The sequence below is a fragment of the Schistosoma mansoni genome, assembly GCF_000237925.1.
Source record: "Schistosoma mansoni, WGS project CABG00000000 data, supercontig 0292, strain Puerto Rico, whole genome shotgun sequence".
Classification (NCBI taxonomy): Eukaryota; Metazoa; Platyhelminthes; class Trematoda; order Strigeidida; family Schistosomatidae; genus Schistosoma; species Schistosoma mansoni.
In genome coordinates this window covers 9,923-71,014 of record NW_017386149.1, presented here as the reverse complement: position 1 = coordinate 71,014, position 61,092 = coordinate 9,923, and the positions used below count along the sequence as shown (strand labels likewise).

At 38.0% G+C, this 61,092-nt stretch overlaps 3 protein-coding genes across 5 annotated transcripts in view; 2 read left to right on the top strand and 1 right to left on the bottom strand.

The window, feature by feature from the left end:
- Positions 1–8,477: 8,477 nt before the first annotated feature.
- Positions 8,478–24,707, top strand: Smp_178810 (hypothetical protein; the record flags this gene model as incomplete). Its single annotated transcript, XM_018792425.1, has 10 exons — positions 8,478–8,596; positions 10,552–10,630; positions 10,670–10,704; positions 10,748–10,809; positions 10,855–10,898; positions 14,368–14,556; positions 16,357–16,512; positions 18,308–18,577; positions 20,863–20,979; positions 24,456–24,707. The coding sequence occupies 10 exons, from the start codon at positions 8,478–8,480 to the stop codon at positions 24,549–24,551; spliced, it is 1,167 nt and encodes a 388-aa protein (XP_018644454.1). The 3' UTR covers positions 24,552–24,707.
- A 7,313-nt stretch (positions 24,708–32,020) lies between these two features.
- On the bottom strand, positions 32,021–33,206 carry Smp_102040.1 (receptor for activated PKC, putative; the record flags this gene model as incomplete). Of its 3 annotated transcripts, none has more annotated exons than XM_018792422.1 (3): positions 32,021–32,576; positions 32,613–33,028; positions 33,060–33,206. In XM_018792422.1, 3 exons carry the CDS (start codon positions 33,166–33,168, stop codon positions 32,154–32,156), a joined length of 948 nt encoding a protein of 315 aa, XP_018644455.1. The 3 variants fall into 3 exon arrangements, with proteins under 3 accessions (XP_018644455.1, XP_018644456.1, XP_018644457.1); XM_018792423.1 differs by having other exon boundaries at positions 32,154–32,576; positions 32,619–33,028; positions 33,060–33,168; XM_018792424.1 differs by having other exon boundaries at positions 32,154–32,576; positions 32,613–33,206.
- A 19,057-nt stretch (positions 33,207–52,263) lies between these two features.
- Smp_199420 (serine/threonine kinase) overlaps positions 52,264–61,092 on the top strand; it is a gene marked incomplete at its 3' end in the record, with an annotated part of 12,112 nt that continues 3,283 nt past the window's right edge. Inside the window, exons 1-6 of the mRNA XM_018792420.1 lie at positions 52,264–52,356; positions 52,395–52,651; positions 52,688–52,770; positions 54,778–54,889; positions 56,941–56,992; positions 58,476–58,626. Of these exons, the coding sequence (XP_018644702.1) occupies positions 52,508–52,651; positions 52,688–52,770; positions 54,778–54,889; positions 56,941–56,992; positions 58,476–58,626 (542 nt within the window). The 5' untranslated portion in view covers positions 52,264–52,356; positions 52,395–52,507. The remainder of the gene's footprint in view (positions 52,357–52,394; positions 52,652–52,687; positions 52,771–54,777; positions 54,890–56,940; positions 56,993–58,475; positions 58,627–61,092) is intronic.

Sequence of the window (61,092 nt, the reverse complement as noted above, 5' to 3'; positions counted from 1 at the left end):
CTGAACTAGTTTAACAGGAATGACAATCATTCCTCAGTGCTTTACCGGCAACTACTCACTCTTGTGCGGGTAGCAATAGCAGCGGTCGTGGTAGCAGTTGTCCAGGTTTTCGATGGTGGTCTAACTTCAATTGACTCATGCTTTCTACTATGAAAAATAATAAATCTCCACAAAACCCCTTCTGATAATTAACATAATCATATGCTCACCAGTGACTTCGAGAAGTATATCTAGGAACTCTAGTGAGAAGCAGTGACCAGTGGAGTTCAAAACCACGTCTGTTGTGAGATAGGAACTCACTGAAGACAATTGGTGAATGGTTGCTCAACTTCGTGGATCAGTTGAAGTTAGACATTAACACTGTTGGATGCCAGCTCAGTGGTCTATCGGTTAAGGGCTTCAGCTCGAGACTGGTAGGTCCTGGGTTCGAATCTCGCGAGAGCGGGATCGTGGATGCGCACTGCTGAGGAGTCCCATAATAGGACGAAACGGTCGTCCAGTGTTTCCAGGTTTTCGATGGTGGTATAACTTCAATTGACTCATGCTTTCTACCATAATGTTTTCGTTATTTGCTACTCAATCATATGGAACAGGTTGCCAGTGAACCTCCAATGCAGTGAAACTACAACCCGGTTCCGAAGTCTCCTTGATGATTTCTTTCCGAAAGTGGATTGTGCCACCTATTGAATATCAGCGTGCTTGGCAATGATTTATACAAAAAAGGTCCGTCATCTATTTAATTGACTGAAAAGCAAAGTGAAACCTTCGGAACTTCTCATGTCTATTTTCTTTTCTTTTAATTCATCTTAATATATTAAGTTTGCTTATGTTCGTATTTATAATCATTACTGTGATTATTATCATTATTAATCCCTCGACACATTAGAATTTTTTCATCTCTTCTTGTCCTTCTTAACATATTTTATTCCTAAACATCCAAAGTCTACAACTAAAAACCAAAAACAAATAACCCTATGTTACGCCTGAACAAAATAACTTCTCACATTCGCCACATATATATAACACATAGAAATTCATATTTCATTATCCTTTGACATTATTTTTGAATATGATGGCATCATTCTGAATTATTATTGCACAAGTGTTTATACTAATACCCGGTTTCACTCTGCATACTGTTACGTAAAGGTACATAAGGTATCTTAATACGAAATCAGACTTAATTGTTATGATTCCACTTTGTTTAACCCTTGAATAATCTTCACGTAGATTTTCACTTCAGGTGTGTAAAGAATTAAACGAAAAATGCTGGAGTTATAAGGTGTATTTCTCGATCAATTGCTGCTACCATGTTTATGACTTCATTTTCAGAGATATATGAATGATACTATGATTATTTATGGAGAAGACATGGACCTCAATAAAATCATGAATATTTTCAATAATTGTCACCCGTCAATTCAATTTACCTTAGAAGCAGAGGCGAACCATGAATTTAGTTTTCTTAATGTCCGTTTAGAAAGAATGCCTGACGGTTTTTTCAGAGATCTGTATATAGAAAACCTACCTGGAATTTCCATAGTTGGGTCCCATTGAGTCGAAAGAGGAACTTAATCCACCATTTATCCTCTAGGATCAGGCGAATTTTTTCCAATGACACAATATATGAAGAACTATTTCATATTCGACACACCCTCATCAGAAATGGTTATCCACCCAGGTTCGTCGATAGCAACTTAACACCTAGACTTCCTCATGAAAAGGCTTAGACAGTACAGAAGAAAACTCCGCTTATGAGTATGGAATTTAAAGGAGACACGATTGCTGAAATCTTTAATAAGCATATTTCAAAATCATTGAATAAGATATTCTACGCAGCTAAGCTCCTAATTGTTTCCTCTAGTCGGCGTACCATTCTGTGATATGTTAAGTATAGAATTCCGATTTGCGCCACATGAATGTGTATCTATAAAATTACTTTCTCATGTGGGGGCGCGTTGCATAGGCTTCACAAAGCGATCAATTTCCAAACGAATCTCGGAACATCATCCGACTTGGCTCTTAAAGGGAGAACATAAAAAATTACTAGTTTAATACAGGAGCATTTAAATAACTGTGGACACGTCGCTCCAAAGGACACTTCTTTTGAAGTAATCTACAGAGTCAAAGGAACTGGATCGGAGGGAGGGTCAAACCAATATTTTATGCACTGCCGAGGTATTATCTATCCACGAACTCAAGCCTGAACTTCAGGTGCAGAAACTATTTTTCCGACCTTTCACCCTTCCTTGGCCATTATTCCCTTAATCGGTATGTTTCTGAGTTCTTTCTGCTCATTTCGCTGCACTTATACATGATGATTATCGAATTTTGTTTTAATTACTGCTTTGCATTATTAATTACAATCCGTTGTTATTATTACCATATACAAGTTTTCTTGATTATTATTCAATTTCTTATTATAACCTTTGTGTTTGTCGCTTTTCCTCATATCTGTCAATTGGACTACTATCTGACCCATAAACTATTTTCTTCCTCGCCCCTTGATTAGTACATAAACTCATTTGTCATTTATTCTCGAATCAAATTATGACGCACTCTTTCCATGTCTCTTATAGACATATATATCCCATACAACTACACTTAAGAATGTAGAGCTTAAACAAATGATTTCGGAGAGATATTTTAAGAATTCTCTGTCAGATGAGTAGTAATAGCCTTTGGTTAATAGCTGAATTTATAGGTAGCACAAGTATTTTGTGTTTGGAAATATAAAAACAATCAATATTGCAGAAATGTTGATATTGGTGTTATTCTTGGCTTACATCATCAAGTTAAGTAACTTTATGCAGGTAAACTGTTTATAAAATTTGGTTTCCAATTGCTGCGCACTGAATAGGGCTTCGGATATCTGATGTGTATATAGACATTAAAGGATCATCAGTTAAGCATAAAATAGCTGAAGTTCAGTTTAAGTCACCGTCAGGAAAGTAGGAAAAACGACGATAGCCGCGTACCAATGAGATGAATGAACATTAGTTTGATATCGAGAACATAAGTTCCTAGTACCAGAAGTATAACTCCGAACTGTTGCCTATAATAGAGTTGCTAACCGTTACCAGAGTCGGGGTAGTTGCGACTGTGCCGTTATCAGCGTGCAGGAGTTTCGCTCGACTGTTTAGACCGGGGATTCATGTTCATGCGCGGGTCTCTAGATCGCCAATTTACTTAGTAGGTTGCAGGTTGTTTGGTGTGCGAGCAGTTAGTAAATGTGTTGGAAGTATACAACATGTGATAGATATATATCTACAAAAATGAACGATAATAATTAGACCATTGATGTGATAAATTATTTTGAACAAAATAAAGATGATCGATCCTAGCAAAAGGCTTGTTAGAACCAAAAGTATCCCCAGACGTAATAGATGATACGAAATGAAAAATGTGTAGCCTGATAACATAAAAATGACCTCGAATAAGTGAATGAATGTAGTAGTAGGCCGAAAATGGGACGAACGTACTTAAAGACAGTAAACATTTTATGTTATTGAATAGTAAAAGTAGTCCAGTGAGTCTCTAAAATCATAACGCGAATGGAATGTTCATAAAACTATAATTTGTTCTGTGAGTGATTGCGTAAACGTCATGATTTAATGTTAGCACGAACAAAAATAAAATGTCCACATACGGTTATGATATGACGATAATGTAATAATGAGAATATGATGATTGTTCGAATGACAATGCAACGATACGCCAGATGGATCAGTGAGAAGAGGTGACACGGGGACGAGGTATCGATCTGAGCATTTCCACGTCACTATTGTACTGGTTTTGATGAGTGATTTGGATTAGAGATTAAGTCGTCTGAGTTGCTCGTCAACTAAGTCCGCCACTTAGTTAGTTTGTCAGACGCGTGAAGTTCAAGAAGTTCGCAGTCATTTTAATGGTGCTGTGGTCTCTACGTTTTAAACGTGTGACCGAGAACCACGTTGTTTATCGATTTGGCTGGTTTCGCTGAATTTGTTCGTTGAAAGTGTGGAATGCAAAAGGTTCTTCATCGACGTAGTTTCTTAGACGTAGGTTCTCCGTCAGCGGAATCACCACTTTAGTAGCCTGTCATTTTAACGTCCTTTAGACAGGGTGAGGACGTTGTTGACGTGCACATCACTTTAGTGGCCCAGATATCTGACTCAGTTAGATCGTTTCTGATTGTTATCGAATGTTTGGTGTCAAAATATACATCTCTGCTATCCTTGCACACAATCATCGACTTAACTTGCGTTGGTTAATAACGGGATTAAATAAGTCAAATGCGAGAGTGGGTGTTTGATTACGTATATTTCTTACAACCGTTGATCGGAAAGCGAAGCAAAACAAGATGATGAGCAATAAAGAAGGCTAGTGAGCCAACTTGAGTCAATCAACCGTTAATCGATATTTATACTCTGACAAAAATAAGTTACAGATATGTTATGAATAGGATGAGAATTACTATTACATACTGTTACATAAATCTACACGTATTTATCCGAGTGCAGTAAAGGTTTATTATTATTGTTACTATTGTGATTATTATTTCTAAATTATTCGTTTATCTCAAAAGTCTATATCCATTACACTATTATGATCATGGTTGTAACCTTTCACTTTGTGTTCATTTCTTTTCTCTCTTTTTTTTCCTTCTAAATAAATATTATTCTTAAGATTACGAAGCTTTGGATCAAGACAATAACTTGTGTTACGTTGAATTCAACTTATCAGACTCGTCTTATCTTTACTATGTATATACACCTCATACATATTGATTATCTTTTGCACTTAATTGAAACTTTCATAGCAGCACCCAAAACTATGACTGCGCACGCACAAACACTTATTCTAACGTCATATCTTACCGCAATAATAAGTTATTTACCTATTAATTTATTTTGTTTTATTTTATTTTTATTACTCGTTTTGCTATACATACATAGTTGTTTATTCTTGTTCTGTGTTAAGATATTTATGTATTCCGCGACTCCTTTATTTCTATTTCCTTAGTTTCTCCCTTTCCTCCTTCAAAATCAATTCAAAATTCTTGCCAATTACGCAGAACCTGATTTATTATTACTATTCTATTATTAATATTTTATTTTTCCTTCCTTTCTCAAACATGGCAAATGTAATGCTAACATTATTGAAAATTGTGTTTTATTGCGTTTTTGAAGAAACCCGAAATGGTTTCTTCACAGCACTTATGTACCCATAAGATGTTTGTGAATAATAAGAATACACAATCTAACTTTGGAATGAAGAAATCTTTCCATATTTCGTGCCTTTCCTCTCGTGTTCAGGTTGTCGTATACATTTAGCATGTGGGTTTACTAGAAGAGCTCAGGAAACCGAGTCAAGCGTCCAATTAGATTATTTATCAAATACGTTACTGTCTGACAATATGGTCTTGAAGTGGGTGTCATTGTGTGTTGTCGCTCTTCGCTTTGTTTGTGTCATGTTCGCATTATGATAACTTCGTCGTCAGTTATGTCAAGGGAGAGCCATACTTCAGATAAAATCATAATTTTCGATCCATATGATTCCCAAAACTCACTTTCGTGCTACGGCACATTACTAGGTTGTGATAGCACCCAATATACGTAGTTTATCTACAGGAGTTCACTGGTCGAGTGAATTTGCTGGTTAAATGTTTCAAAAGTCTCTGGACGGAATGAAATAAGCTTCAATTCAAAGAGCTTCCATGTCCATCAGTAGTTTATCATCGATGGCTCTGCATGGGGAATCATGTATGCGTAACAAACAGAAGTATAAAATTATTAGTAAACCACTATGACACACTGTTTTGAGCTTTCACGAATATGTCAAATTCCTTCAATCACTCCTGAGAAGTTGGTCAGACCATCTTAATCGGTAGTGGCTTCCAAGAACTAACTACTCGTAAGAAGTAAATGGGCCTACAGTTCCCGTTACTTGTTGTGTCTCTGAATTTAAGGTGCGTTCTTCTCATGACATGACTTTTGATCATAGGACGATTGAGTCTTCCTAAACTTGGAACACTCTTAGGGGGGAATCGCTTGAGTTGCATGGGTCGTCTGCAACTAGTCCTAGATGGACTTCTTTTGTGCTTTGAAACGTCGAAAGTAAGTTCATCGTTACCATCCTCCAGTTTACTCGGAAATCATAACCATAGTAAAACTAATGAGACCAGTATCAGTGTTGAAGACCTGTAGTACAGTTCATCCTAGAGACTTACTCACCACTACACCTCCTTCCTTCAAGCGGGGCGATGAGGAAGTTAAGACATGAAGAATCGAAATTGTAAACCCAGTGAGCTAGCCTTTTCTGAAAATTCTTCTAATAGCTGACCACGTCCAGAGGCGTCTGGATGTCTCTTATTACGCTGAAGAGTCGCAGCGTCTATGATAAAACTATTTACAATGAAAATTTCCGTTAGTTGTATTGGTCCTCAGTTCTTCGCTCTCCAGTCGTCCTGGAAAAGAAAGGAAGGAAAACACGTTTGTCCAGTGCACTTATTTTTATACATGCAAGGGAACCGTCAGAGGAAACCACGTACACAAAAAGGCTGTTTTTTGCTTTTTTCATAAAAATGCTGCATATATTTAGGAATACTAAGAACATTTTGATTTCTGATTCTTCAAAAAAACACATATACAGGCACATTTCAAATATTAATCTTTCCTTTTTTTGTCGACACAATAAAAGATGAAAATGCATCCAAATAGCTGTAGGGCAGGAAAAACGAGTCATAAAGGAGTAAGCAATGGTCATCTAAGTGTTCTGGGAACTCCATAGTTCTTCTGAAATGCGTCGCCTCGGATCGGTTATCAGATAACAGCGAAGTTTCCTTGTGACCGTTGAATGCCGGGGATTGAATCGTAATCATGGTGATTGCATCGTTCGATTGTTTGGTATAGAAGTCGATAGAGAGAAGGAGCTACCTTCTCAGTAGGCAGCTTTGGCCGGTCGATGGTAGCTTTATTTTCAGTTACATTCCTATAGATGATGTGGTATTTGGGTTAGCGATGAAGAACTTCAAGTAGTTCTCCGTATTCAGATTCGATGGATCGGCGTAATGAGTCGCAATGTATGAGGACGTGTTCACTGAATCGCAGGGTAGTGGTATGTAAGCCCCAACCCCTTTGCTCTGTCTTACCGCCCATTAAGAGTTGACCTGACTCTGATGTATAGAATACTAAGAAGTGACATATCCTGAGGTATCTTCTATTTTAATTACTACTAGACTAGGACAACTCGGAAGAAATAGCAGGCCATTTCAAAAGCCAAGGACAGACAAAACATTCATAGCATATGGGTTTCAAGATCAAGCTGTCAACTCTTGAACTCTGATTTTTGAAGAATTGATTATGGCTTTTTCAACAGAAGACTAGACACAAAGGCTCTCTAGGAGAGAAAAAACATAGACCATCGTTCTTCCATATTTTTCTACCCACATTTATCTGAAATCCCGCGTGACTTTGCTGGTCTTTTACCAGTAACTGGAAATAATCAGTTTCCGCTAGAGAACTGAAATATTTCACGGCTTAAGCAGACATGAACTTCTTCCTTCCTTCCCGATAGATGATCACAATAACAAACCTGAGAATCATAATGACACCAAAGTCGGAACACTGTATATTAGGTCTAACTGTCCCGATTAACTGCTCTTCTGCCAGTTTCCTCAACTGCAACGGTCTCACACTCATTTACTTGCAAACACGGGACTTTTGGAAAAGCTGCCGGGTTTACACGAACTTGCTTGTTCAAACAGCCAAAAGTAACGTTAGAGATTTGAGCGTCTTTCAGGTTTCCTTCCTGTGTCACCTGTATTACCTTTCGAAACTTACACCTTGTGAACTTCTTCCTCGAATTCCCTCATATTTCCCCATTTAGTTCATTGATTAACGTGCACAATAATAGCGTTTACACCAGTACTTGCGCCATAGCTACAAGAAACGACGAGTGAAGGTCTTGATTCATTGATCTTAATAAGTAGAAAATCTATGTACCTAGTAGAGATACACAGGTTCATTAACTTCTACTGCTTCGAGTAGCTGTATTTGGTGCATGTCTTATAATTTAACACTGTTATCAATGCCTCATTTCATTGACCGCTTCCTATCTTTTCCATTATCCTCTCCGCCTTGACTACGGCTTTTCCAATTCTGTATGTTCACACTCTTTTCATCACCGACTAATTTTGTTATTTATTTGTTTGTTGAAGTATTCGTCTGTCGCCTTTTGAACTTTCACTTATCATTCAGAATATTCCTCCTAACAATTTTTCTCTTTGTTGATGTTTTATTTGTTATCCGGTGGTGTCTAGAATTAGTGCAGTCGTGTGACAAAACAACTTCTCTTTAAACATTTCAAAAGTCTTGAATCGTGCTGAAATGACAAGAAGGGAGGTCTAAGAAATTAATCGGCTTATACATTCACTTTGCAAAATATTGGATTTTGGATGGTACACTCAAACCTGTCGGTACTTGTGCATTAGTAAAATGAAGTTTGAGTGGTCGGTTGCGTCAGCTACTGCTCAAGATTATTTGAATGACAGAATCAGTGAAGCTGGTCCATTTCAAGATGACTGGACTGAAATTTCGGATTTTCATAACAAGAAGTGGGTTCACATTTCGAAACAATTTGTACTATAATCTTTAAGTGTTGATATTTCCGAGTAAGCATTTTTGAGTAATTGGTATTCAGTTATTGTCATCGTAGTCTTAAACTGTTAGGTTAACGACTGCACACGTGGTTTACGAATCATTTTAAATGAGTCTTCAAATGGTATGCACTTCTGAGAGTGACTACTCACCTGTCGCAGATCAAAGTATATAACTCAAGATCTGACAATCCCATCCTATGATTTACTTTGGCATTTGATCTATTAATCGCAGCTTATATCCTGGCTAATTAATCATCGTTTTAGTTCTTTATGACTATGGAACTGTATGTTTATTAAATCTCAAAGGGACGATACGGTTCTTGAACACAGGTTGGTTCCTTGTAATCTGTTTTTACCAGCCATTTAGAGCTTTATAGTCACTGAAAAGTCTTTATAACTCTTTTACTTGGAGATTTATATCTGAATCTTTGATTGTGCCTGTTCAGTGGACTTGCAGTAGTCAATTAGAAACAACTGGAAAACTCAAGTGTGTGTCATATCAAATTGCCACACCATATTAGCACAGAAGATTAAAAGCATTAACTCGAATATTGAAGTCTAAAAGTACCAGTATTGGCCGTGATAAAAAAGGTTTAGAAAATACAGTTCGAGATGATAACACGAATTGCAAAGTATTGAGTGATTTCGAAGCCTGATTCATGAGTTGACAAAAGTATTAGCTTCATTTGTTTATTTATTTAGGCACATAAATATTGGTACAAAGGGGCACCAGATATATACGCTAGATATGTATTAGCTTTTACCTCTAACTGTTGAGCACGATAATAGTGCAGACTCAAACCAGCTAATCTGCACTTATCGGTGCTTAGACTAACGGTCAATAACTTGGTAGATTGTCACATATTGTTTTGACTTTCGCCAGCTTCTTCCCAACTTGGCAGTATACGTAAGTTATGGCATTTTCAGACGCACTTATTACAAACCACATTCGGTGAAAACTCTGCCTAAAGCTTCAGGGTTACCACTGTTCAAAGACCTAGTTAAAGGTTTGACCGTTGGGTTTACAACCACACGCCGTAAAAAACGCTCATCATGAAAAGAGTCGGTCCATAAAGTTTCATTACTTGTTTTGTTTAGTACTATGTATAACCCCAGTATTGATTTCTTAATGGTCCCAAAATATACAGTCATTGCTTCAGAGTCACCTGTAATCGAGTACAAGTGACGTGCGAATATCCCAATTTTAGAATTCACGCCTTGCAGTCATAAAATAAAACGAACAATTCCGTAGCAAACTTATAATATCATTGGTGACAATTAGTGCGCGTTAGGCTAAACCAACTGAAATGTGTGGATCCGTGTCAAAATTTTGTCAAACTAGCTAACTGGTTAGTGAAATTTCCCAGACGTGTCTCACTCGGCTTTCAATTACTGCACTACTTGTCATACTGTAAGGTTGGACATTCACCTCCGACTTTCTTCAAGCCATTATAGTTGGATCAGATAAGAATGTTATTTTCTCGAGTAAATTAGTTTATTTAGACAATCATCTGTGTTTCTAACATTAAACTTATTTTCCACACGGTCGGTTAATGGTTTGTTGCGACATTTATAATAAACGGTGACTCAATGATTTAGCCATTTGCTCCGACCTTTACCTGTTTTTCTTATTTGATCTACTGAATAGTTTTGAGTTATAACAACATGGGCCTCGATTACATTTATTTCCTAGGCTGTAGTATTTTTTTTAGTAAAGAGCCTTTCCACAAATTGTCACATATCTGGTGTCATAGAGCTTGAAAGTTCATTCTACTTAACTACTTACATAGTGACAGGCCCCAACGATGTCGTTCTCGTGAGTCACAAATAGAATTTCAACCGCATTTGTTTGAAATAAATTTTGGCTTATGTAGAATACCTTATCTATCTAAAAATGTTTTTGATTATAGATTGTGGCATCAATTAACGCTAAAACTTGAATGTCTGCTGAAAAATCCTGAGTTCCGGTCAAAAACAAATTTAATTTTGGTAAAATACCTATTTTGAGTAATAAAAGTATCAATATAGCTCAGTACTAATTTTCTCGGTGATTTTATATACAAGTAAGTTTATTGTTATGATTACCGCTCTATCTTTCTCAAATAGAATCAACCCACTCTCTTTAGCTGAATTATGCGTTCCGATTAGTGAACAGTATGTAATTACAGGTACTCATTAACCATTGTGTTCAAATGAACTTCGTTTTTTTTTAGATCCGCAGCAGGGTATCAAATTCCTCGAAGAAGTTCGTGATGAGGTAGTCTTCTACTTTTAATCATTCCAAACTATCATTGAGAGCTATTTTTGATTTTGGATAAATTGTTTTGTCTTGTGGCCATGTACCTTCTTGAATTTTTCGAACAATGTTTTGGTTACAGTGACGAGTCCATAGGTTTAATCCCAAAAGGTGGCGTTTGCGGCTCCACTCATTTTTGGTTAATAATGAATAGAATTGATTTGAGAACAATAATATCCTACTATTAGCAGTTCTGTATTGGTATTCCCCGCGACTTTAGTTATTGTTGTGGTGCAACCTATCGGCTGATTATCACTTTTCTTTAATTTTCCTTGAAAATCACTTTAGGATTTATCAGCCATCCCTAACATGCTAATATGTAATTAGTTCCAGATGTATATTATTGGTTTCCATATCAACCAATTCATGACTTATGCATGTAAGAGTTTTTAAACAAATGTGTAACAAAATCTTTTGGGGATCCTAAAACCCCAGCTACAACATTCAGAAAGAAAGTACTTTGAGGATTTCCATATTGACTTAAAACGAGTTCCGTTCATTATCTTTCAGTGCAGTGTATTTTTGCTGATTCATTCTGTATGGTTAAGGCCTTTCATTATTATTTTGCATTCAAGTAAATTGGTCAGTCATTAGAACTAATTGATATATTGTTGAATTAAATCGAATGTACATTCAGTATTTGGTTTCCCTTGATAAATCTGAACAAGACTTGTCTTTTGGAGTGGAGGGGGGTAAAGCGAAAGAGAACCGTTGCATACGTCTTCGAAATGATCGTTATCACTGATATCCCGCTCCGTACCAAGCCCATTGGGGTTAGGTATTCCATGTTTCTGAAGTTAGAAGACAGACCATCGAGGTCGTGGTTAGCCTGTTTTCTCTGAAGCAGTAGGCTCTTATTTCAATATTTAAACAGTTCGTTATATCATTATAAAGGACTCCTGAACAAATTGTTATTGGTTATTCTCTAGTTTTTAGTGGTCATGCAACTGATATGTTGCTGTTATTATAACAACTTTCGAGTTCATTTAGAATTCTCACTTCAACCTGACATTAAGATGGACTTGTAGTGTCTAAATCAGTGCACTTCATATAAGAATAACACTTGATGAGTAACAATACTCAGTCAGTCAGTCAGTCACAACGTAGAACTTCGTACGTACGTACAACAGTTCGAGTTGCCATTCCACGTTAGCACAGAGATACAGTTTTCGATTCAAATCCCATAGTGGTAGAGGCAATAAGAGAATAAGCAGTAATCCGAAAGATTAGGGTTTGAAGATGTTATTCAAGGGGTATAATCCAGTGAAATAAATTTAGAAAGAGAAAAAAGAAAGGGACATGAAGATTTCAGAAGATTAGAATTTTGGGAGAACACAAAGTGTGGATGCACCTTCGCCATTGCAAACGATTTTGAGCCATGTCATTTAAGGTCTCTAACCATCGATTGCTATCATCTCGCGAATCCCAACCAGGTAGTCTACACCTACCAGCATGGCTCAGTCCAATTGTCAGTGACTTCATGGATTTGTGCCACGTTTTGGTCTGGCCACCCCTAGCTTTCTCCCAACTACCTTTACACCATAAAACATTGCACGTCGGGGCAGTCGGTGGTTGGGCATACATAACACGTGTCCCAGCCATCTCAACTGATGAAGTTTCAATACTTCATCAATCGATTTGCCATCCTTACCTAGTACCCGTTTCCTAACAACTGCATTACTTACACGGTGGTCCCAGGATATACGAGCAATGCTTCGAAGACACCTATGATCGAACACTAGTAGCCTACGAATATCCTCTACTCTTATCGGTCATGTTTCACTGCCATAAAGTAGGACGGAACGAACTGTTGCACAGTAAACCCGTCCTTTAGTTGCTAGACGGACGTCTCGCCTATTCCATAAATGACGCAAGTTGGCGAAAGCTAGACGAACCTTCTGTATCCGTGCTGAGATTTCGTCACGCACCAGACCACAAGGGCTGATGAAACTCCCAAGAAAAGTGAAGCGGTCGACACACTCAACTACTTCACTCCTTATCATTAGTTCAGGTGCCGATGCAACCCAATCCTGAAGTAACATTTTGCATTTCGAGGGGAGGAATCGTATCCCGAACATGCCTGCATTGTTGCTTATAGTGGTCAGAAGACTCTGCATTTTGTCAGCGTCTTCACCAAATAGAACTATGTCATCGGCGTATTCTAAGTCAACAAGTGAGTCTCCCGGTAAAAGTTCAACTCCTGGAGATTTAGATGAGGAAAGTGTTATCTCTAAAAGCACGTCTACGATAAAATTAAACAAGAATGGAGAGAGAGGGCAGCCCTGACGAACACCACTTGTAGTAACTAATTCTGGTGACATTTCGCCATAGGCTCTAACGCGACCAGTTGTGTTAGAGTAGACAGCCTTTATGAGGTTGATGTACTTCTTTGGTACTCCTTTCAGTGACAAACGCTGCTGCAGAATCTCACGATCAACAGCAACCCACAACTGGCACGGTGATAGTAGTGTTACTACTAGCTAGTTTGGCTAGTAGTCTTCTGTCACACTTGTCAAATACCGTCATAAAATGTTTCTGGTCCTAATACTGTGTGTCTTTCCTTTTTCCCACATTGAGTGTATGCTCGTCTCTAATATCCGGTTACATCAACGTTTGTTAATATCACCGTACCAGTTGTGGGCTGCTGTTTTTATAAACCACATATTTCTAAGGTAATATTTGTTTGTTGTACACACTACTGTAAAGCATCATAAGATGACTTCAAGACCTTATTATTATTTATTAGTTTAAACACAAACATTGGTACAAGTGAACACCAAATACATATGCACCACATAAATCATTCGATTTGTGTGATGGCTGGGATACTGCCGGTGTGTCCAAACCGAACCAGGTGGTTTTCTCAGAGGGTCACACCCCGAGCCCCTGACCAAAAAGTCTAATCCACAAGACTGTGGATCAACGTAAGGAAATGCAGTCTCATGGTAACCGGTGTCCAACAATGGGTTCATACGCTATTTATTTCCTCAGGATTCTGGAGCCCATGTGCACCATTGGTTTGTAATGAGGATTTCCCAACTCCCCTAGGTGGACCTTCTGTGTCCACCAACCCGATTAAAGCGCCGGACATTTGCTTTCCGTTCTCTCAACTTCGTAAACAACATCCCCGTCACGAGTAGGCGGTGAGTAGTAATCCACTGGCAGTGGTTGTATGCACGTGGCCATGTGAGAGCATTTCGAGAGGGATAGGTGAATCTCCCCATTCCTGGCTGTACTCTGGCATTTGGGGGCTTTTCAATTCTCAACTCACCCACTTCAGTGTGACCAGTTAGATAGTATCCTTAGTTCGGATATATAATTTGCGTTGTACACATGAATTAATTCTTAACCATGTACTGTGGGATACGTGGTTTATAAAACTTTAGAAAGAGTAAGATTCATTTCATTGTAATGTTTTGTATTTTTCCAGTTTTCTGGCAAATCCATGGATGCGAAAATACTACTTAACACAACTATTGGAATGATTTACTTGACAGCACTTAGCGATTTACCGAGTGCTCGTCAAATAATTGAGAATACACAAACTCAGTTAAATGAAATCGAAGGTGTTACTACAGTACACTCAAGGTTTTATCAACTTAGTTCAAGATATTATCAAGTAAGTTTACATATTTTCTCCCTGTTAGAGTATTTTGTAATTGATTGACCACAAAGATCATAGAAACAAAAACATTGTTGGAATTTATAGTAAACTGTCTTAAACCAGGTCATTATTTCCAATTGTTCTCTGATTCATCACGCCTTAATTCGTGATTCATGCTTGGAACATTATCTTATATATGGTTTGCGCCTAAAAACTGATGTCTTGAGTAAGACCATTCGGAATACTGGTTAAATTAATCTGTATTTTCTCGTAATTGCATCTTTCGAACTTATTACTTCCCACTTCATTGAGCAAATCATTATTTCGTCTCGTTAATTGCATTTTTTTTACGAAGCTTTTGTTTCAAAGACTATCACTCACCGACATCAGTTAATGTTGTCATGATGTAGTGTTTTAAACTAGGTTCCTACATGGTAACAAAGAAACTTTGAGTTCGGTCATGCAATAACTTAAGTGTCCGCACTATCCGAGATCTTCAAGATAAAAAGAAACAACTCGCTTGCTCATGGGTTACAGTAGTATTTCAGCAAACATCAGTTAGCAGGTAGTGCGCTATGTAACGTAGTGTTACTCATTTGCCGAGTAAGGCTTTATATCATTGACTCAGCCACACCCTTTCTAATGTTAGGGGTTGTTGTACTGTATAGTTGCTCAGACTGAATCGGGAAGAATGGAGTTTAAACGCTCAATCTAATAGTTAAAAGCCTAGTTCCTTAGGTACCAAATGGTTGCTGCTATATAGGATGTTCGAAATTGATTACTGTCTGTTCAATACTCATGTTCTGATACAACTGGCCACCAAAATAAGTATGCCCAGATAAATAGAGCTACAACGTTGTTTAGTAATAAAGTGAGCAAGGGCATTACAACTAAAAAGAAAAGTGGACGAGAATGCTATATAATAGGAGCTACAGTTCATTTAAAAATACAAGCAAGGGAGTCCCCAATTTTATAAAAAATATAGAAGGTAATTACAACAGGATCACACTGGCTCCTGTTTTCAGCCATTTCTAATGAAGTCTCAAGTAGTCTGGTTGCACCATTTCTTCATAATTAGTTCACACCAACGTCTAAACTAAAGATAGATAGTAAAGTTGTTAGACACGTCGACTACTTCACTTGTTTTGTAAGTTTCAGTCCTGATGAGTTGGTATCTGACGAAATATTGGCACGCATTCAGGAGGTTGAGTTTTGTCAATAGATTTCGTAAAATCATGTGTGCCATTAAACCTGATTAATACAGATTGAAGAACAAATGAGTATTGACACCAGTGTTCTCTATCTTCCTGATATGCGCATTTAAGACTAGTGAAGTACTTCAAATTCGTCCTCCACCTGTCAGTTATAAAGCATGGTAGTATGGGGATATTCTGAGTGCAAGTTAGGACCTCATATCCTCGGACTTACCAGGGAAGGAACTAGGCTTGACTAAATATGTTTAATTAACTAAGGTTTATGGTTAGAACTTAAACAATGAGCTTCTCTCGGTGCTTGGTACCAGATTACCGGGTTGTATAATTGTATGATAATTACTAGAAAAAGTGTTTAAATGTTCATAGGGAGAAACTCAAGTGTTACTAGCTGTTGAAAACGTTTTTTCGTTATATGAGCCGTTGATGGAAAAGTAAGGTATTTCTCCACTTAGAAACATGCCTGCATTTTTTCCAATTTCTTCAGATAAGCAACCTAAAATGTATCTTACGGTGAAGTCTGGCTTTCAGGATACTTTGATTTATAGTGTATTTTTTATAGTTCTTTCCTTAACATCAATAAATTAGCTATTTTTGTCATTAGATTACTGGACAACATGCTGAATTTTATCAAGAAGCACTTCGTTTTCTCGGTTGTGTGGATTTAAACAGTCTGAGTGCCGAAGAACAAAGAGGATGGGCATTTTCTGTTGGTTTGGCAGCTATTCTTAGTGATGGTGTTTACAGCTTTGGCGAACTCGTATGCTTTCAAGAATTTCATTTATTTTGTAATGGTTTTGTTCTGTTTCAAATTTATCTCCATCTTACAGAATTTTCACTACATGAATACCAGTTCAAAAAGTATACTATTATGATAATTTTGATGGATATTTGGCTATCATGCTAAAATCAGGTTTAACTCAATCGAACTTCCGTCGACTATATATCGTTTCCATTCGTGAAGAAGGATGCTAATATGTTTTTGCTAATAACTAGAACGTCAAATAGACATTAAATGTTAAATCTTGGCGGAAATAGTTTGTCAACGGAACGCTTCTTGAGAATATTGTTTCATTGTATCCTAAGGCCCGATTAAAATTTTCTGCTTCATTTGTTTCGGTTGAAAGACATCACATTACCAATGTGTTAATACTTAAGCTCAGTTGTGTACAAGGTTATGTAAAACTTTCAACATTGTCCACAAGCTTTGTTTGAATAAACCTTGTTTATGAAGTTTAGCACTATCATCCATCATTTTTTACAATTGTACCTCCGATAGCAACGGTTGCTGCCCTCATGTTCTTTGTAATTAATCTACTGAAAGACTGTCGATAAAGCAAAATAGTTTTCTGGTGGACACCTTGAAGTAAAAGCGTTGGGCTTTTCAAGACCTGTTTTCATCTGCTAAATGTGAAATCTTACTTAAGGATTAGTTTAAATTTTAGCCTAACTTCATTTTAAAAGGCATTGTGAATGGGTTGTTAGCCTTGGTAGTTGTAATATATCAAAATTTTTCAAGTATTTCCAACTTCGCTGTTAATTGTGTGCAACTAAGATTTTCAAATGTCTTGGAAAATAAAATGTGTATTAGCCTGAATGTATTCTGCTCCATATCTGGAATGGCGTTGATCAAGTTGACTGTGTAACAAATAAGGAATATCCTACTACTACTATGCTAAAGAACAATAAAGCAAAAATCAAGGTAATTGGATGAAACTAGAACATTGCTTCATAAAGCAGATTTTTCATATGAACACATACGCTTTGGTACAACGGGACACCAAATACATATGCACCACATAAATCATTCGATTTGTGTGATGGCTGGGATACTGCCGGTGTGTCCAAACCGAACCAGGTGGTTTTCTCAGAGGGTCACACCCCGAGCCCCTGACCAAAAAGTCTAATCCACAAGACTGTGGATCAACGTAAGGAAATGCAGTCTCATGGTAACCGGTGTCCAACAATGGGTTCATACGCTATTTATTTCCTCAGGATTCTGGAGCCCATGTGCACCATTGGTTTGTAATGAGGATTTCCCAACTCCCCTAGGTGGACCTTCTGTGTCCACCAACCCGATTAAAGCGCCGGACATTTGCTTTCCGTTCTCTCAACTTCGTAAACAACATCCCCGTCACGAGTAGGCGGTGAGTAGTAATCCACTGGCAGTGGTTGTATGCACGTGGCCATGTGAGAGCATTTCGAGAGGGAGAAGTGAATGTCCTCACTCTCGGCCGTACCAGGGAATTCAGGGGCCATAAAGTTGATTACTCAAAGCTATTATGATATATATATATATATATATATATATATCCTATGTGCTTATGGAAAAAATTCCGGCAAACAGATGATGTTGGTAGACTGTATTTTTTTGAAAGTTATCAGCTATCTGTCTGCATTCACTTGTTTTAGTGTAAGCAACTTTCCACATCATTTAAATACATTTTAACATTTTATTGTGTTTTTAGACTTTAATTCTCAATGATATTTAACCTGTTATTTTTTCACTGCTACTAGTTCTGTGATTTCCTTTTTATTGTGTTCTTGTTCAAAAGCTGACACATGATGTCTTGAAAAGTTTGCAAGGTTCTTCAGAGGCATGGCTTATTGACCTACTGCAAGCTTTCAATAGAGGTGATTTAAATCAGTTAGATAATCTACGCAGCCGTTGGTGTGTTCAAGCTGATCTAGTAGCTGCTGAACCAAAATTAAAGGACAAAGTCACATTATTATGTCTAGTGGAAATGGTGTTTCGCCAACCAACTAATAAACGTACACTGACATTTGTAGAAATTTCATCTACTACGAGAGTTCCAATTGACCAAGTAAGTCGTAGGATAACCAGAGGAAAAGCTTGAATTGACGATCTCATCGTATACACAGTGTCTTAGTCAATAAATTTTGAATGAGTTATATTTTTAAAATAACTGTTGAGCTTGTTTTATTATGGTTTTTAAATGACGAACTGAGTATTCGGTTTAATTGACTTAAATTTATGTATCATATTTGATCTGGTGAAGATGAACGATGATAATAAGCAACATATTCTGGATCCCTTCAAGACATCACAATTTGGATATAATAGTTCATCTAAGTGAACAAGTCAGTCATAAACAATACAAAACCAGTGCTACTCGCTCACAGAATCAAGTTAGCAAACCACATAAGCACACTGAGATGAAACTATTGAGAATGATACTCGAATAGTATCAGTGTCAGTAGAAAACATTAGGTCTGGACGATATAATTCAATAAAGAATAAATTTGTGGGATAAAAAAAGCATAAGATAATTTTAAAACTCAAGATCTAAGGGAAAATAAAAAAACGAACACACCTGAACTATTGCAATTGATTCTAAGTCTCTCAACACCTTCAACCATTGGTTTCGGTGTTTTCGGGGACCCCAACCAAATAATCTGAACCTATCAACATGACGCAGTCCAACATTTTCCCTGACTTCATAAACTAATCTCACGTCTTGATTTGGTTGATAATAACTTCCCACTTTTCTAAACATCATTGCACGTTTAGGTAGGTGGTAACGGATATGTAATACATGTCCCAGTCACCCGAGTCAATAGAGATTCGCTATCTCACCAGCGAATTCGTCATTTGTCCATTATATCCTACGTTTAACCTCATCAGTCCTCACTAAATCGTCCCACAATACGCAAGCAGTGTTTCAAAGGGGACCTATGATCAGAAACCTATAGCCTACGAATATTTCCTACTTTTACAGATCATGCTTCACAGTTATATAGAGCAAACTGCTATCCAGTATACTCACCCTTTGTTTGTCAGACGGACGTCTCATGCCACAAGTTGGCAAACGTCAATCAAGCTTTTTGAATCCGTTTTGATGTTTCATCAGTTGCTAACCCACCAGGTATGGAGACCTCCGAAATCAGTAAAGTGGTCAATTCGCTCAATTACTTCACTCCCTGTCAATAATTTACGCTCTGGAAGCACATGATGGTGTGGTTCTGTTCTCTGGAGAAACGTCTGGTACATAAGTAACATTGTTACTAATTTCGATGGCAGTTCTTCATAAACTCTGACTCGATTAGTAGTGTTTGGTTAGAGTTTTCGCAAGATCTGACCACTTCCCGTTTCATCGCCATACACCGCCATGTAATCTATCTATCAACCGGGTTGAATCGCGCCTTGAAGCCAAGAAATACAACTATGGTCAGATATTGCTGTGTGTCTGTGTTCCTAAACCTGATGAAGGGCCAATATTCAGTCGTTATATCGAAGTTCAGGTCTGAAATCAGCCAAAGTTTTTTTGTTTATGAGCCCTAATTAAGCGATGGATGATTATTCAAGCTAATATATTGTACAATTTATTGATGAAAAATGTGTGACCAAGTGTAGTGTTATTACCAAAACATGAAGATTTAGCTGGCAAGTTGATAAGAATTCCAACATGTCTGTAATTGTGTAAACTATTCTATAAATATAGTATAGTTATACGCTTGGTAATGTCAGTCATTCACATACTTTGTTTAAAAAAAATTAAATAAAGTAGCCACTGCAAATTTGCTTGGATTCATAAATCACTGTTAGGTTACTAAGTATTTCAGTATGCTTATCATTCATCTGAATTATAATTATTGTTCAAAAGTGATTTAGCTTATTCTGTCAGCTATTGGGATTTAAAAAAAAATTAGTTTCATGTTGTTTTGAGTGAAGTGATGATTTAGTGAAAAGAGTACTATACTTCCGACCGCGGTTGCAGGTCCAAACCCATCTTTGCCCATTTCGATTTCAGCAGTTAGGTCAGTCAATTAGATGCAATGTAGAACCTAGAATGTGTGTACATCAATTCAAATTGCAATATATTGCAATTTATTAGTACAACAAGATGAAGTCGTCAGAGTAAACCCCAGAATAGTAAAAGTAATAAAAATAATATTGATAATAAAATAATAACCAAGGATTAAAAAACACAAATTAGTGAAATAAGTGAGAAATTATGAGGAATTAAGGAGTCTATAATTTGAAGGAAGATAAATTACCTAATTAACTATCACATCTTTCTGTTTTACACCTTTTAATCTTCCTTAATATCAATACTGAAACCGAAAATAAAACATTTTGTTTTTCAAGGTTGAACATTTTTTGATGAAAGCACTTTCCTTAAAATTGATAAAAGGACGTATTGATGAAGTTAATCAGTGTGTTTCTCTTACTTGGTTACAACCTCGTGTTCTAGACAAAGAACAGGTAAGTTGAGTTTTTAAATGAGATTAATTTCTTCGAAAAATTAGCGTTTATAAAAATTTGCTAGTTAGTATTTGTTCATACTAACATAATATATACAGAGGTCTTGAGTGCTGTTAGTGGTATGAGGGCAGTTATCACTTCCCGGTTGCCCACACCGTGGAAGGGTTCTTCTAGAGGTATCTGAAAATGAAATAGGGTTAGAAGTGGTCTTAATGACCTGAGAGCGTGACCGCAGTGCCCAAGGGACAACTGCATGAAGTCGGTCACACACGACCTTTTTGTGGGTAGTTTTTGTGTTAGCTCCGTTCTTTAAAGGACCTTACCGCCGGAGACGGAAATCCGTGGGATAAGGCGAGGTGTACATTTTAGGGTCGACCTTTTCTAACCCCACCCCTCCTTGCGGGAAGGTAGCATCGCTGTTATGCTGGTTGTCTGAAGGAAACACCTTACTGCTGCCACACCTCTGTACAGTCAGCAGTACGACTTCGCCTTCGGACCTTGGGTTTGCTGCTTTTGGTCTTACCGCTCTTCAACCGACCTGTCTGGCATGGTAGGACCTTGAGGAACGATTGTTCCAGCCAGTATAGCTCGATTGGTTCATCACGATAGGCTAGCCCGACCACCACGTCAAGGTAGCAGCAACGGTCGGGAACATAATATATTCATTACCATAGGAGTACTTTAATGCAATACTGAGGTCTTTCATGTTTTATTGCACGTAATATTATCGTTTATGAAACTTAGTAGTATCGTTAATAAACAACTAACTTATGTGGATTACACTTTGCTATTTTATATGCACGTTAGCGATCATTAGAATTCTATACAAAGAATATAGATGATGTGGTCAAATTAAACTAAACTGAATTATGACGTCATATAGTTAGAGTTTATACGAAAGTAGGACTTCAATGAATCCAGTTATCAACTTATTCAATTCGACTGCATGTGTGTACTAACATTTTGTTCGTTACTGTCAAGTCATATAATATATTTCCTAATGCGATAAAGGTTGACAAATTGGACCGATGCATATATGTGCCTGGTTCTACTTTGTAGCTGACTGATTGACAGCCTCACCAACTGATTTACATTACACTCTACCTCAGGATTACGCAATTAGTTATTCGAACGTTTGTGAGAGATCCGCTGTAGAAAGGTATAAATCTGTAATACCATCCTACATGTTTTCCGAATCGCCATATTTCATAGCTAGAAAGTAATATAAGCTGCTATTATAAGCAGTAGAGGATGGCACAAATCAACGTTAAATTGATCTAAAAAATACATGGAATGTAGTCTTCCTGAATTTTAATAGCTTTTGTCCAATTCTTTATAAAAAGCATCCATTAAAAGGGCCTTTATATGGAACAGAAAGCATATATACTGCCGATACACTAGAGATAGAACTGATGAGTGTTAACAAAATGTGCGTGTTGTTTACGAAATTGAGAGGACAAAAAGCGAATGTCCGGCGCTGTAACCGGATTAGTGGACACAGAAGGTCCACCTAGGGGAGTTGGGAAATCCTCATTACAAACCAATGGTGCACATGGGCTCCAGAATCCTGAGGAAATAAATAGCGTATGAACCCATTGTTGGACACCGGTTACCATGAGACTGCATTTCCTTACGTTGATCCACAGTCTTGTGGATTAGACTTTTTGGTCAGGGGCTCGGGGTGTGACCCTCTGAGAAAACCACCTGGTTCGGTTTGGACACACCGGCAGTATCCCAGCCATCACACAAATGAATGATAACTACTACTGGCTCCATTGTTATTGTGTGACGCATATGTATTTGGCGCCTCCTTGTACCAATATTTACGTGTTTAGATAAATAATTTTGAATTTTTCGAGACTATGGCTATTAAACGTTTCAAGCCAGATGAACGCAAAAGGTAACAGTGGTAAATCTCTTAACGCGGTGACGTTATGGTCAGTTTATTACATCTTTCTTGGAACTCTTTCTCTTATTTTGATTTCACTAGTCCCTTATTCATAATTTTATGTTTTCATTGACTGGTCTCAACTCATGTCACACACAATTTGTATCCTAATTATGTAACCATTTAGTTGTTTTTAGCTCTATGACCTCGTGTAAATATGTTTGATGATCCAGTGTTAGAAATAAATACAGTATAGTATAATATTTCTTCAGTCCCATTACATTCCTTCGAACCACCACTCTACATAAAACCAAAACCTCTATGTTACGTATGCTAACTTTATGATAATTTTGATTTTAAAATATTTTAATTTGTAAGCAGCTGTTGAAAAATCGACAAAATAAAATGAATTCACATGGTTCCGCTCAATTCTTAGTCCTTGGCTTCTTCTAGATAACAAAAGGAAGTGCTTGCATGAAACTCACTTAATAGCTGATTAAAATAATCGATACGTAGAATTAGTTATATATTTCATTGCTGCTGATATTTTCTGTGTATACGAATTTATGACCCAGTCCTGCCTGATGGTATAATATCTAAAGTAACTAAGTTTCCCTGTTAGTCTTTAGAAAATATATTCAGATCGTACCTGTTTGTGGCAGTGTATACGTGGTTGCTGGGTTGTACTATCAACGCTTTAGTCAGCTAGAACGTAGGACCAGGCAATTAAATGCATCTGTCCAAATCTCCGTGCCTCATTAGCACAACAAGATGAACACCAAATTCATAGTAGTTATTTCAATGATAGTAATATTTAAAAGAAAAATTGCATATAATGATATGATACAGGGAGAAAGAATTAGTTCGTAGAAAGAAAGGTAAAAATCAATTTTAATCTCACAATTTAAGGGCAGATAAAGAATGTATACATCCATACCATTGCGATCGATTCTGAGCCATGTCACTCAGAGTCTCCAACCGTTGGTTACGATAGTCGTGCGGACTGCAACCAAGTAATCAACTCACTGAAGACAATTGGTGAACGGTCGCTCGAAATCGTGGATGTGTTGAAGTTAGACATTAACACCGTTGGATGCCGGCTCAGTGGTCTATCGGTTAAGGGCTCCGGCTTGAGACTGGTAGGTCCTGGGTTCGAATCTCGCGAGTGCGGGATCGTGGATGCGCACTGCCGAGGAGTCCTATAATAGGACGAAACGGCCGTCCAGTGCTTCCAGGTTTTCTATGGTGGTCTAGCTTCAATTGACTCATGATTTCAACAGTGATAATCTGCATCTATCAACATGACTAAGACCAGAAGTTGGTGACTTCATGAACTGAGGCTTATTCCTCATGGATTGGATAGCAGCTCATTTTTTTATTGAATGAAATATTTGGACGCATTTTCTATTAACCACTGTTTTCTTCATTTTAGGCTTTAGTTTTGTAGCTAATCTACCTTCGTATATTTTCATTCTTACACTTAAGGCTTTGTAAACTAACTATCAAACTACTCTTGAAAATTTCCATTTTCAGTGGTTTAAATTTTAAATACTTTCATTGTTTTTCCAATGTTTCTTTTTATTATTAGATTGGAAGCATGTGTACTCGATTGAAAGAATGGTCTTCTACAGTTGAAAATATGAAAAACCTTGTCGAAGTGGATACAAAATCTATTTTGACTTGAAAAGTATTTCGTGTTTATTAATCCGCTTTCTTGTACACCCGTTTGTAATCAACCAGCACATACTTTTAATAAATACACTCGAAAACATTCTCTTCTATCACTCAGAAAAATATGTTAACATAGGTCTATAATTGAAATTGTTAATATACAAATTTCAAAAGGATTTTATTTTGTTTCCAAATGACTAACTGTTTCTTAGAGGTCAGTCGGTCATAATGAACACATGGTTAGACAAATGTACGTTAACACACGTTGCCGTACCATATCACATCGTTACGGATTTAAAAAGATGAGTAGCAAAGGTATTGAAATAATTTAGCACCGATGATAATGAGAAAGACACCTGTAGCGACTCAATTTCTCACCAACTGATTTGCCAATTTAGTCTAGCATCTTGACATTGCTCACTCGATTGGTCCACACTACGCCAGCAGTATTTCGATAACATATGACTAAAAACGTATAGTCTATTCATATCTTCCAATCTTGTAGACTAAGTTTTGAGAACAGAGTAATACATATAGGATTTCTATGTAATATACTCGTCCTTTGTTTGGTATATGGGTACCTCGTCTGCGCAACAGGTGATAAAGTTAGCCAAAGCAAACCAAGCCTTTTGAATATGTGTGGAGGCTTTGTTGAAAACTTCCAAGACAAGTAAAGTGCTCAACCCATTCAACTACTTCACTCTATACCGTCAATTTGGATGTTGACGCAGACCATTTTGAAACCTAGTCGTGTATAATGTCTGAACCTAAACATAGCAGCATCAGTTAACTTTGCCGATGTCACAACAAAGAGAAGTTGGGTACAGACATATTTACGATGTAAGTAAAACAAATAACGCGAAACGGCGTTAAATAGGTAAGATATGATAACTTAGGTTCCCAGGAAAATATTTACTGCAATAAATTTGGATTATGTAAGACAAGCTGTATTAGCATTGATTTTTTAAGTCCGGATGATCCCATCTCAGAATTTTATTATTATTTATTTACGCCTGTTACTCCCAATAGAGCATAGGCTGCCGATCAGCATTCTCCAACCCACTATGTCCTGGGCCTTTCTTTCTAGTTCTATTCAGCTGTCCATTTTTCTGTGTAATATGTTCTTTGGCCTTGGGAATTTCAAGGGAGGGCCTACCTTGTGACACAGTTGGGTGGTTTCCTCAATTAGTGTCCTATACACTTCCAACGCTTCTTCATCCGCTGGAATTTGGTTTGTTTTCTCCCACAGTAGAATGTTGCTGATTGTATCTGACCAACTGATCCGAAGTATTTTGCGTAGATAACTGTTAATAAACACTTGTATCTTCTGGATGATGGCTTTTGTAGTTCCCCAAGTTACTGCCCCGTGCAATAGAACTATCTTGACACTTGTATTGAAAATTTTGAGCTTCGTGTTGGATGACAGTTGTTTTGAGTTGCGGATGTTCTTCAGTTGTAAATATGCTGCTCCTGCTTAGCCGATCCGCGCATTCACATCTGCATCAGATCCATCGTGCTCATCAATGATGCTACCCAGATATTTAAAGGTTTTCACATCCTCCAGACCTCCATCAAGTGTGATTCCATTGGTACATGTTGTGTTGTATCGGAAAGTATTGCTTTTCCCTTTGTTTATATTGAGACCAACTGCTGGTTAGGTTGCTGCTACACTGGTCGTCTTCTCCTGCATTTGTTGTTGCGTGTGTGATAGACGAGCCAGATCATCTGCGAAGTCTAGATCGTCCAGCTGCATCCTAGTTTTTCCTTGTATCCCGTGCTTCCCTCCAGATGTCGACGTCTTCATAATCCAGTCGATCAACAGGAGAAAGAGAAAGGGGGAGAGTAAGCAACCTTTCTTGACACCAGTCTTTTCTTTGAACGAGTCAGCGAGCTGTCCTCCATGCTCGATTTTACAGTTTAATCCATCATAGGAATTCCTTATGATATTGACTATCTTCTCGGGTACGCCGTAGTGTCGAAGAAGCCTTCATAATGCTATCCTGTCCATGCTATCAAATGCCTTCTCGTAATCAATGAAGTTGGTGTAGAGTGATGAATTCCATTCAATTGATTGTTCCAAAATGATCCGTAGAGTTGATATTTGGTCTGTACACGATCGATCGTCACGGAATCCAACCTGGTGGTCTCAAAGTTGGGCGTCTACGGAGTCCTTTATTGTGTTTGACATCCTGTTGAAGACTTTTCCTGATATTGAGAGAAGAGTGATGCCTCTGCAGTTATCACACTTGCTGAGATCGCCTTTCTTTGATATTTCGATCAGAAGTCCTTCTTTCTAGTCTGTTGGTACTTGTTCTTCATCCCAAATCTTACTGAAGAGAATGTGAAGTATCTTTGCAGTTGCTGCTACATCTGCTTCCAGTGTCTCTGATGGAATGTTGTGTGGTCCTGCTGCTGATTTTTGTGGCCCAGAACATCATGACATGTTGAAGTTATCACCTCCTTTATCCCTTTACAGTTGTTTTCCATGGTAGTTCCCTCTCCATTGAGTAGATCGTGAAAGGCCTGGAACCTGTTGTCAATATCCTGAAGAAAAGCTGTATTAAACTTTTGTGATTTTATCCGCCTAGTTGTCCAGTGCTTCTTAAGTTTCATCTTGGCGACCAGCAAGTGATGATCTGATACTATATCATCTCCTCTCCTGGTTCTTACATCCTTATCGTCCTCCTGAACTTTTTGTTGATGCAGATATGGTCGATTTGGTTCTGCATATTGTGACCCGTTGACGTCCATGTGGTTTTGTGAATGCGTTTGTGTGGGAATATAGTGCCGTCTATGACCAGTTTAGTGGAAACAAAGGTTTGTAAATCTCTCACCATTTTCGTTCCTTTATCCCAGTCCATGTCGTCCCATAATGTCTTCATATCCGATGTTGTCCATTCCAAACTTGTCAGTTAAATCTCCCATAAGAATGTTGTGCACTTCTCGACGACTGACTACAACCTATCGTAGAATTGATCTTTAACGTCTTCACTGTAGTCGTTGGTAGGCGTATAGCATTCGATGACGTTCTTTGTTTTAAAGGAAGCTTTGGTGATCCTTGATCCATGGGATTCCCATCCTGTAAGTGCTTTTTATGCTTGTTTGAATAGCGTCAGTGCAACGACTTGTGTATGTGGAGCATTTTCTTCTTCATGGCCTGAGTGTAATATCAGCCCACCTGAAGCTAGTCTTTGTTGGCCAACCTGCGTCCAATGTGTCACACTGATCCCAAGCACCTCCAGGTTGTATTTCCTCATTTCTACAACACTTTGGATGGCTTTCTCGGTCTCCCACATTGTACGAAAATTCCATGTACCTAAATTAATGTTTGCTCTGGTTGTTAGAAGGGGCATCATGCTCGTGGCTTCCAAAGGAACTCGGCGTTCACCATGAGGCGTCATAACTCTTCGAAATGAAGACCTTCTGACTCCCACGGTAGAGGTTAAATGGTTTGAATAATTTTTTCTGGTTAGTGTTTTCTTAGCGGGTTAGTTTTCTACGGGGTGGGGTCGCTAACCCCATGCTCAACCCTCCTCCTTTATCCGGGTTTGGGACCGGCAGTAGCCCCCGGACGAGCCACAGGCGGAGTTTCATTAATATATACAACCTTTAAGTCAGATACTTCGTTTTCAAAACAACCTATTCTCCAAACAAGGCTTAGTTCATCACATTTACTTAAAAGTGAGTATGTTCTTATATGATGTTGATGAGTATGATAATGAGGGCATACAGGGGAATATGTTTATGTGATGGATAAATTGTACTTAATACAGTATCCAAGCTGTATTTGTTTCGCTACCAGCGGCAACTGCTCCCTCCATCATTGTTTTGTTTTAGCCATACTATCCAATTGTGTCCCAACTGAAACGAGTATTATTTGTAAAGTGTCAATAAGTCGTTAAAACCAGTTTCTGGTGGCCTAAGTGAGTATTCCCTACCATCAACCATCGATTTCCTATCCGTTCTTGCTTCATGATGGTATTTGAATATCGACATTCGTAAATATTGGATTTATTTGCTGCAGCTAAGAATTTTTATTTTATTTATACACATAAATATTGGTACAAGGAAGCACCAGATACATATGCGCCACACAAATCTCATTTGATTTGTGTGAGGGCTGTGATACTGCCCAGGTGCCCAAACTGAAGCAGGTGGTTTTCTTAGGGGACCACACCTGGAGCCTTCGATCTAAAGGTCTGATCCAAAAGGCAGTGGAGCATCGTGAGGCGATGCATTACCATGGTAGCCGGTGACCAACAATTGGTTCATACGCCATTCGTTCCTTCAGGATACTGGAGCCCATATGCACCATTGGTTTGGAATGAGGGTTTTCCAACTCCCCTAGGTGGACTTTCCGTGTCCACCAACCCGGTTAAAGCGCCGGACATTCGCTTTTTGTCCTCTCAATTTCGGAAACAACACCGGTGCCACGAGAAGGCAGTGAGTAGGACTTCCCTGGCAGAGGCTATATTACGCATGGCCATGTGAAAGTATTTCGAGAGGGATAGCGGACTCTCCCCACTCTCGGCCATACCAGGGCATTTGAGAATAAATGCCAGTAAACTGTATCAAAATGTGTAAATTTCGAGTGTTTATTTGGCTTTTATGGACTTGTATCAACAGCATTGCTAAATAGTCCATAGGCGATTGTTTGCTCCGCCCCCGTTAGAACATTCATTGTACACCATATGATTACTCAAATGACATAAGTTACTATACAGTATTGAGTCCTTCGTTCACCCTTGTTGAGTAACCTCGTATAAGTAATCACAATTTATGAATTAGGTTTCGTTTATTTCGGTTTATGAGATTTAACAGATCGATCTCCCAAGCTGCAAGACACTTTTCAACTCCCTATTAAACATATGTAACTGAACTATCTTAAAACAACATAAACCACCCATCATCAAACAAATAATATTGGGAGATGCGTAAGAAAGGGAGCATCAATGCGGCCTTTTCACTGTTTGTATCTTTGGAAATTAGTCGGTGAACTTTCTATTGTTCTAGAGACTACTCTGCTCTGGTCATATTTACCTATAGTATACACTGATTGTTTCCGTAGAGTAATTCGGCAACTTCATGTTACTGCTCTTTTCGTGGTCATAATAATTGGTTGAGAGAATTATCGTTGCTATGAAACATCGAGATGAAAGCATAGAATGTTTAGGTAAGGACTATCTGGCTTTTGCAGGAGGTTGAGATAAATACACGTTTTCCAAGCCCTTTAAGGTAAGTAAGGCTTGAATATCACTCCCGCAATGTGGAGCACTGCGTTCAAGGCGATATATAATCAAGTAGTATTTCTGGTTTTCGAAAATAACTGTGTTGTTTGAAAGATATTTGCAGGCTGAGCCGTTGTTTTATGTGAGAGTGCTGCAACGATGGGTTGTCTTTAATCATAAGAATTAGGTGCTAGCTCTTATTCCTGACGTTAGTTGAACGGGGGGATATTTCTCGCCTAATTTATGAAAGGACCATCTGATAAGAATTTTCAGTTTGTATTGGAGGTCTACGTAGGCATGATTTAGCGCTCCTAAGAACTAGTTACACGTACATCTCCGTTGTAATGCAATATACTTTGTAACCAATTATGTAAAATCAGAGCACTTAAGTAGAAACAATTGGTGTCCTACTTTATCGTGTGGTGACCGAAATTTTATTACTAGCGTTCCAAAATACAAGCAGTCATTTGTTCGTGAGTCTAGTCTGCTCATATAGAGATATGAACTAAATGAAGACAAGTAAATGACCGGTTGACACTAACCATTAAGAAAATGATTCAAGGAGTGGTGGGTAGGTATGCATGATGGTGTAGAGGATTCAAGACCGAGAAGATAAGCAGTGAGTGAGTACGAATACTTGTGAATGATTTTGAACCCTGTTATCTAACGTCTCCAGCCACTAATCACGATTGTCTCACGGACCCCATTAGTCTGCACCTACCAACATGGCTCAGACCAATAGCCAGAGGCTTTGTTTTGGTCTCCCATGGCTTACTAAAACCTATTTTCGTTTTACATTTGGAGGTAGATAATTATTATCCAAATGTTACTACATTGTTACTCAAGGTGATTAAAAACCTACAATTACCGAAGAAGACCATTTATTTACTCTATTCAAGACCTCCTGGGTGCAGATCGATCGCTGATGACAAATACTAATGGAAATACCGGGCAGTCGTGAACACCATTTGAGGCTAACATTTCGCAAGTTCTGATTTGTCCAAAAACATCTAAGCAAAGTAGCTTCACGAAGTTCATGTACTTTTATGGTACGATATAATGACAAGCACCGACACTGACTCCTTAGACTCACCGAGACAAATGCCCGATGAGATTTTCGAGACAAGTGAAGTTAACGACTTATTCAACTGTATTAACACCAATACCCTCCCTAAAAAATATCGCTTTGCATTCCCATTGACAACAGTTAGGTAACCTCTTTCGGTTCGCCAAAGACCCTTCAGAGAGTACATAGAAGCCAGTTGAACAGTATATTAGACTGCACTTCCCATTCGTCTGATCCCCTGGACTGCGAGTAGACAACTGTCACATTCACTTCTAAAACTGGCTTACTTAAACCTGACTTCTCGACCAGTAAGAACCGTTGTTTAGGTTTACATTCTCCCTGCTTTTAACATGTTTTTGATTTTGCTGTATACTATTAGCGACAGCGTAAACGCTCGCCTGCATTATATTTGAGCTGTCGTTACTTACCGTTATTCGGGCCTCAAAGATATTCACCTGAACCTCCCTTGACCAGTGAACAATATCTTCCTAGTCCTTCACAAGATGAATCGCTACAACACAACCGAGTAGTTGCTAGGCTAATTCTTTCTTGAAGGGTTCATTAACATCGGAATGACCTGCTTATATAACTTTCGAGTTGAACTAGAATTCACTCATCCGCACATATCTTGATCATGGAATTATATAACCCCAATTGTTTTGTGTATAAACATATTAAGATTAATACACTGGAACACTACGTTTACATAGTGATATTTAGATATTAATTCGACGTACAGTCAAAAGTTGAAAAACCAAATAGCACCACTACAACTGCTTTTCAAAATAAAGCCAGTTTCCTATCACAACGACCAACCAGAATCAAAGACTCGACACTAATTTACATTGATAATCAGTTAAATAGATAGGACAAATACTTAGTCATTTATTATCGCAACTTAATGACTAACGTAGGAACTTGTTAAACGATGGCTGGTTACATGTGGTGTATGACAACTAAGACTGTGGCAACTAAAACGACTGCGTGCCATATACGAAAGTTACCTAGAAACCAGTTAATGACTACCGTGGACGTCCACGTGATGCCGTTGATTTATGGTACAATCATTTATTTCGTCAGCTAACTTCGTTTACTGCCAGTCTGAAGCAAACAAATTCAAAACTCTCCGCATACGGACTTAAGGTAACGGGAGGGTAGACTATTCTGTGCTTTGTTAATACATACAATGCCTTTCAAAAACTTTATTGTACCACGTAAACAGTGCTAGGGCTATCAGTAAGCCCTCTTCAGTAAATAATTACAACCTCGCTTGAAATAAAAAGGCGTTGATCCAATCAGTACATTATACATATTATTGTTACTAAGCCATTTGCCAAACACGAATGAGATTGTCTGAGAACCCAGCAAACAAAGTTTGACCATCAGCAGACCATGCAAGACATGTGCATGAAGGTGTTGATTGTTTAGCAGGCGAGCTTCCTGAGATTAATTCAGGGCGTAGATCGTCAGCTAAGACCTTGTTTTCTAAATCCCATATCTTGATGCTGGACCCAACTGCAGCACAAAGCCAATAACGATTAGGGGAGAAACATAATGCATTGATTATTCCTCCGCTAGGTAGGGTGTACAGGAACTTATTTAATGCTAAGTCCCAAAGCATGGCTTGTCCATCCTTTCCTCCGCTGGCACACAGAGAACCATCTGGTGAAACTGTCACCGTGTTGAGATAACCAGTATGTCCGTAATGTGTTGTGCGCAAACTACAGTCACTTAATCCCCAAACCTGGAAAAATGAATGACAAAATATTACACCGCTTACTTTTACTTGCTTGTCCCATCCGCATGTAACAACAATAGGGTGGTCTGTGTTTGGGGAAAACCGGACGCATGAGATCCAGTCAGTATGACCGCCATCGGTGAATACATACTTGCAGTGACCCAAAGTATTCCACAACCTTGCAGTTTTGTCTCGTGACCCACTGACTATTTGTCTGTTGTCTGCACTGAAAGCAACACTTAAAACGCTTTTTTCGTGTCCACAGAACCGACGAGTTGTTTTCCCAGTCTCCAGATCATACAATCTTAATGTGCTGTCCCATGATCCCGATAAAGCGTATAATCCATCCGACGACATAACCACGTCACTGACGAAATGATTGTGTCCATGTAAAGACCTTACAGGTACTCCATATTCCCCAGATTCTCGCCTCAAGTCCCAAACAATAAGGGATTTATCTGAAATTTCTACTTCAGTAGTTAAAAATACCTCGAGAAGCCGAAACAAGAAGATCCGGCTGGGTAGCATTTGTCGCTATCTGCGTGACCCATCCACGGTGGCCAGACAAAGTGCCTCGGAAAACCAACTGTTCATTCATCCCTGTAACAACGTGCCGAGTAACGTAACCGCGCGAGCAAGGACAATCCAAACCGACACAGTTTTCAATAATCAATATCTTGGATTCAAAAGGTTCAAATGGTTGCAAACGGACTAAAAAAAGTTCCGCTTAACGGGTTTCCGTATCTAGTAGCAGTGGATCACCAATACCTACAGGCAGGAACCTAGGTGTACTAACGATGATAGAGGAAAAAACAAAATTGGTGAATCATAATAAGATATTATCTTTAATCCCTAAGAATAGGTCAAGTTTCTTCTTAAAGGACTCCTAAGAAATCGCCTGGACTCGCTTAGTCGGCAGTGAATTCCAGCATTTGACTACTCTTATGGAGTAAAAGTTGTGTCTACAGTCCGTTCTGTTATGTTCGGTCTCTAGATTCTGGGCGTTACCCCTTACGTTTGTGGTGGAGCTAAACATAAGTAGGTGTTCAAGGGGATATCCAGAAGTATTCAGGATGCTGTAATTCATAAGAAGGTCACCTCTAAGACGCCTACGCTCTAACGGGTAAAGGTTAAGTGATTGGAGGCGCTCTTCATAAGGTTTGAATTTGAGTCCCCGAACTGATTTCGTGGCTCGCCGTTGGATACGCTCCAGAGTTACCTTATCTATTTGGAGTGAGGAAGGAAATACTATGTTTCCGTACTCTAAATGTGGACGGATAAAACTGTTGAAGATTATGTGGAAAGTTCTTCCGTCAAACTGGCCAAAAATGTGCCACAATGTTACCAGTGTAAGGTTTGCTCACATTTAGCGTGAGACTTCAAGTCCTAGGGTACCAGCACTCCTAAATCTCCTTCGCCTTGGGATGCTTCTAGAGCGAAGTTTCCTAACTGCAGTCTGCAGCATGTCGCCGATGGACAACCTTACACTTTGAAGTGTTGAAGGTGAGTCCGTTGTCGTCTGTCTAAATTTGAAGTCGAGTCAGATCCTCCCGAAGTGCCAGCATATCCTCTTGGTAGCTTACCACTATCCAAAGTTTCACATCACCAGCAAAAAGTAGTAAGTCGGACGATACTTGTTGTGGATCGTTTATATAAATCAAGAAGAGAAGAGGTTCTAGTATTGATCCCTGAGGGACCCCAACAGGACATTCCATAGCCTGAGAGAAAGTGAAGTTAACCCTGACCTTAAAGTGTCGATTTTTTATGCATGAAGTGAGCCATTCAATTAGAGGTGGTTTGATACCCAATCGTTTGAGCTTATTGACAAGACATATGGTTGATCACATCGAAAGCTTTTGAGAAGTCAAGGTCAGCATTTCCCTTGTGATCAAGGATGGTTGTGTATCTGTCCACCGCAGTCAGGAGGTTGGTTATACAAGAATGACCCTTCCTGAAACCATGCTGTTGGGGTGAGAAGTTTATGGATAATAAGTAGTCGTGTATACCATCGCACATCAGGGACTTCATGATTTTTGAGTTTGTAGAGAGAAGAGACACCAGTAGGCAACTTGAAGTTTCGCTGCATCGACCCCACTTTGAAAATCGGTGTGATGTGAGCTAGCTTCCACATTTCCGGTAGTTTGCACCGACTAAGCGAGTGTGAGAACATCACCCTAAGCGGTGTTGCCAGGATTGAAGCTGCTTCCCTCATTTAACCGGGCCAGGAGAAGTGTTTTTCTTAGGTACTGAGGTTTCCGGTACACGAAATCATCACTCAGGTTCACTTCCAAAAGTCCTGTGCAGTTGCAGATGAAGTTTTCATCAGTGAAGTTGATGTGGGTCGCTTGAAATTTCCGAGTGTACTATTTTGCCAGAAGATAGGTGACATCATCGTCGTTGTTGGTTGCTCTATCAGGACCTAGCAGTTGAGAAACTCTGGTTTCGGCTTGTCGAAGAGAAACTGCACGACGGAATAAGCTTTTCCGATCGGAGGCAAGTTTATCGAAAAGCTTTGTCTGGTACTGAAATCTGTCTTCTCTTATCGCCTTTGTGCATATGTTCCTTACTTGTTCGAATTGTCTGTACACTCTGTCGTTGCCAGCTCGTTTTCATTCAGCCCAACAATACCTTTTGAGGCTTAGCAAACGAAGAGTATGGTTCTTGATGATTGTAGGTTACTTGTAGCTTTTGGAGACCGTTTAAGGAATTGACTGCTTTGTAGCACATAAGACCGTGTGCAGTAAGAAATCCGAAACAACATCCACTTCAAGTTGATGGTGAAAATCCCAATCCATCTGCTGTAGATGTTTGACATATTCAGTATCAGTCAGTGGAAGCTGTGATATTTCTTTGCATTTATTTTTTGATATTACTATACATTCCCGGTCTTTTTTTAGCGTTTTATGAACAAAACAGCATGACTGAATCCTAACAATATCCAAACACCCTCTGAAAATTGAGATGTGAACGACCAGGTCCCGCGCTCTCAGGAGTTGCCGAAATTCTAATCAGTGCAAAACGTTACACAACAGTTTATATATAGTCTCTTCATACTTGTCGCGCACTTAAATATAGTTTTGATCATCAGCATATATTATCCGATGCATGTTTCGTGATGATGTCACGAATCGACGAAGTTGGTAGAGTGTACTCAACGAGTCTTCAGCATAGACTTTTAAAGTTTTTACTAATAAGGATATAAGTTGCGTTCACTTTTCAAGTTCTTTCATTTAGTATTCCTGTGAAAACCAAGTTTCACCTTGCTAACACCACCAGCTAGAGGAAATGTCACTTATTTGGATAGTGTTTCAGTCATCAAGAGCTTTATGAGAAAACCAGGATCCCACCCTGAGAATGCTTGACTGTAGTCTAAGGGTCTGTAGCAGTAAATAAATTAAAAAAACGAATAGTTCTGATGTTGACTCTGACTTGATTTATTTCACTAAACACACTATAGTTGATGGCCCGATCATGCATCTCTCGCAACAACTAGTCAGTTTAGGTCACATACTTCTTGAAATATGGACTACGTCTCAACTGGGCCTTAGAACCCTTCCTCTTATGGTAGGTATTTCGACTGGGTCTGGGGTCCTTGCTTATAAGTGTGTTACGGACAACAGCGTTGTAATGCCCTTGATTTCCATGACGTCTTTAAATCTTTTTTTGATGACCAAATTATTATTATGTGTCAATATGTTTATCATTATTTGCGAAGTATAATTATAATATGGGATCTGCGTTTAATAGTAATTTTGAGAGATAACCGTTGGAAAAACTTGGAGCGCCTGTCACTAACCTCATATCTATCTGCTGACTTTTTCCTATTTCAAATACACTGTTCTAAACATTACTTCGGCACGAAACATACTTTCAGGTTAGACTCGAACGGCTGCTTATTTGTATATCACAGAATTGTTTGTTGGTGGCCACATTGCAACTTGATCAATAGCACTCGATCAGCACTAAGGACTTGACACGCATGACATTGATCACCACCCAGTGATCACCACCCAGTGATCAATCAATTGTGATTACATCTCAGTCCTACAGGAGGTCGGTCGCGGCCAGAATAGCTCAGTGGTAACGTCTCTGAGTGTGAAGCTGAGTGACACGGGATCGAATCCGTCAGGGAGCATCAGTTCCCTCAAGATTACAGGTACACCTTGCTGACGAGTGCCAAGTAGCACGAAACCCGGGTCTAGGGTTTCCTGTTGACCACCTCCAACCACCATGTTACCTTAATATATATAGTGCACGCAGTGTCGAGCCACCTAGACTAGTGGCCACATTGCAACTTGATCGATAGCATTCGATCAGCACTAAGGACTTGACACGCATGAGATTGATCACCACCCAGTGATCAATCAATTGTGAGCAGGTAATCTTGCTGTCACATTTCGTATTCCTCTTATATAATCTTTCAGTGGACTTTTCACTTCCAATATGCAGTATTTTTACAATAAGATTGTATAAACTGATTGCATTTCTGGGGCTGTTTCTAGTTGTCTCATTACGGTTGTTATACCTTCTATTGTTTTCCAGATATCGAAAATTAATTATGTATCTTTCGCGACGCTCTATACTTCTTATGTTACAATTGCGTTTAAAGTATAGTTTTTATCTGGTGCATGTGTGGTCAGTCATTTCAGGTATAGTAAGTAATGGCATCCTGATAGCTTAAAAACACAAGTGTAAGTATGGTATAGATTGAAAACGAACTGTATAAGTGGAGGTGGTTCAAGTATAGAATTACCTGGAGTTTCAAAATGTAGTATCAAAAACAGTATTCTGATACACAAGTGGTTATCTCCCATTTTTATCGAAGCCATTTTAGCTTATCATGAGCAACCTTCGTTTTCAGCGAATTGTCTAGTTTTGCTTATAATAGGGTTACTCGGTAGGAAGTGAAACTAACTCAACGCCACAAACATAATTTGAAGGAATATTTTGCACAATAAATTAGCATCAATATCATTTGTTCGTGACATCCCACTTAATCATAGGGAGCTGTAATTTAACAACATGTCCTTCCCTACATACATGGGTGAATAGAAGTTATCTCCCCAACATCATGTTTGCTAGTCAGTAACTCCACCTTTCCTCCTTTTGCGATATTAGGCTCTCTTACGTTTGTGGTGTGTATGAATATTGCTTTCATCTAGGCATCATTTGGGAATACACTGTCTCTACTAGTTCCATGTTACAAGCAAATCAGAAGGTTTAAACTTCTGCATAGTGGGTTAGGTATCCACTTTTGGTGTATCATACTGCTATGAGGATAACTAATGGTATAAGATATATGACACTGGTCAGATCATATATGGTTAAGAGTTGGTAAGGACAGATAGCAAATCAAAGAGCATGCGACAGTTTGGAATTTCGAAACTTTCAGACTAAGAAAACAAAACATTGAGTGGCTCACAAAAATTTCGCACATTATGATCCTCTATTGATCATTCATAGTTGATCAGCATTCATGGGATTACTGAGTTATCTGTCTAGTTGTAATGGGCAAAAGGACATGATGCTCAGGACTAATAGTACAATTTTAACCACTAGAGAGTTTCGGAATCTGAAAGTGAGGAGCAGAAGCATAAGGGCGTGTTTAATAATCAATGAATAATGGGAGAGGGTAAACCATGTGTTCCATCACTGATAAATAATATAGTTGTAATATCCCAATGAGTAGAAAAAATTAGATATCCTGACGTTTCGTGACTCAGTATAAGTTATTTCTTTTTATTTATTCTCTGAAGAAGTGACTTATACCGAGTCACGAAACGTCAGAAAATCTACTTTTTTCTACTCATTGGGATATTCCAAATATATTATTTATTTATAACAATCTACCCAATGCTCAATTTATTCAAAATTATCATGTGTTCTATCGTTTGGTTGTAATTTTTATCATTGACATTGGGGGTCTTTTGTATTCATGATCAGTCTAGATATAAGGCGACCCACAATAAAGTGCCTCATTGATGGGTAAAAGTTCAGGGAATAGTTTATGAGACTCTTTCGCGTCTAGAAACAATGTTATTAGTCTTATGAACTTGGAAATGGTGTCAAAGTTACGGATAGTTATTAGCAACCTGTTCCATAGTAAAATATAACTCACTACAAGATTCTTACGACACACTGGTTTTCTGTGCTTTACTGCAAACAGTACATATGCATTGTTTCTCAGTCTGAACACTGGGTCATGGATCATGGTTGGGCAGGAGATTAAATAAGACTAGTCGATATATTGCTTTGTGGAGAAATATCAGATCGTTCCTTAGCCGACGGAACCAAAAGGTTTCTATGTAGAGCTGCTTACATCTAGCTGCGTAGTTGAGAATGGAGTCACATCCTAGCAGTCGGCGTGTGAAGCGTCCTTAACTGTCTTCTACGCTTTTCTTATCTGTCGTATTCGTGTTTGAGAAGATAAAAGAGTAATAATAAAGGGAGGATGGTATACATATTTTTGAAGGGTAAACCCAGCCTCTGTTGTGAAGAAACGTTTTGCTATGAGACCCATTAGTCGTCTAGTTTTATATTAATAAAGGGGGCATGTTTCTAAAATGTTAGGCTTCCTGTGTTAATTATACCTAGATTGTGCACTGATCTAAATGCACTTGATTATACTTCGCCATCTGTTTAGGTCTTGTTAAGAATGAAGCAAACCATGAATATTGTGGGTTATTGATTCCGAGGGGTCTTAGTTTGACTAGAAGCCTTTTGTGTAGAACCTTATAAAAAGCCTTCTTAAAGTCTAAGTATAGGACTGGTTCATGGGATTCATTGTTTCGTTCCTGTGTTATGTCACTCAGGTATTCTATTAGGCATGTTTCGTACGATCTGGACCTAATAAACCTATTCTGAGGGTCGAGGTGAGATCATCAGTAAGTAGATGTTGGACTACCGACGCTTTAACTACTTTTTCCACCATTCTAGATACCACTGAGGTTATGTTTATGGGCCGGTAATTTTCAACATTTGCTTCAGTTCATTTCTTTATTTTGGGAGTTATTTGTGTACTTTTTCAGGCAGTAGGGTAACGCGCTGTAGAGAATGATATAGCAAACAGTTTGAGAAATGAAGCACACATATCATCACAACCACTTTTTAGCATGCTACCAGGAATACCATCTGGTTCATTAGTGTAGGAGCGTTTCAGTGTGCTAATTGCCTGAGAAATATTCTGTATATTGGAGTCTACATTAGTAATTTCACAAGAAGGTACTGGGGTTGATTCTGACTCATTCAGTGGTTTTTCATCAGTTAATGAGAAATAAAAGTGTTCACTAAATAGTTCCGTAACAAGTTTATTACTTTCGAATACATGTTTGTCCTTATTAAATACGTTCCCTCCATTCGATTAGGTTGGGTTTATTTTGAAGGAGTCGTGATCTTGTTCGACATCACGTTTTCCTGAGCGACTGACTTTCGTGTACATATTGCCTCTGTCTGGAGAAATACTTCTATCTTCGTAACTAAAGGGGAAAATTCATTTAAGTTGTGGCCCCCGAATGCCCTGGTACGGCCGTGATTGGGAAGAGTCACCTCTTCTTCTCAAAATGCTCTCACATGGTCACATGCATACAACCACTGACAGGGGAGTCCTCACGGCGGGTGTGTTGTTTGCCAAATTGAGTGGATGAAAATCGGATATCCGACTTTAACCGGGTCGCTGGATACGGAAGATCCACTTAGGGGAGCTGGGAAATCCTCATTACAAACCAATGGTGCACATGGGCTCCAGAATCCTGAGGAAATAAATAGTGTATGAACCCATTGTTGGACACCGGTTACCATGAGACTGCATTTCCTTACGTTGATCCACAGTCTTGTGGATTAGACTTTTTGGTCAGGGGCTCGGGGTGTGACCCTCTGAGAAAACCACCTGGTTCGTTTCAGACACATTGGCTGTATCCCAGCCATCACACAAATGAATGATAACTACTACTGGCTCCATTGTTATTGTGTGACGCATATGTATTTGGTGTCTCCTTGTACCAATATTTACGTGTTTGGATAAAAAAATACATAAAACAATGTCTTCGAGGACGTCTTCGCGCACAGACCGGTATATAGAGATCCTAATAAAACCTAGGTTTCGAGTATTCTAAAGGTAAAATTTTGTTGAATATATTTCTGGCGTTGTGATAGAATATATTAGTTAGTGTGTTCGTATAGTTTAGAGTAAAGAATGTTCCCCAATCAGCGCTTCTTAGGCTATTTTGAAAGTTTTCCCAATCGACCTTGCGTTGGTTTCCTCGATGTGTTACAGCTTTATGTCTACCGGTTGTGGTCCTACAGGAAGTCTACATATGAAAGTGTTGTGATCACTACCTTGAAACGTTTCTCCAGTAGACACAGTATTGAGGTTGATACCACTGGTAAATGCTAAGTCCAAGATATTTTGATATATGGTAGGGCTACTGATATATTTACTCTACTGTCCAATCTCTAGATATTCAACAAATGGTTCATAACGTTGCGGTACCTTTAACGGAAACCAAGGAATTTCAGTCATGTTGAAGTTACCACAAGCTTGTATATGAATGCGATAGATGATGCTAGTGTAAATACCTCTGACAATATCGCTATCCCACTTATTGCTGCTTTAGGTTGACGGCAGACAGCCAAAAATTAAAGAAATAGAATTCAAATGCTTTAGAACAGTCCACACCGAGTCCAGTAATTTGTTTAGTTCAGGCATATCACATAATAGCAAGTTTAAGCTAGAGTGAACGTAAATAAGGCATCCTTTGCCTCGTCCTTTCAACCTATCACTTTGATATAGTATATAGTTATCAAGAGATATACTTAGGTCGGAAATATTGCTATTAGTCCATGTTTTAGATATCATTCAAAGTGATGGTTAGTAAACAGATACAAGAAGGGTCGAACTCGTCTTTTTATTACAGATCGACCTATCGTTGATAAGAAACATATTAAACAAGTGGCCCACTGAGTTAAAACGGGCAGGAGTATCTAGATTGAAGTTGTCATAACCTGGGGTTGACTAGAGTGATTGGTACTCTGATAGCCTTTGTTAGTCTGAGTGTGAAAAGATTTGTTACGCTCAAGCCTACCACCAGTTTAGCTACTTAAGGGTGTTGACGGTAAGTTATATGATATCAGCGGGAGGAAGCTGTTCACTGTTGTTGGGATACCCACAGAGCAGTTGTGTTCAATCCTGCGTGTTTCCCTATTCGGCATATTTGATTTCGTCTCCCTAAACTTTTTTGTCAGAGTTGGAGAGTTGTTTTGTCAAGGTTCACTCGAGTCATCTTATGGAGTGTCCTTTGGGGAAATAGTTTTCAAGAGAGTAGGTTTAGTTGGATGTGTGTCGTCAAAAGACTCACATTGAAGTAACAGTTGAGAGACGTATCCTATTCAAAGGTTTCTGATCTTCAAACCTATCTCGATCTACAGACTGATCTGCCGTTTGTGGAGTGACATCATGCTCATTGTTCATGCGCTTTAAACCGTTTACTATGTTTCAAACTGTCTATAGTCGGTTGTTTGCTGCAACATTATCATGCAATCCTATCGCTTAACGTCATCTTACATGAAGTTGACAGGGCGTTAGGTCTTGAGTGACTTATGCTCTCTTATCGAATTGGTGAGCTAATGTTCTTGCTCGAATCAATAAACTGTTTAGCATCGTTACTCGTCCTTGAACTTCAGATCTTCCAATGATACCCTTCCTTCACGGTTGACCGAAACTCCTCTTTCCTATAATCAACCCTAACTAGACAGCGCACATTGAACATGAAGGTCCATGTGGTTAAGTTTTTATATGTAAAGTCGATATCATTAGTGTAGAATTTGTCTGTTATCTTTATTTGGTAACCTAAACGCGTTACTAGACCAACAGACTGATGCATTGCCGATAGAATGATACTGAGGTTGTTTTCATATACTTGTTACTTACGCCTTCAGTTTTGTGTTAGATTCACTTTATTGTTTACATGAAATATTTTAATTGGCTTTTTATTTGTAACCGCGAAGTAGCTGTTATCGTAGCTGTTGTATTTTTATGAGTGTCATCCACTTAACTAACTGTATTTGCTTTTTACAAAAAGAGTAACTTTGTTCGTATTATGCTCCTAACTATAGCTTCAAAGGTATTTTCATATTTTAAATTTTGATGGTCTGTTTAATTTTACGTCGCTTATTAACGGTGGTTAAACTTGGCCCATATTTATGCTCATCTTTTTATCACTGTTTTATCATTTGAGATCGTCAGTTGCCCGAACTGCCGACGGGGCTTTCCCCAAACTTCACCTTGATTTTTACTTCAACATATATTTGAACTTATTGATTCTACTATTTGCTAGTTATTTGCATAGATGTTCAGCGTAACTAGGACTGCAGACGATCTGAAGGCTGCTATGTTCCAAGATGCTATCACATTGCATCAATAGATGAGGTTACCCGTTCTGTGCTATTGATTACTTTGAACCCATTGAATATTCATGTAGTGACATTTTATCAGCGCGCATCCACGATCTTACTCGCAGGATTCGAGCCCAGGGCCTATCCTCTCACGCGCAAACGCTTAATCTCTGGACTACTGAGCCGGCATCCAGCTGAGTTGATGTCTAGCTTCAACCAATCCATTTTTTGTTTTATCTGTTCAAATTGGTCTTTCTCCTTTAAGTCTGCTGTTCCGAAGATGGTTTTAGTTAGCGATTGTAAAAAAGGATCCTTATTACTCTTATTAACTCAGGAACTTGTTCATGGAATCTGTATTACCAATACAAATGTATGCAACTATTTTGACGTCCTGTCGTTGTAACATCTTGTCAAGAATGTTTCAATTGTTATTATTGCGATCGAAATTATCTATCAGTCAAAAGGAGCAAATAATTTTTCGGAATAAAGTTTTTATTAATGATTACGAGCCATAAACGTTTGTACAAAGCGACAACTATCTTTGACCAGTGAATTTCAGGAAGAAGTTTATGGATTAATGACAATAGTAAGCAAAATGATTATTTTTTATTGGCACGCTTCATTGTCTTTTCATTAACCACAGCAAATATTTGAACTATTAAACAAAGTTTGAATCGAACAAACCAGGCAAAGTGGATGTGCTAGGACTAAAATGTAGTGATGTCGGGGAAATAAACAAAAGTCAGTTGTCCTATCACTTGAAATCCCTTAAAGTGAGACTCACAAAAAAAAACAGTCAGTCGAAAAGTCACTTGAAGTAGTAAAAACGGTGGCAAAATCATATCTGTCGCGGTTGGTTAGTCGAACCAGTTCTGTCAGATACTGTGATTGACTTCAATCGAATATGTGACCGTAACACTAAGAACTCAGAAATGCAACCCATATAGCGTGAAAAACAACAACAACCAATGCAGTAAAAGCTAAATCCAATAAAAAATGTACTAGAAAAATCCTTATATTTTGACTTTTTATAGTGGTTAACCAACGATGTACGAGCCGTCAAACGTCAGGACAATCAGGCTAGATATGTGAAGCCTAACTTACAGGTGAGATAGTGTCAGCGTGCCAGAGGCCAAAGGCCTGTCGTCGTATGAGTTTATGAACTGGGCTGGTCTCACGTCAAGATCCATGTTTTGCCCATATTCATGTAGATTGTTTGAGTCGATTGTTGGGTCCCACTTGTTTTGATCATTTATTTACATGCACACCAACATTATCAAGCTTCTCGTTTGCTGCATCAACAACAGATATTATAGCTAAGAAACAGGACCAAACCTTCACTCAGAACTGGGTGGTTATTTTTGGTACGCTTATTGACGATAATAATAATATATTTCTGCAAGGGCAGGTACACGCCATTTTTAAAGACATGATCTACAAGTTACAACATATACTGGTTCACAGTATGCCTCCCAAGCAGGGTTGTTTAGTAAATATAACTATAAAAGTTGATAGCAGTTCAATCGTTCAGATATAGTGTGTTTTCATCGGAATATTTTCCAAAAGGGCATCGCGTCCACGTTACATGCCAGATCCAATTTCGACGAAAAGTGTATTAGGGTTTCGGTCATGCTAAGTGTTTATGTAATGCAGCATTTTAAATTAATAGTTGTTATAAAGTAGACTTGTGGAGCGCCTGGTGAGAATTATGACCTTGGGAAGGCGCGTTCGTCGAGCTTGTTCCAGATGTCAGAAGTTACATAGCTTCACCCCCAAAGCAAGATTCTGAAGAGAAAAAAAGAAACCGAGGAGCAGTAAGGCATTTGGATATGAACGATAACCAATGCTCAACATTTAGTAGTGGAACAGAAGGAGGTATGATAAATTATTAGATCAAATTGATACTAGCTCATGTTGTTAGAGTGAAATGTGATCAGGGGCTCCAGACGAGAGAATGTGGTAATAAAGAACAATGAGTTGTGATATTTATGAAGGTGGAGTAGGTTCAAATGAAGGAAGGGAAGTCAAGATTAGAATGAGGAAGACTGTTCATTAGAAACGAGAGTGCATATAGAGAGTAGAGTGTAAAGTAAAATAACAACCATATCCTTTACAGTCCCCCTTTTTTTCATCATCCGATGCCTGCCACACAATTTTCATCTAAAAGTCTGAGTTAGGATGTTATAGGTTGTCTAAGTAGAATAGTTAATCCAGCACAAAAATTAGAAGCACGAGTCTGAATGGTGAGTGTAGGAGAACAACCTCATTATCACAGATTGATTGACTTGTTCTCATCCATAAAGAGCCTTATACAAACAAAATGTTCTGCCACACAAACAGGGGTGGATTGAAGTCATCGCCTTCACCATCAATGCTTGCTGGTTAGTAACTCCACCCTCCCTCCTTTCGTGATGTTAGGCTCATTTAGGCTTTTTTTGGATATATATCATACCCCACACAATGCTCTGTGTTTCACATCCTGTTGGAAAACACTATTTCTATAAGTACCACTTTACAAGCTTATCTGACAGTTACAAACTATTGACTGTGGGTAAGGCTTCGATGCAATGCTTTAATTGACTACAGTGTGAAGTATAGGTTGCCAATCAGAGTATAGGCATTAAGAAGGGTATAATGTAGGATAGTTGCGTACCAAGGTAGGCGGAAATGTGTAGATATATGTTAGTTACATATAAGGTAAGATAACGAGTGGTGAAATAATATTAATGGCAAGGCAATATAGTGTACAGAAGAGTGAAAAGCTGATAAAGAATAGACAAGAAGGAACTCACACTAAATTCGTACTGATGTTTTTTTGTCCTATCCTAACCGGTTGATGGGTAACAGGTTTTATAGGTGTACGACCACTGGAAGTAGGCAGTCGATGGTGTGTTTCGTTTGACGTTTTAGGGTATTTGTAAGCGTCGTTTAGCGACCGAGTATTAATAAGTCCAGTGAGTTGCCTGCCTACTTCAATTTAAAAAAAATTAGGGAGGGGAAAGTATCTAGTGCAACTACAAATTAGGGAAATAAGGCAATTTAGCATATATATGTAGGGAGCCTATGATGTCTGTGTGGGACGTGGATGTGTTTGTTTGCGCTAGATCTGTGCAGGTGAGGGCTTGATTGATAAGTCTTACAAACGTATGTAATTTATCTGCCATGCGTATTTCAGAAGGTAGATTGTTCCATATTAATGCATACTTGATAGGGAAGAAGTTTACCCGAGTTTTTGATCCGTATTTTTCGATGTTGACCGTGGATACTTTTTCTCGAAGGTTGTATCCATGTAAGTCTTGGTAGAGAACTATATTACATGTGGAATAAGTAAGGCTTTTAAGGACTTTGAAATAGAGAATCAAGTTGGACCTAAGTATTCTTTTCCAGAGGGGTTCTAGTTCTAAGATATGGCATTATAGTTAGAGAAACATATCCGATACAACTGCAAAGAAGAAACGTAAGGGAAACTAAACTTACAGTCTGATGTAGTTTAGACATGTGAATGGCCTATGATTTTTGAATGGAGGGCAGACGTGTTCGATCGCGCTAGATTAGTGCAAGTGAATGCTTGATCAAGAAGTCTTACAAACGTATGTAATCCATCTGCTATGTATATTTCCGAGGAAAAAAAACTGTTCTATATTAATGCGTACATGATGAGGAAGAAGTTTTCCGGAGTTTCTGACCTGTATTTCTCAACTTTGACCATAAATACTTCATATAGACGTTCATGTACATGTAAGTCTTTGGCAAGAACTATATGACATGTTGTAGTGCCGTGTTTCGTTAATCGTTCCCCTAAGTAACCGCTCGAATAAAAATGTTAACGTTACATAAAAATCCGAAGGTAAAGAGAAGCGACGACTACAGTTTATTGTCAAATAACGCAGGTCAGAAAGCTGTAAGCTCATTAGCAAATATCAGCGAGCGAGCGCAAGCAATTACACAGGCAATTTATAGTCAAATTGGATGTGGGCACGACAAAACAAAGCAAAAGCTCTTCCTCAAGTAGGAGGTTGGACAGTTGATTTTGTTATATTTATAGGTCTGTAGTCTTCAACCAGGGTTTTCGGTCCTGATTTGCATTTGGGGACTACATAAGTTACCTTTCAGGTTTCAGGATGTGTAACTGCCCCTAAAAATAATTTTAATTTTTTGAGTAGCAGCGTTTATATGTTCGGTCTTGACATTTTATAGAAGATTGATGGGATACCATTGGCACCAGAACTCGCATCCGGCTTACGGGTTTCGATGGCGGTGTATACTACTAAGATCAAAGTTTTTGCTGATGCACTTTATGTTAATATCTGGGGCATCAGATGTATTCCCATTTCGGGAAAGCCATTCACTTAACAGTTCGCATATGACGGTTTGGCCATAATATGTCACGCCATCGTGCAGTAAAGAGTAAATGTTGTGATCTTCGTTCTTTCTTATGCGTTTTTTAGGGAGACGACATACGTTTTGGGCTTTAGATGCAACAGTGAGCGCAGTACGTTATTGTGTCTGTTTATGTTTGTTGTGCTGGCTTTGCAGTCCTTCAAGTACAGAATATATGTGGTGCAGGGCACTGATATCTTTTGATATGTAGTACATCCTTTCCAGTTTTTGTAGCCTAGAACTATTCTTTTGATTGATATAAGTATTAATTGTTTTACTAGGAATTCTAGAAAGCCTAGTAGTGACTAGTGCAGATTTGGCGATAATGATTCCAGTGTTTCTAAGAGGTTATTTGTAGTAAAGAAGCTACTCCAGTCAGAGTGCTTCACTAGAGGTCGAAAGTTTTCCCAGTCAGCGTTTTCATAGTCTCTACATTGGACGCACCCGAAAACCTGGTAAAATGATCAAGGTTCACGATGATTCTTTCATATTCATGAACTAAAAGACAGCTCTGACCTTCGTCACAGTCAACAGGACAAAAATGACCATGCTCGGGGAATAGTTAAACAGGAAGCCCAAACTTCCCAGGATGGGGCCTTTAATAGTTACACGGCTAACTCGGGGAAAGAACTGCAAGCAATAAAATCACCCAGGAATCCTTCATGTGACGCTCACTAACACTGCCAACGTCCAGTATGTCCTACTGGCCAGTTGCTTATTGAAATCAGATGGGGGATGTAAGAGTCACATGAGACGATTTTTCGTGGAAGAAATATCATCATGCAAAATGAGCCAGAAACACGGATCTTGACCACGAAAACTCTGATATTTGGGAATGAGAACCCACCGAACAGTTATTGAAGCCTAAAATCACTTTGATTCCACAAGTAGTGAGACCAGCCAGGGGATTCTAGACCCTGTTTGATGAAGATAACCTTCCCATCCCTCCATGTGGCGGCTGAAAGTCTTAAGACACTTGCTGCCAACAGACGAAGGCTACCAACTAAAGTCCATATGCATCCAAATAGGCCACTTGATGCCAGGATCAAGTACAAATTCAAATAAGAACTGACCATTCCAATAGTGGACTGTCAAGACCATGAAAAAAAACTTGGAAAGGACATGAGCTACCAACTTAGAAAATATTGTGCACTTAGGTTACCTTCTCGTGCCTTAAGGTAACCCTCGTGCTATCGATAGAAGAAACCAGAGAAGTAGTGAATAGGTCTTTATTTCGATCTTCGCGCAGTCACAGTGGAGCATGGGATTATCTGTTCAGACAAACAAAGGCTCTCAACATTCAATATAAGATAATAGGGAATATAACGCTTACAAAAAGTAAGGAAGTGAATGAATACTTGAAAAATACTGTTTTAGCATATGCTTGGTTGTTTGGGGTCAACTCCTAACCAACCAACCTGAGCTGTTACAACCTGTCCATTCATATGATACTCATACAGGTAAACAGGGTTTCGTTACTGAAAGCATAATCTGCTTATACACATGAAAGCCACAGGTCTACCCAATAAAATGGATGAGGCGCATGAACTCAGCAGTGATAGGAGCATCTAATACATAGATATCTTCTCAATTTACGGACCAGGAGGTAGAAATACACGGGTTGACTTAGTTCCGCAACGAAAGAAAGACTGCGATGGAGACAGAGTAGCCCTATATCTGTGATCTTGCTTTGAAGTGTCCCAACCAAGTGTTTATCAGTTTTGATGAATCTAAATGGTGCTTAGTAAGATTGCCTATCACCTCAAAGCATATAGTTGGAGTCATCTACAAGAAGCACACTGCCGACAATGAGCACGACAATCGTGTGCTGGAAGGATTATCCCCCCTTCTCGTCTCGGCTTCCCCAACATCCTGATACTAAGAGGCTTCAGTCTCCCTAAAGTCAATTTCACGGAACATAAGTATATTGGAGGTGAAGATTCTACTGAAACTCGGTTCTTCTTCTTCAAAAACGTGAAGTTGGAAACTCGTTGGAGAGACAGTCAGGTACCGCCGTGATTGGACTAGGGTTTTACAAACGAAGATTTCCTGATTAACAACCTTTCAATCTAGGCTCCTCTAGGTAAAAGTGATTACACTGTCATAGCCTTCAGTTTAATTTTGCGAAACTGAACTAAGACATGCTACCAAAAACAGGCGCTGAAATTTCATACGTTTGTATGTGTCAGCTTTACAGAAAAATGTATAGCGGGTGGACTGTGATGTTAACCATCACCTTGAAGTGGATGTTGTTTCGGATTTCTTACTGCACACGGTCTTATGTGCTACAAAGCAGTCAATTCCTTAAACGGTCTCCAAAAGCTACAAGTAACCTACAATCATCAAGAACCATACTCTTCGTTTGCTAAGCCTCAAAAGGTATTGTTGGGCTGAATGAAAACGAGCTGGCAACGACAGAGTGTACAGACAATTCGAACAAGTAAGGAACATATGCACAAAGGCGATAAGAGAAGACAGATTTCAGTACCAGACAAAGCTTTTCGATAAACTTGCCTCCGATCGGAAAAGCTTATTCCGTCGTGCAGTTTCTCTTCGACAAGCCGAAACCAGAGTTTCTCAACTGCTAGGTCCTGATAGAGCAACCAACAACGACGATGATGTCACCTATCTTCTGGCAAAATAGTACACTCGGAAATTTCAAGCGACCCACATCAACTTCACTGATGAAAACTTCATCTGCAACTGCACAGGACTTTTGGAAGTGAACCTGAGTGATGATTTCGTGTACCGGAAACCTCAGTACCTAAGAAAAACACTTCTCCTGGCCCGGTTAAATGAGGGAAGCAGCTTCAATCCTGGCAACACCGCTTAGGGTGATGTTCTCACACTCGCTTAGTCGGTGCAAACTACCGGAAATGTGGAAGCTAGCTCACATCACACCGATTTTCAAAGTGGGGTCGATGCAGCGAAACTTCAAGTTGCCTACTGGTGTCTCTTCTCTCTACAAACTCAAAAATCATGAAGTCCCTGATGTGCGATGGTATACACGACTACTTATTATCCATAAACTTCTCACCCCAACAGCATGGTTTCAGGAAGGGTCATTCTTGTATAACCAACCTCCTGACTGCGGTGGACAGATACACAACCATCCTTGATCACAAGGGAAATGCTGACCTTGACTTCTCAAAAGCTTTCGATGTGATCAACCATATGTCTTGTCAATAAGCTCAAACGATTGGGTATCAAACCACCTCTAATTGAATGGCTCACTTCATGCATAAAAAATCGACACTTTAAGGTCAGGGTTAACTTCACTTTCTCTCAGGCTATGGAATGTCCTGTTGGGGTCCCTCAGGGATCAATACTAGAACCTCTTCTCTTCTTGATTTATATAAACGATCCACAACAAGTATCGTCCGACTTACTACTTTTTGCTGGTGATGTGAAACTTTGGATAGTGGTAAGCTACCAAGAGGATATGCTGGCACTTCGGGAGGATCTGACTCGACTTCAAATTTAGACAGACGACAACGGACTCACCTTCAACACTTCAAAGTGTAAGGTTGTCCATCGGCGACATGCTGCAGACTGCAGTTAGGAAACTTCGCTCTAGAAGCATCCCAAGGCGAAGGAGATTTAGGAGTGCTGGTACCCTAGGACTTGAAGTCTCACGCTAAATGTGAGCAAACCTTACACTGGTAACATTGTGGCACATTTTTGGCCAGTTTGACGGAAGAACTTTCCACATAATCTTCAACAGTTTTATCCGTCCACATTTAGAGTACGGAAACATAGTATTTCCTTCCTCACTCCAAATAGATAAGGTAACTCTGGAGCGTATCCAACGGCGAGCCACGAAATCAGTTCGGGGACTCAAATTCAAACCTTATGAAGAGCGCCTCCAATCACTTAACCTTTACCCGTTAGAGCGTAGGCGTCTTAGAGGTGACCTTCTTATGAATTACAGCATCCTGAATACTTCTGGATATCCCCTTGAACACCTACTTATGTTTAGCTCCACCACAAACGTAAGGGGTAACGCCCAGAATCTAGAGACCGAACATAACAGAACGGACTGTAGACACAACTTTTACTCCATAAGAGTAGTCAAATGCTGGAATTCACTGCCGACTAAGCGAGTCCAGGCGATTTCTTAGGAGTCCTTTAAGAAGAAACTTGACATATTCTTAGGGATTAAAGATAATATCTTATTATGATTCACCAATTTTGTTTTTTCCTCTATCATCGTTAGTACACCTAGGTTCCTGCCTGTAGGTATTGGTGATCCACTGCTACTAGATACGGAAACCCGTTAAGTGAAACTTTCTTCTATTCCATCCAGAACCAATTGAAGTTATACAAACGAAGTATACTAAATCAGAGAAGTCCGAAGTCCGAACTAAATTGGTTCGAAGTTGTATTTGGAAGACTATCGATATATCGAGATGCTTTTGGTCTTACCTGTCTAACATTTGCAAGTGATGCGTAGCTTGACCTAATGGTGAGCTGGTGCGGAAGCATTCAACTAGATGTAAGCATAAAAAATAATGAGGTCAGTGTCAGTAGTTATTCCGGGATTTATTTGCGCTACAGAACGTAAAATAAAATAGGAATGTAATCACATGATGAGTCATATAGTGAAAATTGACAAACCTTTCGAATTGTAAGCTGATCCGAAGTCAGTAAACGGTCAAGGCCTAGTCTATATTGAGAAGAAAACTAAGGCACAAAAAGCACGATGTAATTAGGGCGTAGCAGACACAACCAAAGTTATTTAATCAACGTAAAAATACAAACTTTACGGTCGATAAATGTAAATATATTTAGAAAAGCGGTGTATTTGCTAATACAATATCAATGAAGCAAGTAAATAAAAGTTTCTATAATGATCTTACAAACTATTACAACTTTTGGTCTCCATAACCTTAAATTCGAAACTGTATCCAAGATACGCTACTGCTGCCCAATTAAATCTGGATCGTTTTATGACTTCTGAGGACTACACAATGACAAAGTTCGAAGACTATTATTGGTTAGTCGAAGGCTTGGGAAGGTACAAGCTAATCTAAATTAACGTTTAAACATTTATAGAAAACCTATTCAACCACAGTATGCTGTTTAGTCTTAGATAATTTGCTTTTCTTCACTCTTCTTAAAATAATGAAATTTTCTACAGATATAGTGGTACTTTTGTTGCATTATGCATGGAACGCAGAACGAAATTGTTGTATGCTGTTAAAGTGATACAAAAGAACGTTACAAAACTTGATAGACTTAACATCAAACAGTTGACTTCTCAAGGAAAGAAAGATATAGGTCATTTGTTGAAGCTTGATCATCAAAATCTGGTAGGTGTCTTTAGTGGATTTTAAGCGAGTTTGTAGGTGAAATTGAAGGAAGTTTTTGAAACATCTTTCTCATGGCATATAGTTGTTGAATTTGCAAATGGTGAAGAACTCTTCCAGAGGTATATTATTTTCCAAGGAGCCATAGTAAATCTCCATATTTCTCTTTTGTAAAGCTCGTAATTGCATCACAGATTAATTTAAAATAAATTTTTGCTCGTTATTATCTATCTATAATAGGTCTACTCATATTCATTATATAATAAATTTTAGAATATGGTCACCAAAACTCTAAATTATTGTCAGAAAAAGGAACATCGGCGCTGAAGTAACTATATTTATATTGCCTCGAATTCGTAAGTGAATTAGCGAAATATTTTGCAGGGCTTCTTAAGCAAGGATAAAACAGTATTATTGGTAAATATTTTAGATAATGATATCAACCTATCACAAACCACCTTTTTTTACCTAGTCATTTCTGTGTGTGTGGATCTTGAGTCGTCACGCTTCAAAACTAACCTGGTCGATAGTGACCGTTTGTAATACCTGTCGCTCAAAAGGGTTGCAGATTAAGTTTCGATATTAGTTTCATGTATTGGGTCAGAAGTCCCACAGTCTGCCCCAGTCGTTTTCTAATGAGCTTCTGTGGTTGTATAGTCTTTTATACAATGTATCGATTGAAGGTGTGAGCACCATTTCTTTGAGAAGAAGACTTCAAGAGCTGACGACTTAGTCTGAAAACTTTTATCAAACCGATAGTTTAATCGTCCTTGGTTTTTGAACTCACCTTCAATATCTTGTGAGTTATTCTGGTCAAAAAGAAAAAAAAATATGTCAAGTTCGAAATCATTTGCCGACATTCTATACATCTAAACCGAATCACCACATAATCAGCGGTAAGACAGATTAGGAAGAGTAACTGTTAGTGTTCAAATAAATTCAACCTGGTTGGTAATGATCAGCTCCACACGTTATATAACTGTGTGCAACACTATTCGTTTCATCGCAGGGCTCTATTGATATTCATCATTTTGTCTCGACGCTTTGCTTTAAGAGAAATTCATTATGGATTCTTAAAATATACTTAAGGCGAAACTGGTCAAATATAAAAAAGTTTATTTTGAACATATGGTTTTGAAGTATACAGTGTATCCGTAAAATAATTAAAAAGGTGGACCAGTTTTTCATTTATGTTTTTTAAACGTAAAGCTTATAATTTGTGTATATTGTTGAAGGAAGACCAGTTGCTCACCACCAAAATTCCAGAAACATTGTGGTTAAAACATTTTCAGGTACTCTTTTCAGTAATTCTGAATACTTTGGTATGTGACATAGTATACCAGTAAGTTAATCTAATGTTGGTATCAATTTATATGATATGACAGAAGTAAAATAAGCAACAATTCAAAATTGTCAGAATAGTATATCACTACTGTCGAAAACCGCTAATTTTCGACCAGGCCTAATAAAAGCAGTTACGAACTCTTCATACGGGTTTACATTTTTTCACTGTCTATATTAGGAACTGCAATTAATCTGTATGTGTTGACACATGTGTATTCTGGATGGATCGCATTGATAATATTTCTCGATCACAAGTATTTAGTATATTTGGACTATGGTCAAGAGTGAAAGTCAGGACGGGCATTAAGTCTTATTTAAGATATATCATTCGGTTGTACCCAATATCCTAGTGAAACTGTTAACAATCAGATTCACTATTCAATCATGATGCATGTAAACCAACGAAGGTTGGTTGATAACAGTCCTAAGCATCAACACCGACAAGATGTAAAGTCTTGCAAGCGACTTCATGTCTGCTGAACAAGTGGGTGCCTGGACTCAGTATATTTGTGGATGACGCATTGAATATTCAAGTAGTAAGTAATGGGTATGAATCCTAATAAGAATATTAACACTGAGATGCAGTTATACGTAGCTGATTAGTCTCGAATAGGATAAAACGCGGGTCAACCACAATAATATTGGCGAGATTAAAATCTCGTCAGTGTTTACAACGGATCTTGTTCACTCAAAAACTTCAGTATTCAAACCCATGTTATTCCGCCCTTAAGAATATTGGTTGATTTTAATCAATCGTCAACTCTTTTCTTGTTCCCTCAATTTAGATTAACTAAATTTCCTGTGTATAACGAAAAAACAGTTCTTCATTATTTCAGACAAATGGTTGATGGTATCAGATACTTACATGAATATGGAATTATTCACAGAAATTTAAAAGTATGTATAATTGTTTCCTAGGCTACTTAGAGTTTTGCTGCCATACATTCAGAGCGACACAGAATGAACTGATGATCAGTGGAGGATTTAAAAGCACTAGATTTGACTTGTGCACGATTTGACATGACAAGATGATGTTAAGGTAAATGGATGGTTATAATCAATGCAAGCAGATAATGGGCACGATTACTCCCTTAAATTGTTTTTATATTACAAACATTTAGACCGGTCAACTATCGCTGAAATTAGCATCAATGTTCCGTATTGCGATCGAACATACCAGCATATTTTGTAAATCCATTTAGTGGGGATTCGAACAGATAAGAGCATTGATATATCATTTTAATAAGGGACTGTTTTAAACCTAAAACTAAGAACAAAATATTTACCGTCATTAGTTGTGAAACCACGAAAATTTACTGAGTGAACGAACTCGAGGCATTTTTCAAAATCATCTGTATTAAACACCTTAGTACTAGTCAGATTTTGACTATTTTATGATTACTTGAACATCCAACTCAAAACGTTCTTTCATCTCTGTTAGATTATGAATAAAATATATGATTGTATACCGATTATGGCTTCATTCATCGATAGAATTTGTATTATTTTAAAATTGATCTGGTTGAGATACTAGTATGGACTAGACGGACAACTTCTATCTTAAGGTTTCTTAAGCTTCGGTTCATTTACTTTGTTGAGGTCTGCTGAATTTACAAAACGGGTTAGAGATCATTCAAGGAGACAGACACTATGAGAAAACACTACTACCATTCCCAGTTGGTAATACCCATAGGATTCATTTGATAATAAGAACATATTGAATTGATAACCAGCAGATTGGAAGATAATGTGGTTCTCTTCCCACAGTATTTCGGGAATCAATCAGCAGCTCTAAAAATAAAGATTGACACCTGACCTTTAGCTAGGACAAATTATTATTTGACTAACATACAACACTGTATGAATTTGTAGCCAGTTTAAATTACGTTGATTAAAGAGAAAATGTCGCCCAATAAAATAATCGGGAAAACAGATCGAAATGTTTGCTAAACTGCTGCTTTCCCGCTAAACAGTCTTAAGTGTCAGTATTGATTATCGAACAAATAATCGACTTTCGCCTAGAATTTTCAAATCAAACTAGCCAATAACTGATACCATCTTCAAATTTCAATGGTAATAATTGCCAAAGCTATTGAACATCTTTTGATGAATGAAGTATAAGAATTTTTCATAAAATATTCTATGAATTTACAAATATTTAGGTGCCGACTTGATATACTCATAATGTGACCTTGGGATGCATGTTATATGTTTTAGTCAATGAGTATCTTAACAATCAAACTTTAAAATGGTTTCCATGATTATTGAAAATTTTCACTGAATAATCTGCCTATATACTGACTAAATTGATTCATAAAAAAGTGTCATAGACGTTACTTCCAGAAAATGTTTATAAATTATGTAGTATCAGTCACTGGTATAACTTATTTTGTCTAATTCAACATCCGGAATACTGTTACTACTTTCTTCTACCTAAAGCTTAGCTGGACCATTAACAGCCTTCTGCTTAATGGCCTACCGAAGGATCCCAGTGGATATCTGGCACGTATTCTTCCTGTAGTAGTGATCATATTCAATCGTGACTCGACGCTATCTACAAGCCCAACAACCGACTTCATGCATTCTCACTGATTACCTCAAATACTTCACATCCATAAATTCCTAGTTTCAAAGATCCTTTAAAACAGTGTAGATAAATATACTGTGACTATCGGTCAAAATTAAGTAGTGTCTTGTAGCTGTTTAGTTGCATTTCAAAATTCTACAACTGATAGAAATGTGTAATATGCAATCAGACTCCAATCATGATATTTCAACTAACCAAATCTCACGTACTAATCGAGATGATCACCACCAGATCTAGGGTTTTGGATCTGATAGCTTGAAGAATCTTGAGTCTAAACAACGTAAGAGTTGTGATATTGTTTTGTTTGTGTGAGAAATATACAGTCCTCAAAAACAACTGTTTATTTTTCCAATTATTTCAGCCTGAAAACATACTGTTGAGTACCAGAGACAGTGATGCGATTGTAAAAATTAGTAAGTATGGAATATATGTAGATATTGACATTGATACTTCGGTTATTCTCTTCGTGATCACCAATGTATGTTAGCTTCCAAAGCCTATTAGCAAGTTTGTTTGACTTGGTAAATTATAGAAACGCTTAACAAGGTGTTGAGACTTTATCTGGTAAAAATGTTGTTCACTTAATTCATTAGTGAAGGCATGCCGTCCAGACCTTCACGTGTGTCCATGTATCGATGAATAAGCACTGAGATGAATGCGGACAAAGAATTATTTATTTTGACGTTACACACATTTTATTGTAGACTACAAATCGGCATTCAATCGATTTTCTAGTATTTCCATTCACCACGTGTAGCTATTCGGATCGAAGCAAGTTCGATAGATATCACCAGTGTCTCACACTCTGTCCTGAAATCAGTTAAGAGATATCGTATTAGACTCATTTCATCTTGATGTGTCTATTATTCTTTGGATAAAAGTGAATGACACATCCACATGTTTATATTACAGCAAAAAGTAATAATTTTTTATTTCGAACTTTTAGAAGTGACAACTTATTGAGATATGTGTGAAAGCTCTATGTTCGCAGTAAACATTTGTAAAGCTTTTGACTAGATTAATGGGAATTGAGTTTAGTTCTATTTCTACAGACTAACGTCAGATGACTAGTGATTCTTGGTTTGTCATATGATTTTTCATTGATTTCAATAACAAATACATCTGAATCAATCAGTTTTCCACAACTTCTTCTGCCTAACCCAGTCAGTTAAGTCCAAAACACCAATAACAGCCCACTGCGGTATGAATCATTGTATTTCAAACATACTGAGTTTATATATCAAACAGACTGACCACATCGTAACAATAAAATAGAAAATAATATTTGTACAAGAGTTAGCCAAATGTGGCTGTGAATAGGGGGAGCAGTAATTAATAGACTGGGTATAACTCAGGAATGGTAAATCGTACAATAATAGTCCAAGGATCAAAATAAAGCTCACAATGAAAGGAACATGAATATGAGTGGTTTAATTATTTAGCAACTAAACGATAAAAATTATATTCATAAATGCATCCCAAAGTTACCATCCACTATTGTTATCGGGATATAACAATAATAAAATAAGTATGCTTTTTCATTACTGATCATTTTTAGAAAGCATAGTGAATTTGTCAGTTTCAACCCTATCAAGGTATCCGTTTAATAATATCATATAACTGCTGAGACTAATTAGTTCACTCGTATGCATAGGATCAGAAGTATTTCAAAGCTTAGCTAATGATCGCTGAAGTAGGTAATACAAACTGTGGTTAGATTACGCAATGTTAACAACTATGTTTACATCAAATGCTTTTTAAGTAAATGATGGATAAACAAATGAGCATTACATAAGGTTGAAATAGTTCAGTGTCCAAAACATTTTGCATTACTTTATTTTAATCAATCTAATCTAATTGTTTTTGTTTCGTTTTTGTTTTTTTTCTTCTTTCCAGCTGATTACTCTCCTCAATTATTTACAACTGCTGATTTAGATTTAGAGTTGGTATGCTTGACGGCAACATTTTGTGCACCTGAATTATTATTAAGTAGATGTTATGATAAAACTATTGATTTATGGTCACTAGGTATACTGTTGTATATAATGTGAGTAATGTTACATGTATAATTATTTAACATTAATTACATAATCAAGATGATATTGTATTATTAGATGTATATTTTCCTTCAGGTAATGAAGTCAGAGAAAAATCCCTAATTCTGACTAAAATCAAGTAGATAACTTGTAAATTACTTGCTAATAGTTGTTATAGAGGGAGCGGGTGGGATCAGACCGTCAACAATTGAAAAGAGAAATGACTAGGAAATACAAGCTAAGATGTTGAATTTACTACTTATATCGAACCTTTATAGTATAAAATCATATTATTTAACTCGTAGGCAGTTCCTTCAAGTTTATATTTGATATGGACATTCGTTCAACTTTATTAATCAGTTTTTACACTTTATGGTAAGCAAAGATGGATAGTGGCTAGTAGTGGAGTCCAGTTTGACGCGCGTTTCGTCCTATTTGAGACTCGTCAGTTGGATGTACCTGCATCTCAGAGTTGATGTTCACTGTGGGACTCGAACCCGGTAACTTTCGTTTCAAACGCCATCGCGTTATCCACTCGGCCACTGAGTCCTGATAGCCACTTGCTTGTGTGATGGGGTGAAGTCTAAACTCATTGAGAATTGCTTGTTTGAATCTTCCCATCGATGTGTTAGGACTGCAACTGGTCAGTCTCTAATGGGCATATGTGCATACTGTGCGTATTGCCTCGATCTAGCCTTAATTCACAAGCATGGTAAGCAGAGATGGATAGTTTTTACACATTTACATTTAGATTTAATGGTAATTATTCTTGTTGGAATTTTCGTTACCCTAAATATCATCATCATCATCATTATAAGAAGAAGAAGAAGATGATGATGATGATGATCATGATGACAATTATGATGAATAATAAATCAAAGCTTCATAGGAATATCACAGGTAACTGATTCATAGCATATATGCATTTATTTTAATCAATAAGTAAACAATAGAAAGTTTCACCTGAGGTTTTAAGTAGGATGATGAAGCACTACTGTTATGAATCTGTTCATTGCAACCAATCAATTAGTCATATGTAACGTGGAAGCTAGCACATTTATGCATCAGTTGAAGTTGCCATGTCATATTAGCACAGAGAGATTCGGTAGTAGTTTAGGTTGTAACAGTATTTGTGATAGTAGAAAAAGCTGGACATAAAAAGTTACAATTCGAGAAAAAAATATTAATTCATGGAACAAAAGAATTATGGGATAATTTAGAAAATTATCCGTGAGTTTAATTGAGTAAAAACTGCAAAGCCTATCCATCAGACCATTATACCTGTCTAACAGTTCAAAACATTTGATATGAACTACAAGAATAACTCTACACAGACACAACAACGTCTTGGAGATGTTCAGACGTTCAATATCGAATAGTGAATAGATGTTAAGAGATCGAACTTACCTGATAAGAAATCATGAACTTAGATTTCCAACTGGTTTATAGAATTCCACCAGTATTAAGAACTAGACAAACATGACGTTAATTACAATTCTGTGGTTAAATAATACGAATAGTTCAGTCCTAATGGTCAGTTGTAACCCGAATTGCTTGGTGATAACGTCTCAAATGTAACCGGCCTAAAAGTCTTCGGTTTTAGTTCAGAACTTCTGATGAGTGACAAAGAAGAAGAAAATCAACTGATTGTTCTATGGTCTTCACCGGGATTTCAAGTGCTATTAGTCTTCGGTCAAAGATATGTTCACCTGAAGCTATTCCTTATAGTGAATTTTTTAAAAAGCTTTCACCATATAAAAATTGTTCTATTCTTAGAAGCAGATTAAAAAGAATATTATATGATTTCGCTAACATTGATACTCAAACGACTCGTCGATTTGTAATACTCAAAAGTTGTCAGTTGGCACAATACTATTCCTCTACACAACTCGACTCCATAATGAAGTTAGATCTAACTCAGACTAAGCAGCCTCAGAACTTGTAGGCAGGTTTCTAAAGTGATGGATAACAGTCATATTTCTTGGAGTTATTCACTAGTAACAATTCTCCTCATTTCTTCAAATGAAGATGTTGGTGTGAATGACTGTTCACGACCAATAAAGTTGAGATCAAACTTTTAGAAAAATATCAAACCAACTTACAACATGATAATCATACAAATAAAAATCTTCACGAAGTAAAGGGAAACACTATTTGCGACTGCTTTTCGAGCTCTCCACATGTAAAACAGAATTTTACGTCTACTTTGCACTGTCTCATGATTTAGTAACGGAACATAAAGTATCAAAGTGTGTTGACTGATTGGGTTATTTCTGAAGCTGCGCCAGCCCCCTTCAGGTGATCATAAATAGAATCAAGTTTGGGATACAGAAACGTTTGAACTTTTTGGGTTTATTTAACCATGTAAACGATATTCATCAATTGATTATAGGTGTCTTGAAAACACGGGTTACCGTTGATGGAATTGTGAGGTATGAAATATTTGGGCTTTATTTTAGACTAAGTTGAAAGAAATG